The 64021-nt window shown below is 44.0% G+C and overlaps 4 protein-coding genes across 5 annotated transcripts; 1 reads left to right on the top strand and 3 right to left on the bottom strand.

Moving 5' to 3' along the window:
• Window positions 1–3416: 3416 nt before the first annotated feature.
• Window positions 3417–6176, bottom strand: LOC111080163 (protein odd-skipped). The gene is made up of 2 exons (XM_022375627.2): window positions 5712–6176; window positions 3417–5552 (listed from the first exon to the last, which is right to left on the bottom strand). The coding sequence occupies exons 1-2, from the start codon at window positions 5782–5784 to the stop codon at window positions 4345–4347; spliced, it is 1281 nt and encodes a 426-aa protein (XP_022231319.2). The 5' UTR covers window positions 5785–6176; the 3' UTR covers window positions 3417–4344.
• A 15919-nt stretch (window positions 6177–22095) lies between these two features.
• On the top strand, window positions 22096–24088 carry LOC111080819 (UDP-glucosyltransferase 2). Its single transcript, XM_022376653.2, has 3 exons — window positions 22096–23406; window positions 23470–23686; window positions 23745–24088. The coding sequence occupies exons 1-3, from the start codon at window positions 22290–22292 to the stop codon at window positions 24034–24036; spliced, it is 1626 nt and encodes a 541-aa protein (XP_022232345.2). The 5' UTR covers window positions 22096–22289; the 3' UTR covers window positions 24037–24088.
• Window positions 24051–24721, bottom strand: LOC111080828 (kunitz-type serine protease inhibitor). Its single transcript, XM_022376675.2, has 2 exons — window positions 24346–24721; window positions 24051–24293 (listed from the first exon to the last, which is right to left on the bottom strand). The coding sequence occupies exons 1-2, from the start codon at window positions 24461–24463 to the stop codon at window positions 24118–24120; spliced, it is 294 nt and encodes a 97-aa protein (XP_022232367.1). The 5' UTR covers window positions 24464–24721; the 3' UTR covers window positions 24051–24117.
• A 340-nt stretch (window positions 24722–25061) lies between these two features.
• Window positions 25062–56003, bottom strand: LOC111080800 (cGMP-dependent protein kinase, isozyme 2 forms cD4/T1/T3A/T3B). 2 transcript variants are annotated; one of them, XM_022376630.2, is made up of 9 exons: window positions 55631–56003; window positions 43277–44984; window positions 37567–37733; window positions 28522–28741; window positions 27304–27540; window positions 27090–27239; window positions 26405–27024; window positions 26151–26340; window positions 25062–26040 (listed from the first exon to the last, which is right to left on the bottom strand). In XM_022376630.2, the coding sequence occupies exons 2-9, from the start codon at window positions 44917–44919 to the stop codon at window positions 25875–25877; spliced, it is 3393 nt and encodes a 1130-aa protein (XP_022232322.2). In that variant the 5' UTR covers window positions 44920–44984; window positions 55631–56003; the 3' UTR covers window positions 25062–25874. The 2 variants fall into 2 exon arrangements, with proteins under 2 accessions (XP_022232322.2, XP_022232329.2); XM_022376637.2 differs by lacking the exon at window positions 55631–56003 and adding an exon at window positions 50854–51101.
• Window positions 56004–64021: the final 8018 nt, after the last annotated feature.

The raw sequence follows: 64021 nt of genomic DNA on the forward strand, positions 1-64021 counted from the left end.
CCGAAAAGGGGTGGCATGACTCACCAGAACATAAGTAGAACATTCTTACTCTGTGATGAGTTGTGACTTGCTCGAGAGTTTTTTTGTTTGAAGTAGACTAAAACTTAAGCCTATTCATTTAGACTCCATAAAAAGCTAAGCAAGTGAGATTGTGGATTAAAAAATGCTAAACTAAAGATTAACTGGGTATAGTATTTCATTTGCATATACAAATGTACCTGTACTTATATCATCTAAACATCATTCAGGTAAAAAATTTAGGAATTAATTTCTGCATGAAACTTCCCCAAATATTCCCATTCTCTATGCTTTCCTCATCAAATATCCAACCCTTTCCCACTCGTAATTCGAATATCATTTCACTTGTGATCAAATCACAGTATTCGAATCGTAATGAAAGCAGTGAAGTGGCACGCACCGCTGTAGTGCTAGGGCTGTGGGGCAAAAGGCGTAGCGTCGTCGTCGTCGTCGGCATATCAAACCACCTTCAAAAGCTGACAATCTAGACAATGTACAATTACGAGAGACAAGTTTTGTATCTGTGTTTTTGGGCTTGGCTCACTTGACAACCTGGAAATGGCATACAGAGAGACAGCGAGACAGCGAGACAGACACACAGAGTTATGTAGTTATGTGTAGGGTAATGCTGTCATCATCACCATCATCATCAGCGGCTATGAGGGGTTCTGTCAACGGCCATTTAAAGAGTGTCCTCGTTCCGCTGGGCACTCATATTCGAACTGCCTCTCCAGATATCCCCTCCCCGATAGATCCATTCAATGGTGACGCTGACTCCCTGCCAAAGCCATTCAATGGCGAAAAATCGATTGGCAACGTTTTAATTGCGGAGCAAACGAGGCAACTTCTTCGCTGACATCTACTGGGTGGTCGCCAAGGCCACAAGTGCAGTGCGAACGTGCCCCGAACAGAACAAGAGGTATGTCCTGCTGTCGAGAGATCCTGCAGCTCATTAAAATTGCATGCTCGGTAGGCAGCCAGCAGCCATCAGCCGTCAGCCACCAAGGGTGCCAAGGAGGAAGGGCCAAGACCAAGAGCCAAGTGAGCCCAGAGAGCCAAGGGGTGCTTCTGTGGCAGTAAATGGCTCACTTTTGGCAGACGTCGTACTGCAGCACGTCCTGCCACTACAATTTACAACTACAATCCAGAGGATAGGAGCACATACATAGACGTACATGGATCCGAAAGTGGCAAGAGTACGGGGCTAGGGCTAGGGCTAGGGCCACCCTAGTTGCGGAACCGATCCTTTTAATTGTGGCCTAAAAAAGGCACAAACTGACAGCGATAGGGCAGGGGCAGACAAAAGGGACAAAACCCCATACGGACACATCAATCTGGCCAGCTACTCGCAGGATAACAGTCCCTGCCCCTGCCCCCGCCCCTGCCTGTGCCGCATCCCGCTCTGGCGCACAGCAATCTCAGTCTTCGGGCTTCGATGTCCCGCTGCTACTTTCACAAAATATTTTGGTTGTACGCAGTGCGGATTCGTGCAATTATGTCCTGTTCTGTGGACAGTGTGTGTCGAATGCCAGGACATGACCCAGGCCCAGGCCAAGGCCTGCTGGTGCTCTGCGACTGGGGACTTCCTGCAGCGAAGTGTTGCAAAACACGAGATGGGATGGGATGGCTAGGACAAGTCCAACGGTTGACCAAGATAAGACCCATAGCCACGGTCTGGATCTTGCTGCGATTTTGGCCAACCCACACTGGCCAAATGCAGCGCGTAGCCGCAGGATATCTTGAGACATTGAAATGTCTCCGGGGCGTTGCAGGAGGGCGCGTCCAGGATACTTGTCAAGCCATCGATCCACACAACACAACACACAACACACCACACAACGCACACAACACACACCTGAGGAGGGTTGACTTCAATGTAGACATCAATTGGCGAATACGTTTACATTTTGGATGCCAATGGCAATGCCAATGGCAATGGAAATCGCAAACAATGCGAAACGGAATCAATTGTACATGGCCATAATGCCCGGCCAAATGCCGGAGTATGTCATCAAAGTGTAATGGAAATTGAGCAGCAAATGAGGCAGCTGTTGGTGCACGAACCAGCACGCAGATCAGATCCTTAGTACTTGGCATGCGGGCACAGACAGTCAGACAGTCAGACAGCCAGACAGAAATGACCTCAGGCCTCAATTAAAGACAATCTTATGCTTGATTTGGGACAAAGATCACAATCGAAATATTGACAGTTCCTGGTAAGGAGCGTGCTAAAAGAAATGGAGTTTCGAAACGGAATAGAATGAGCTGGAGACCTCAGAGCATTGCAATTGTTTTCCCCAGTTTGAGCTGCCATTTGGCACGTTCTCCTCACTTTGGGCCAATTTCAATGGAACCCACAATGAAAACTAAACCAAAACCTAAACACTGAAGCTGAAACAAATGCCATAAATATTTGGACCACACCTCAAAAATATAACAAAAGCAAAACCACAGCAAAAGCAAACCCGAAATCAAATCCGAATTCGTTTCGATTCGATTTCATAAATTAAGTTTTGCGACAGTTTTAGCATTGATTGTGTTGCTCCCCTTTTATAAGGCGAAACTTCTGCTTACTTAATCGGAATCTTCAAAATTAATAGAGCTGCTTAAAATATGCGAATGTGAATCGAAACTGAGTTGTGCCAATGGTTAATAAATTTTGACAGCTGCTGTTTGATGTTCCTCCCAAGATGGTCATCCGAATTGAATTAAATGAGTTATCGTCGCAGCATGGGAGCACGGTGTGGGAGTGAAACCAAAGGGAAATGGCAGATGATAGAGATACAGATAATATATGTACATAATGCGGATGCGGATACTGAAAACAGACCAGAATCGGTTTGGGAATGCAATGCGAAAGATGCAGATCAAGCTGAAACTTGTCTTAAGAATACATTTGGTGTAATATTAAATTTTTTAAATGTTTTTATATAAACAAAAATCGATTTTCAAAGTTTATTTGGATAAAGGAAAATTTAACATAATGATATTGATTTGAGTATTAAGATACACTCAGATAGAAAGTATAATTACCATATAATGAATATTAGCTGCTTAAAATATGCGAAATGGCGCTAGAACTATATAAACTATTTTCTGTAACCAAAAAATTTCTAATATAGTTTTCACAAGAACAACTAGAGATTTTATTTAGAGGTCATTCAATTCGCAAGAACAGAAAAAAGAACATTCAGGTTTTGTCGTTTAGCAACCTTTCTTAAATCAATTCCATGATATAAAAATTCTTCTGCCAAATAATAAACCTTTTCAAAGAACCCTGTTGATTAACTTATCTATCAAATTTCATTGCGATTTGCCGAGACTTAGGTTTGGGGTAACTAAATCCCAGAAATTCCCACCGATAAAGAAAAAACGTTCTAAATTTCAGTTGAAATTATTTTCCATACATATGTATATATTTCTTGTGATAGCTTCATATCATTTTGGGCGCATGCAATGGTAAATATTTGATACATGCGAACATACATAATATATATACAGGCTATAGGCGACAATGAGATCGTTGTATCTTTGTGTTAAGTCACGTTTGATAGGGGGGGAAATTCTAAAGGTAACTCTAATGATGAATCATATATAGGGAATCATTATGAGAAATAATAATCATGGGACTTGGTTTGGTTTAACGCATTGAACAATCCACGGATTGATTTATTCAAATATGTATAATGGTAAAAGCTATTACGAAAACAGTCTTTCAATAACCAAGAACGGGTGTGAGGTTTGGTTTGTCTGGGATTGGTTTAAATGATTGATTGATTGATTGATCTATTGTAACATAACATTTGGTTTACTTAATTGGCTATAAGGTACCATATATTAACTTTAATTAAACTATAGTTACATTATTACAGGTATATAATTAAATAATAGTTTTACAGTTCGACAGCGAAGTTCGATTCAATTCGATTCGATTCGACTGTGTAATGTTTTGGAATTGTTTTGTAGGAGGCGTGTGTGTTTGCAATACTTTTCGTATCTTCTCTTTCGTATCTGTTTCTGTATCTGTATCTTTGCTTTGGCTTTGGCTAGGACAATGCCGGCATCTATATATCTATTCCATATAGAACCGATTGCACTAATTCTGACTGATAGCATCTCCACTGCTGCTGCTACTTTAACTCCTCTCACTGGGTGCGATTGCGGGGTGTGCTGGCGAGGATGTGGCGTCCCTTTGGCCAGGATTCGAGCTGGACTCTGTGCGAGGTCCGGGCCAGGCACTTCCCATGCCTGGCCGGGCCAACTCTGGATGACTCTAAACACAAACCAAGAATGGATTAACCTTCGGTTCGGTCTCCGTGCATCTCTCTATCTGCTCATGATCTCGTCGATGGTGAAGCCCAGAGTGCGCTTGGGCTTCGCCGTGGTGGCGGACGAGGCGGATGACGACGAGGACAGATCCAGGACGGGCATGTGGTGGTGCTGATTATGATGGTGATGGTGCACCAACTGTTCAGGTTGAGGCGAGCTCAATGCCTGGGTTGGTGCCCCACCGCTGGGGGATGTGGGCGAGGTGGGTGACGTGGTGGCCTCCTTGCTGCTCTGCTCGCTGTGGCTCTGCAGATGGCTCTTGAGGTTCGCCCGCTGGTTGAAGCTTCGCTGGCAGATGGGGCACTTGTGGGGGCCCTCCTCCAAGTGGGTGACCTTGTGGACGGCCAGGGTGCGAGACTGGCAGAAGCCCTTGCCGCAGTCGCTGCACTTAAAGGGCTTGTCCTTGGAGTGGATGTAGCGGTGGTCCCGCAGATGATCCTGCCGCCGGAAGGCCTTGCCGCAAATGTCGCAGGAGTACGGCCGCTCGTCCGTGTGGGTGCGCTCGTGGATGAGCAGGTTGTAGGATTTGGTGAACTGCCGGTTGCAGTACTTGCAGATGAACTGCTTCTTTGGTCGGCTGCTGCCGGAGCCAGTGGCTCCGCCCGCTCCCGGGGCTCCGCTCAGCTTCATGGTGGGCAGGGCGCCGAAGTGGCGGCCAGCTGCGATGTGGAGTCCATGCAGTCCCGTGGGGTACGGCCTCACACCGTGCGGATGGTGCGGATGCTGGTGTGGATGGGCATGTGGGTGGGCATGGGCGTGGTGCGAGTGGTGGTGTGGGTGGGCATGGGCGTGGTGCGGATGGTGGTGCGCCTGGGCCTGTGCCGCCTGCTGCTGCTGTTGCTGCTGCTGGTAGAGGGCGGCGTTCCTGATCCAGTGGTTCATCAGCTGCTGGTGCACGGCCACGGGATCGGCACTGGCTGCAGCTCCGGCTGCAGCCGCCGCATAGACGGGGTAGTGGGGATGCTGTTGCTGCTGCTGCTGCTGCATCAACCAGAGGCGATGTTGCTGCTGCTGCTGCTGCTGTTGCTGCTGTTGGTACTGTGCCATGTGCCGCATATGGAGCTGTGTGGCCACCGCCTCATCGGCGCTTGTGGAGTGTCCCCTCCGCAGGGGCTCCTCTGTGGGTGTGTGCGGCGGTGTCAGCATTGGGGAGAGACTGCTCTCGCGCTCCTCTTTAATCACAATGAAATCGTCGTCGGCAAAGTCTGGAAAGTAATCGAATGAAATGCATTTCGTTAGATTTTTAGCTCCCAGATACATGTCGGGTGTCGGTTGTCGGGTGTCGGTTGTCGGGTGGGTGTTATGGTGTGGTGTGGTAAAGTAATCCGTTTTGCCGTCGCTGGTTGTTGGATGATGATAATTACCTTGTTCTCTGCTGATGTTGAGCTCGTCGTCGACGGTTATGTTGCTGATCGGCGAGGCGGATGTGGAAGACATGGTAATCCCCGTTTGTATTTGGTTTGAACTGATCTCGAAACTTCACTTGTTCTTCACTGTAGAATCAATCTACTGTTCTTTGCTTTGCTTTGCTTTGCTTTGCTTTGGTTTCTCTATTCTCTGTGTATTTTGCGTATCTTTACGTAAATGTATCTTTCACTTGTGTCTGGTATTTCAAAGCGATCTCTTGAATGCGACGTGCCCTGGACAACGTCTCGGAATAAACTGAATTTCGATGCGGACGCCGCTCTCCGACTCAAACTGGTGTGAATCGCACGAGTGCTATCTCTTTCTATGGCTGCTTATCGCTCCCGTTCCCTCCTACTCGCTCTCGCTCGCTCTCTTTCACTCTCCCTCTCTCGTTCGCTCTGCGTTTGTGTGTGTGTGTGTGCGCGTGTTGAGTGACTTCTGCTGCTGTTGGTGCCTGCCACTGCTGCTGCTGCTGATGCCTGCTGCTGCCTGCTGCTGCTTGCTGCTGCTGTGAATGTATTTGTATCTGAGAGTAGCGCTCGTTAATAACTGAATGCAACTGGGAACTCGTCGACCCGTTTTGAAGGCTCCGCGCGAGCAGTGGAATGGAATGGAGTGGAGTGGTGTGGAGTGGAGAGAGGAGCGAATGCTGAACCATCTGGGGTTGAATTTATTTGGAAATGGTAGATACGTCCACGCCTACCCTGCTGCCCAGTCGAGCTCTGGGATTGGCTGGCTGCCGTTCGCTGCTGTATCTGTATCTTTTGTGCTTTTGTTGTTGCTATTGTAACTGCGCGTGCACGTACCCAGTGCCGGGCCAGGCCGGGCCGGGCCCCGACTCCGACTCTGACTCTCGTGACTCTTGCTCTGGGACGACTCTGGGTATCCGTCTGCGTCTCTGTGGCAGTAAACAAGCGGAAACTGTTGGCCTGACGGTCGGACGCCCGTTGTTGCTGCTGCTGCTGCTGCCGCTGCTGCTGTTGCTGCCTCCGTTGCTGCTGCTGCTGCTTCTGCTGGACTGGTGGCAGGCGGCAGGCAGCAGGCGGCAGGCAGCCATTGCTGCCCGCATCCTTATCCCAATAGCAAACCCAAACCCAAGCCAATCCCACCCAGGCGCATGTGCCAGCCAGCCAGCCAGCCGCAGCTGCATCCCCGCCAGGGAGCCCGTCCTCATCCTCGTGCCCATCCTCGAATCCTCATTCCCCCCGTCTGTTTTCAACCTTTTTAATGTCGTGCTGGCACCTCGCCCCAGGATATTGTAATCTATTGTCCCTGTACTCTGTGCTCTGCACTGTTTTTCCGTGTGATTCGTTTTCACTTAAATTTTAATTTGCAATACAAATCACTTTTTTTTAACGTTTACACTTTAAGCCGGAATTCAATTAGTGGCATCAAAGAGATTCGCATTTGGGCCAAAATAATGAGCGGATTGATGAGTACTTCCCATTCTCGTTTCCCCCACAAATTGAATATGGAAACACATTCGAATGGGCAAAGGACTAAACGGATTTTCCAGAGCATATTCTGGCAAACAATTTGCAGTTTGATGGCAATTTTGCCATGGAGGTTTTCCCATCAAATGTAACTCCCCATTTGGGTGAACTTTCACCATTTCCAACTGAAATGTATCTGAGGTATTGCCAATTGCCTTTAATGAGTTCCGCATTCGAAATGCTTCATGCTACTCCATGGTCAGATGTAACCCCAAGTGTGTCTCCAAATGGGCTGTAATTGATTTGAGCGACAAGCAGGTGCAATTTATGGATACTTTTTCTACCTCAGCACAGTGAAAGGTGAACCTTTTAAGGCTACTTAAACGAATACGGATAAAAAATAACTTTGCAAGGGACTGAGCTACAGACAACGATAATAGTTCAACGAAGAATTCATATTTTATTATATTATAATTATATTATAATATCTGAAATACTATTCCTCAATGAGTCTCTCAATAAATCTCATAATAAAGAGTCTCGTTCTTAGCACAATCTATGCACAAATCTTGAAAGCCAAGTGGCGATCATCCATCCAATTGAATCCCATTCCCATTATGGATATGGATTTCCCACACATTAAAAAATATTTCAAAATTTCCATACCAAAAAGAAAACTATGGATATTCTTATCCCATTATCCCCTGCTTCCGAATTCCCATACCCTACTGAAGACTCCCTCGACTTTGACTTGTCGACTTGTCTTTCCCACACAGCGTTTCCGTAATGGATCTCCGGCTAAGCCATGAACCAAGCAAAACACGAAACATTTCCCATTGATTGGTTTTACCCACTTAAGCACAGACTGTCCCCGCAGGACTGGGATCAGGATCAGGACTAAGCCCATTGCGACACACTCCGTCACAGACTGCGGACTCTGGACTTTGGCTGGCTCGGGGATTGACTTTTCTTAGTCGCGTGATCCTCTGGACGAAAGCCAATTAAACAATATTTGGACAACAGGCTCAATAAACTTTCCCATCATCAAACAGGGCTGAATCAATAGCCGCAGGATGCGGATGCGGCTCTCCTAGAGCGAAGGATTTCCCCATTTTCAGATTTCTCTATCCATCGTCATATGTACTGCGAGTATGTGCCATGGGATGTGCATATGTACATACATATGTATGTATATGTGTGCCGTCGGATTCGTGGGCAGCTTTAGCGTCGTTTGGCAATTGTCGCCGCTGTTGACACGGGGCAAACAGTCGGCGAACTTTTCCATTTCAAAGTGACGGACGGCACGGACTGCACGGACGGTGGACGGTGACTCCTCCTCTGTGACTCTTCCACCGGTTCTCTGGCTCTGCGACTCTTTGCGCTTGGAGTCGCGCGCAGTAATTAACATCATGTCATAAGTGTACAAAGGCAAATAAATAAATAGATAGATAAACACACAAACAGAGTGGCACCGGAGACACATGAAAGACCCAGACCGAATATTTCCCAGCGTACATTCCCATATGATATATGGCGTGGCACTGACTTCCTGCCATTGCCATTGCTATTGCCATTGCTATTACAATTGCTGTTTGTTGTTATCAACACATGGCCGAAAAAGGATTAGGATACAGCTAACACACATGTTCCAGTATTTGCATATACATAGCAAGGAGAATCAGAACCAGAACCTGAACCTCAGGCCTCAAATTCATCATCATTTGTATTTCCATCACGGAAACGGAAACAATCTAGAGAGAGAGAGAGTGAGAGAGAGCCTCAAAGATCATAAAAAAAGATGGGAAGGCGAAGGCCAAGGACCTGCACTAATAAAGAAGTCATTGGCTCGGCCATAAAGCCATAAAAAAATATAAAACTGGCCCTCTGCTCGACATTAGTAGCCTGCCATTGTATCTCGACCTTATCCTCAGCCCTCGTCCTCTGCGAAAATTGGAGGAAAAAAATGTAGAGCGTAAAAAATATAACAACGAGAGCAAAAAATCACAAAATCATCATAAAACTGAAAATGACAACTTACTTATCATAAAAACTGGCAAAACACTTCGCAGAAGATGCCACAAAAAGACAGACCCTCGCGGGTCTCCATGGCTCTCTGACTTTCTGGACTCTGACCCGGTTTTTAGCAATATTTTGTGCATTTTTTTTTGTTTGTTTTTTTTCCTGTATTTTTTCGTTAGGGCCATCCATGCATATTTTATGATATTTTTTCATGTTTCCACGAAAAAAATTAGATTTTTTAGGCCAAAAATGTCGCTGCATTGTTAGCGTCAGTGTCAGTCGCTCTGTTGCAGTCACAGCCTATGGGCAATAATTGTAAAAAGACTTTTTAGTGGCCATATGCCGGGGTTTCGATTTTCGCTTTTTTTTTCCACTAAAAATATATTTTTTGTGAGTCAAGGCAACAAATTGGAAAAACTAAGAAAATGCTGATACTTTTGGTGACCTTCCTGGCTTAGAATACAATTTGTTTCTTCTGAATTGGACATCTTTAAGCTACTGGGATCTTTAATTGCTCTTCCAGGGAAACATTACCAAAGGCCAAAACTACTTTCAGTTTCAACTTAGCATTAAATATAAGTTAATTGCATTTCCTCTGAATAAAAATCAGAAAAATAGAAGAACAAAATATCCGAGGTAACTCCCCTAAAATCTATGAATTAGCCTTGAACATATTTAACATCTTTCTATGAATCAAACTTCCTTGAGCTACTGACATCATTGTTGCTCTTCCAAGAAACAACTAGCCATAGCAAAAATCAATGCTATCGCTAGCAGACATTTTTTATTTCCCTGCCATAATGGATTTCCTATAGCTGGGATGGGGTAAAGTTAAGAATCCATCATAATTTTCTCATACATCAAGTCGAAAAGATAGACAGAGAGAGACAGAGAGAGAGCGATAGCGAAATATATTGTACGAAGGCAAAAACTTGGTTCAAGGCTTAGCCTCGAAAGCAATTTGCAATTCCACGGCAAAAACAGAAAGACAGAAGAAAGCCTGGGAGGGAGAAGGAAGGCTAAAGGCAGAAGGCAGAAGGCAGTTAGTCAGTCCAGTCCAATGAGGTAGACGAAAAAACAATTTGAGTTATTGAAAATGCTTCCAATGAACTGCAATGAACAACACCAATTTCCCGGCAACGCCAAAAAGTTCCACGCAAAAATTGTTCCACGGCAGTCCTTGAGATTCGCATTATAATTAGGTAAATATGGGCATTATACGATCAGAAGTCAAGGCCTGGGTGCAGTACGGGTGCATGCTGCATTGTTGCGATTTGAATTGCTTGCGAAAAGTATCTAAACACACCATAAACGCGTCACGCCCGCGACTCCGTTCGGCTGGCGAGGCGATGGCAGGCCAGGCCAGGCCAGGCCAATGCGAAAGTATCGCGGATGGGCCATAAACGAGCGAATCTGCCCAAGGACGAGTCAACCATAAGTTGCCACGACCAAAACCAAAACATTCGGTCCTCTACCCGCTCCGACTGCGACCCCTTCGAAAAAGGGGTGTAATCTTTACCAGCGTAATTAAAGGGGTGTTGATGCCCAACCCAGGTAGCCCTGGCCAGCCCTTCTCCTGCAATCCTGTCCCTCTACCAGTCCCAGTCCCAGTCCCATTCCTGGGTTATGGTTATGGCCAAATCCTGGAACTAACCCTAAATGTTCTGCTTAGGGTTCGCTCCTTTTGGCTTCGCTTCATTGTCTTTCACCTTGCGGTGGGCGCGACGCACTTTTACTCCTTCCTCGGCTTCTACTTCTACTCCGCTATGGCCATTCCTTCTGCTCACGCACGACAATAGTACGGGGAAAACGGAGAAACTCTCGCGCGAACAAAAGGAGTAGCCCAAGGATTAGTGAAGTTCGCAAAAGGCACTGGCACTGGCACTGCTCTTCAGGTCTCTCTGTGTGTGTGGCCTTGCCAAAAAGAGTCAAAAGGAGTCTTATATATTCTCAAGGTGTGCACATGTACATGTATCTTCGATGTTTTGAGTGTAGCGAATCCAGGGAAGGGTTACGGTCTTAGTCCAGGGAAGGGTTGTACTTTATTTGCTAAAATAATTAGATTAATCCTTTGAGAGCTGACTTCTCTGGTCATATTAGTGCTGCGAGAGGCTACTCCCCCATACACACGATTTCCTGTAGCGAATCAAAAGGGTTTTGTCGTTTTTCGTTTTCGTTTTGGTTTGGTTTGAGTTTCGTTACTCCCCGAAAGGATTGCAGTTTATTTGCTAAAATAATTAGATTAATCCTTTGACATGGAGGAAAACACTTTAATCCCACAATGAGGCTTCTTCAATGGGATCGCATACGAAGTGTTTCCATTGGGATGGATGGTTCTACTGCAAGATGGGAGGGAAACTCTGTTGGAAACATTCTTTGTATTGAATCAATTAAAAATTGTATTTGATTTTAATCCACTCGAGAAACCCTTTGATAGCATAACATAACATTTTGAACATGATTTGTTAAAGATAAGTAGCTAAAAACTGAAGATTCCTTTTGAAATACCTTTAAGGAATTTGCTTAGTAAATATTCATCAATTAATTGTCTGTCTATGATGTTCTATTCTGTTGTTTTGTATCTAGGTTTGTGGATACTTTCCAATGGGTTCTATAGGGTTCTTCAATGGATCAACTTTTTATCTCAGATCTTTGCAATTATGTGGAATCAGTGTTTGATTTTCTTTGGTAAGTTACACATGTTTAACCATCGTGATTCGAACACACACAAAACGATATTTAGATCTCAACCAAGACCCGACCCTACTGGAGGCTCCTCCCCCTTTGATATCTCCTTTGAGTGGACTGTTGGCTACCTTATGTGTGTGGTGTGTACACCCCACACATCTGAGGGGAGGCGGTCGCTTGGGAGCTTATCGTCAGTCAGAAAGCGTCAGTCACCGCACATCACCAGTGGAGCAGTGGAGTAGTCAAGCAGTCGAGTTCTGTTTGCTGTCAGATCGTAAACGGAACCAACCCCGTATTTTGATAAGGGCCACGAAAATGTCGCAAAAACAGAATGAGTTGGTAGAAAACACTAATGATAAAAAAAACGGCACACTGGGCCCCAGGTCAAGAGAGGAGGAGGAGGATTGCTTGGGGGGAAGGGTGGACAGGCGATGACAACTGGTCGACAACACCTTTACGACGCCGGAGACGGAGACGTAGCCGGAGACCGAGCCACAGGGCGAGCGGGTGGCTTTGATTTTAGCCGCCGCGCTTGTCATAAACATCGTCCGAGAGGGCCGCCGACCGCCGACTTTCATATTTTGCCGTCTGTTTCTTTTTTTTTTTCCATTTATTTATTCCTTTTATGCTTTATTTGCGTTTGTGATTTAGCAATATGGCGGATGGGAAGGCTGTGTGGCAGTTGGCAGTGCATGTGTGTATAGAGCCATCTATATGGCCAACTATATGGTGGTTGGGTCGGAGGAATGGCGGTTGGGTCTCTGTCGGCAGCCCCCAAAGTAAACCAGCGGCCACCAATCAAAATGCGTGGCCAGCCTTAACCCATTGATGATAGATTCGATTGAAATAACAAATAAAAGTGGTCTCTGAATGGTCTATTTATTGTATTGAAATACTCACATGTAATTGGGTGCAAAGCAAATGTTTTCTTATATTTCGAAATGATAAAAGTCTGTGAAGAAAACATCTGCTTTGGCCAAAGACTCTACACAATTCCAAGATGCTGCATGAGGAATAAAAGCCCATTAAATTTTCGTTGGACGCTTCATGAGCGCTACGGGCGGGGCGGGGCTAGTTCTTCAATTCTCTTTTAGGCTCTACTACTACTCTGCTACTGGCTTCGTCAATGCTAAAGTCTTTGTCGCGGCACAGTGGGGACTCCGCCGAAAAGGGGTTGCACAGCACAAAAAATTGTATGAGCGCTTTGGATAAAATGAGTATACGCATGCAATAGAGAATTATGCAAAGCTTTCGAAAATTTAATTTAGAAGTTAATTTTATTTTAGGAGAATATTGTATCAGTGTGAACAAATTTATTAAACTCTTGTTCGGTTATTAAAATTAGCCAGCTGGAATAGGCAAAGGCCCCACTGTGCGCAAGGCATGCAGATGCATGCGCAGGCGAAAGCCGTTGGGCAGCGGGTTCGCTGTGAGAAAGGAGGCAAAGCCGAAGAGAGAACTGAAACCACGCGCGCTCCCTCTGTCTATGGGTCGTAGCGATAAGCCCCGCGCCAAAGAAACCTGTTTTTTTGGGCGCTCAGGCAGCATCTTGTCATTGCATACGCTTTGCTAATATGATTCACTAGGTTTTTGGTTTGGCGCATAGATGTAAAAGGTTTTGCTGCACCTTAAAATAACTTATAGTATAGAAATCTATTCTTCATTGATTTTTGAGAAGAGACTGAATTGAACTTACACACATACATATGTACATTTATTTATTTATAGAATATTTGTGTCTGTTTTATATAAAGACCAAGTGAAAACACTAGCCAGAAAGCTAGAAACTCTCATAAAAACCTTCTAGCCAACCAAAAACAAAATGGCCCAGCCCACCAGCAGTACAATTGAAACGGTTTGCTTTCGAAACGATGCTTTGATTAATTAATAATGGAATTGTTGTGGATCAGTCAGTGCCTTGGGGGGGTGACTGGACAGAGCAGAGGTGTAGGGCTAATTGAAATGGCATGAATGGACACACAGTTCGGGTCGTAGGTATTTTTCAATTAGCCCAAAACACCTGGGGAGAGTGTTCACGCTTGTGCCCTGCCCCACGTCTCATTAAGGCAGTAAATTAATGAAAGGAATGATCGCTCTCTGTGTGGATACCGCGCAGTGGCCACCCATTGATCGATAACTAGATAACTATCCATATCGCTGGACTAGAAGGGCTACATATACACGCAGATACCACTGCGTAATCCAAGACAAGTGTGTAATTAATAATGCTCCATGAGCAGTGCCCTCTGCGAGCACCCATTCCAACCGATCACTTTTCGATGATTTCCAGTGAAGAGATCTTGTAAAGTATTCAAATTACGGGGCGACGAAAAGTGTGAAAATGCGTTTTGAACGACACGACACGTCGCACCCATAACATTCTGTGATTTATGATGCCAAAACATGTGCGACCCACAAAAAACAACGCACCGAGATCGAAGATCAGAGGCAGGGCAGTGAGGGCAGAGAGGATCAGGATCAGCTGGCAGCTCCACTAGGATCCGATGCGATCCTTGTACATCCCTCAGCGCCACTTTCGGGGAGTGTCAAGTGTTTGTTGCTCCGATTACATGCAATGTTGGTTATCCCAATTCGGTTATTAGGGCAGTGTTTACAGTGCGGCGCTATCCATAAATTATTGGAGGCACAAGACCCAACTACAGCAGAACCCAAGAAGAGAAAGCACTTCTCGAGTTCGATTTTTGGTGTGGTGGGGGTGGGGAGTAATCCGAGATGGAATCCTTGGTCGATAACAATTTCTGAAAAACTCTGCCATTCGCCATTGAGTTTGTTTATATTTTCCCTGAGACTAATTGTCGACATCAGCCGCATATTCTGTGCGTACGAGTACGAGTAGGAGTAGCATCCCCATCTGGTGCTGGTGCTGGTGCACGCACAGACATTGAGGAGGCACAGAGGCAGCAAGTGCTTCCAGCTACGAGTATTTTGCTGGGAAATCACTTGGAAATTGATTGGTTAACGCCGCTTTCGAACCAGATCTCAGATCAGAGATCTGAGAGAGTGGAAAACTCTGTCCAGTTGCAGTTACAGCTGCAGATTTGTGTGTGTGGTCTGAAATATCGGTTCCACTTGCATCTCAAGTGCTAAATGTGGAGTGTAGGAGACTTTTGCAGTTCCATTTTTTTTTTATGACTACTTACGGCTAATGCGCATTTCGGGGAAATGTTGCAAGCAAGCAATACGGTAGTAAATGGTTGCACCACTCAAGTGGCTGGCTGCCCCGTCGAGTACTACCGAAACTCTTATCATCCACAGATCCACACATCCACAGATTGTTTGGCTTCGTTGTGACAGCACAGTGAAGCAGTGAGCCGTGTTATGGTTATGTGTGGTTGTTACAAAACAAAACCTAAAGCGGAAAGTTTCAGATATCTGAGAGCATGTCCACGGCAACCATTTCGTCATAAAAATCAAGCAAGGAAGAAGCATATCTCTCAAGTGATAAGGATACAAAATTTGAAAGCAAACCAGACACGAATCATCCCAAAATGTGTCTTAGAAGAGGCTCATTCCAAAACAAATCCATAAGGCATCCACATACGAAAGCACCTCATGGAATAAGCCAAAACTTAGCTTTATTTTTATCTATTTTTATCTATCTATTCTCTAAAGGATTTCAAAATATGTCTCTCCAATTTCCAGGCAAACAATCCTTCCCAAATAGTTTCAGTTACATCTAAATAATGCACTAAGTCACCTTCATCTCGGTCTCCACTCCTTTCCTTTGGTATCTTAATATCACTCTGTTGAATCTCCTTTGCTAATCACTCAATTTCGAACTTCGTTTCACGGTTAACCCCAGATTGGCCGCTCCGTCACCTTGGGCCACACACACAGAACGAGAACAAGAACCAGAACGAGAACCAAAATTAGAGCCAGACCCAAAACCGAGACACCTACCAGGCTGCTCCCCGAGTAGGAATCTTCCCTGTGTACATCCTGCTGCTAAATAGATACAAATAATTATCTGTTTGGCAAATAGTCGTGCTCGTACTCGATTCGGGGACAACTTCATCGATATATCCGGTGTGTGTGGTGTCCCTGTGTCTTTCCTCCATCCAAATGTAATTGCAATTATCCATCCACAGCCTTGAGACGCTGCTGCTGCTGCTGCTGCTGCTGATGCTGCTGCTGGGACGCAGAGGGGGCGCGAGGTTAGCCCAAGTTTGGGTTTGGGTTTGGGACTTGATGGACTAGGCCAAACGAGCATATCGAATCTCTGGAATCCCGCTCTGTGCTGAAGTGGAATCCCGCTCAGCGCTCTGAACTAATGTTGTGATTAGCATCTGCGTTGACAAACACAGTGAGCGGTCCCAAGGCGAAATATTCCGCTGTAGAAGATTGCTCGCTCTTCCTTTTGGCATTGCCTTGGACTCGAGCCTCGTCCCCACCCAAGATGAATAATTATGGGCGATCTTTATGCTTGCACCGGCTCCTCGCTGGGACCGTTAATGCCCCGGCCCAGTACCAATCCCAATACCCATTCCCGTTCCTGGGCGAGAGTTCTTGGCCAGATCGTTCCCTGGCAGTGGGTTACCTGCGGCGTTTTGGCATTCCGAAAATTCCTGCTTCAACTTGGGCCTCGGCTTCGGCTTCGGCTTTGCCTTTGCCTTCAATTGATGCGCTCAGTGAGTCGTCGCATTGTTAGACAAAACGAATTCACGCGTATTCCGCCGAAACTCGCTAATGGTCACAGCGAGTCGTCCACAGCGGCATGTCACGGCACGGCACGGCACGGAACGGCAACGATCCACGGATATGATATGAGAGATCTCGGAGTGGTTCCGAGCCTGCAGATCTGCAGATCTGCGTGTGTTTTGCCTTCACCTTGGCCCTCCGCCTGTGTTATTAATGATGGAAATTTGAAAATACAGAAGGTTCAATAATTGCAACATCATTGTGCGCGATGAGCGATGCTGAGGACGAGTCGCAGTTCTCCGATTTCTCAACCTTCGCTGCCCCTCGGACACATAGTGGGAGTGAGAGGGAGAGATATATAGTGACTTTGTCTCAACAACAAAGCTGTTAACAAATTGCCGCTTATACTCCGGACTCTCTCTCTCTCTCCTGCATGCTTGGCTTCTTCAAGCCATTTCGCCACACTTCCCGTACTAATACACGCGCGTCCCTGAGACCATGTTCCATGTCCATGTCCATGTCCATGTCCTGAAAGATGGTTTTATTGCCACATTTATGAGCTTCAGTACCTACTAGCCCAGCCCCTTCGAAGCAGATCCGATCGGCAGCACTGCGTTTATATTGCAGCAATTTCGTATCAATTGAATATTTTCCACGAATGCACAAAGGCCATAAAGCGCGTCGCGTGGAGTGCAACTAGAAGTGGGAGTACGAGTAGATATATGTATGTATGTATGTAGGAGCAAGAAGTATATTCAAAACATGGGCGAGGAAGGACACATGCCTCTTCTGTTTTCTGTCTTCTGTTTATGCCAATTTTTATATGCTTTCATTGCCCGCCCGCTTCACCTTCACTTTGCATGGGCCCATTGCCATTCCCATTTCCATTGCCATTCCCGTTCCCGTTTTATTGGCCTCGTCCGGCGTCTTTTTGTCATCGTAATTCACGTGTAAAACATGCCCGTTCCGTCCGTCCCCGCTCTTCCGCTGCCTCAATCCTCAAACCCATTTTTGGCCCAAAAGAAGAGGATTGCGCGTGCGCGCCTCTCCATTTGTTTGCATTGAGCGCGCGCCTCGCACGCCCCGAGCCCCGACCCAGCCCGATCCGGCCCGGCTCCGAGCTGACAAATCAAGTAATGAACAAACAAAAATGCAGCAAGAGAAAGGAGACGGCGAAGGAGGCCCAATGTCGATTCCCTTGAATTTTCGGCGCACGAATCAAGTTCTTTTAACACTTGCCAAAGTGGCAAGTGCATATGGCTGCAGCAGTGGATGTGCTGGTACTACACCAACTAGTGGCAGTGGCCTTGCCCAAAAAGGCCAAGATGTGAATTAGGAATGGAATGCCACTGGCACTGGCCATATACATATGGCCGATGTAAGGTGCAAAATATATTATAGTATAATTTGAAATTAAAGAATAACAGCTTGACTTTCATTATGGAACGCCCACAGCTACAAACATATGCCAGTTACATACATATAGTATATACAGGATAATATACGGATATATTCGGATATATATACGGATAAGGGATAAAGGATTATTAGCTTAGAAATATTATTTCATGAATAATTTCAAAGACAAAGGCCTAAAGTTCCTCTCCTGTAAATTATGAATAATTCCAGTATTGAAGTCACACTCTTCACTCCCAGTTTTAGTGGTACGAGTATTACTCATCTCTATCTAGAGCCGCACACTCGATTGATTGCCCCACAATCTGTGTGTGTCCCAGTACCTCTGACTATAGAACCCAAACGGAGAGCCCCTAAGAGGTTAGAGCTTACTAGAACCCATTGAAAAGCCACGCTATCTGCTGGAAACAGTGCAATCTCAGCCCTTCAGGGGATGGACAAGTGGCAGCTAAGCTGCCGACCGCGCATGTAATGCATGTTTGGGGCACTCTGCGAGATACTTTGAGTGGCGAAAACCATAACAAACACCTCCGATAAGCTATCGACAATTGAAAGTGGAAGCAAGTGCGGACCCAACCGTGTAACCGGGGCTTATATCATGTGCTTCCCGAGTGTGGAAGCTCTGGCAGCACTTGCAGCTCCCTGGAGTGGCGTGGGGTGGCCAAACTGCAGCTACGTGCTTGTTGGCACCCAGACCAGACCGAAATTCAAGTAGCCTGTGCAGTTCAGCCTTAATGCGCCCATTGGCACTCGACGGTGCGGACAGGCGGGACAGCACAGGAAACTGCAGCTCCAGCCTAACCACTGGCAGCACCACTGCAACTGCCGAACCAAAAGGCCAAGCGGCGGCACACTCTTGAGATTGGCTGCAGTTATCTGCCGCTGCTGCCGACAGTTTGGCAACTGGCAGCCAGCTACCCGTCATTGTCCGGCGGCACGAGCCCGTCCCGTCCCGTCCCACTGCCGGGGTGTGGGATGTAAGTGGATGTGGATGGAACCCCCTAACGACTGCAGACTTTCTGTTTGCCTTTTGTCCAGACGTTAATTGGATCACTGACTCACTGGACTCCACTCCCCAGTAGGTCCCTTGGACACAGCTGTCTGGCTGACGCCCGCTGGGCACACATGTCCTGTCCTTTGATTGCCTACTAATCCCGGCCATCGATGCTCGGGACAGGAACAGTCCTTGGTCCAGTCGAGGCGACAATCGAAGTAAACAGCCAGACAAATGAGCAAACAAATGAGCTGAGCACAGACCAGACCAGCCCAGACCAGCCCAGCCCAACGGATGTGTCCTTAAACGGACAAAATTGGATCATAACTGCGACTGCGACTGGCGTTGGCGTTGGCGAAATGCTGAAATCTGTGCAAACAGCGCATTAATTAAGTCCTGCAGCGACACCCAACATAAAAAGGATATCGCTCGAAGGATGCCCAGCAAATCGGTGGCCATTAAAGGAGAACAATGTCGGAGCGTGTGGCGTGAATTGCGTCACGGTTCTGGGGAGCCTTGAATGTCGCAAACATTTAAGGGCCAGTGACGTCAGCTGAGATAAACATTTGTGTTGGCAGTAGGGATGGGGAAGAGAGCAGAGCCACTGCAACTTGGGAACCCTTTTTCAGTGGATATTCGACTGCAATAAAAACCCAGTACCTTCTGCCATAAGTGTACAGATTCGCTGTAAAGCTTAACCTCTAGATAAAAAGAAGAACCAGAAGTTTCAGTAGAACAACGCCACCCAAACTCGTCCTTCTGCTGGAAAGAAATGCGCAGAACTTGTAGAGTCGCTCGCAAAAGTACTCTGTGAAATCTGAAATGAAACCCTATAAACTTAAACTCTAGATAAACCTAATGTAGAAAATACAGAACCAGAAGTGCCAAGGCGTATGGGACTGGGACTGCGAATGGGACTGGGAATGGGAGTGCCAACCGAAGCCATTCCCATGTGTATTTGACCCCTGATATTGCCCAGATAGAGATAGAGAGAGAGAGAAAGAGATCCTAAAACCGAAAACCTATTCCCAGTCGAAACGATTGTGGAAACTCTTTGGCTGCTCGCAATACTCGCAATGATAGTAATCAGCAATCAGAGTTTATAATGGGGGCGTCAAGTCGCTGCTGGATCCCCAACATCCAATACACAGAGGGGCCTGCACGCACAGCCGGCGAAATATGTATAATGATTCCCATGGGCACCTACTTATCGCCCGAATGTTCGTTTTTAATTGCTCTGTTTGCTTCGAATACTCGTACTACACACATTTCGCTCGGGCTGCAGCTCCTCCGTAGCTCTTGTTGAATTTTATACACAGTTTTTTTTTATCGAGCGAAGACACTTACCGAGAAAACACTTAACGCTAACTGGCTGTTATCGTATGGGAGAGGGGAGAGAGCGCTAAGTGTGCTAAGAGCCAATCGGCATCAACATTGGGGGCCTGGGAAGTGGGTCGATAGAACGAACGCCCACACACCCACTCCCCACACCCCACACTCACTCCCACACCCACACCCACTGCCATGTTCCATATCCAAGCCTAACGAGCCATGCCATCCATGCCATGCCATCCATCCATCCAGAGACTCCAATCGAGTTGCTTCAGGCCTCTGCTCTGCTCTGCTCTGTTCCCAAAAAACCCTCAATTCCTCTCTTCGGGGGCGGGGCAGCCACTTCAAATTACAGCCACTAATCTTTGCGGGCATGTCAGCCGGACCCGTACTCGTACTCGCACCCGTACCCGTACACGGACACAGACACGGACACGGTCCAAAAACACACACAGCAACCAGCAACCGCAGCTCAAAGTGCAAAGTGCACTTGACAGACAGCCCCAGCTGCGGCAGCTGCATCTCTTTGCATCTCCGCATCTCAGTAGATGTCTGACGCATTTTGACTGCATTTCGAATGCCAATTACATTTATTATCGGTTCACATCGCTTGCGGTTCAATTAACGCTTACTACTGTCCATTATCGCTGGGTTGAGTGCTTCGAGGGTCTGTTTCCTCAATTGGCATCGCAATTCAATTGTCCAGGCGAATATCTTGAGGCTTTTCATAATCGAACGTTAGAGACATTTGACTCAAGTTAACACTTGCATTGATTTCATAATGTGTGAAGTTTACATATATACATATGAATGTATGTCTGTGTGTGTGTGTATTTTGGGCGAGTTAAAGGTTACAATTGTATATTTGTGGGATTTGTGCTCATACGTTATAGAGTTTAATTGATTCGCATTCATATTGCTTCATATTGAGAATTCCTTGTTCACACATTTGACCTCGAGCTGAGAATGAGAACAGCCGCCCATAATGAGCAGGCTCAAGAGATCGCAGCATCAGCCGGTACAAAATGCAAGCGGTTCAGCTTCAATTTTACAATTTTCCGCGTCCACATACTCGCTGCAGAACCGTCTAGTTGTGTCGGCTCAATTTACAATTCCATTCTACAATTAGTTGCCTTAAAGTGCCTAAATGCTGGTGGCTGGTTCTAGGAGTTTTTTTTAATATCTATAATTTTTTAAAATATTTTTCCTTTCACTTGCTCTAATTTGAAGTCTTTTAATTCTCGGCCAAATTAATTTGACAAATTCAACAATTCCACACTTGTTAAATCCCTTGGGCCAAAAGCAAATTCAAAATCAAATCTCAACGGTTTAAGTGGCGCCGCCTACACTACTAAAATCGACGGAGTGGCAACGCCAGAATTTCTACATTTAATATGTATATTACTACCTATTTTCTACATGGCTTATACATCAACACCGCGTGTTCTGTGTAGAATGCATGTAAAACTGCCACAGCCACCAATGCATTTTATCGCTCTCAATTCGTGGAGAGTTTGCAAAATTTGCTCTCAATTCGTAGGAGAGTTTTAAAATTTGCTCTCTTTTCAGTGGAGAAGAGAGTGTTTTTGTGGAGACTTTCCCCTCATTTTCGTGGTGTGGCAGCATGTTGCTGAAATTTTTCCCATACAAAATCAAATGTATCTTACGGGAACGCGTATGGAATAAAGATTCATTGTTGCGTCATTATCTATTATCTTTTATCTAAACAATCCAATGAAAAATAGTTCTGAAAACTAGCCAATCCTGAACAAAATTGATGTATCTATCGGATAAAATTATTTGTTTACGGCTGAGAGGGCCAACTATCTAGTAATATCAAACTGAATATCAAAACCTCTAACACACAACAAACGCTTGATAAACAAAAACGATTCGTATCAATCCGAGGAGCGCTCTAATCAAACCTACTCGTATATGTAAAATGTGTAGTTAGATAATCACGATGAATACAGTCGATCGAGAACAAAGCAACGATGACAATGTGGTGGTGGCGCATAAGCAGAAGCGTTTTAATTACGTTGTGGTTGACCCTCTTTGCGGGAACCGCTCCAGCAGCGCTGGGGGGAAACGTGTTGGCTGTGTACCCGCACTTTGGTTTCAGCCACTTTAAGGTGGTTATGCCGATGCTCACTGAACTGGCGAGGCGTGGCCATCAACTCACTGTTATCTCGTACGTGAAGCATCCCCAGGCATCGGAGTGGGCCAACTACGAGCAGCTGTTGATCTCCCAGCCCGAGGAGGATCAGTCGAGCACCACCATCAACGTGGTGTCATTGTCGAAACAAACACCCTCGCGATCATTGGTAACTCTTTTCGGAGAATACTTTGACCTACATTCGGAGGGCCAGAAGACCTGTGAGCGCCTCTACGCCAGCGGCCATGTGGAGACGGTCTTCAAGCGCCACCAGACGAAGCCCTACGATCTGCTGCTCACGGAGTACTTTAATTCCGATTGCCAGCTGGCCCTGGCGAAGCTCATGAATCTGCCAATCATTGGCTTGAGCACGTGTGCGCTGATGCCGTACTACTACGATCGCATCGATCTGCCGGACACGCCCTCGTTCATCCAGTCGGAGTTTGTGGGCTTTGCCGGTGCCCTCACCTGGGACGAGCGTCTGGTGAACTTCATCCAAGCGAAGGTGCTGAAGCTCCTCTACAGATATCACTCGAATCGGGCGGACAACGCCCTAGTCAGGAAGCATCTTGGCATCGATGTGGATGTGGATGAAGTGGCGCGCACTCAGACCGCGTTTATTTTTGGCAACCAGCACTACTCCCTGATGGGCAGTCGTCCGCAGTCCCTTCAATTCGTGGAGGTGGGCGGTGTACATCTTACCAGCCAAGCGGAGCAGGAGCTGCCCCCAGACATTGCTCAGTTCGTCGATCAGTCAGAGGTCCCCATAATCTTCTTCAGTTGGGGCTCCATGGTGCGCATCTCCAGCATCGATGTGGATAAACTTGCGGCCATTGTGGAGGTCCTGGAGCGGCAGCCCTTGCGTGTGATCTGGAAATGGGAGACGGATGAAAAACCCCAGTTGGACTCCACCAAATTCCTGTTTGTGAAGTGGGCGCCACAGCTGGCACTACTTTGTGAGTGACAAAGATTGAAACCCTCTGGAATGCATAACTTATTGAATTTCTCTTCTCTCTCAGGCCACCCCAAAGTGGAACTATTCTGGGCTCATGGCGGTCTTCTGGGGACTACGGAATCGGTACATTGCGGAAAGCCCATGCTGGTAACACCCATCTATGGCGATCAGTTCCTGAATGCCTTTTCCGTGCAGAATCGCGGAATGGGATTGAAATTGGACTATCAAGACATTAGTGTGGAGAGCTTAGCTCAAGCACTCGACAAACTGAGTAACAAGAAGTAATCATTGACGATATTTTGGTATATAGCCCGCCTAACATTATTCTCTCTCTTGTAGCTATGCCACACGATCCATTGGCATTTCCAAGATCTTCAATCAGCGGAAAAACAGTCCCCTGGATACAGCCGTCTGGTGTGTGGAGCATGTTATCCAGCATGGTTTGCTGGCTGCAGAACTGCTCCAGTCCCCAGGCATAGAACTCAAATGGTTCATTTACCACTCGCTGGATAGTGTATGCCTGATCCTCGTGGCGCTGATGGCCCTGGCCTACAGTCTGCACCACTTTTCTGGTGGTAGGCCATCAACGTCTTTCAATAGCAATCGACGCAGGAAGTCGAAGCGATCTTAAAGCAAACCATGACATTCGTTATAGCAATAAATATATAATTAAACAGAAACGTGCAAGGGTAAATCCTAGTCAATTCGGGCTTCAGTAGCGCAAGCGTTGCATGCAGTCCCTGCGACACTCTTCGAAGGTAAGGAAATTATTCTCCGTGGAGGCACAGCCCGTGTAGTAGAAGCTCTCACAGTTGCCCGTATCCTTGTTGTAGGCATAGCGCAGCTGACGTCCACGACACAGACCCGGAGCCTTGGGCTGCCGGCAAGCTAAGGGACAGCAATCATTAGCTTGAGATTTGCAGGGGTTTCATTTACTCACCAATCAGCTGTTGAACCTCTGCATGACTTTTATTATCCAAACTGGGAAGACAGTGCGTTAGACATATGCCCAACGCCAGCAGCAGCCAAAATAGTCTCCACTTAGGAATTGGCAGCATTATTCTTAATTCATTTAATAATAAATCTATAACTTTTCCGTTTGGGTGCTCCGTTCTGATCCGTTCGAGCGTCTGGCGTAGAATGTTCCCATATTAACTGTCATGCACTTTGACAGATTTTTCCCAGCTTTCTCTGTGGGCAATTCTCGGGGTTTTGTTTTGCTTGGCACGTAGCCGTGTGTTGCTTTTTGCCCAAATTCGCTTCCATTTTCATTTTTTCTTCGTCTTTTTGCATATTTTCTTACACTCGAGTGAAAACGTGAGCTTGGGGGTCTGGGGGGCTCACTTGAAAAGCAGGAAGTACCTTGGTTGAGGTCGAACTTTGAGTGAATATTTCTTATGAAATATTCTTTAGATATTGCTACATACATAGTATAGATATCTATGAACACGCTTTTCCATTTACTATAATTACTCAGTTTTATATTGCACCATCAAGTGACCAAAGCGACAACAAGACGAAGCTGTTATGCGTGGAAACGCAGCAGCCCGATGGGCGTTGCTGCATGATGCGTTTTGTTTCCATTTAAGAAGTAAACTTAACTAAAAGAGCTTAACCTATAACTTAAAAGTAGTATAACATATTAAACCATCTTTATTTATTTCCAAACAAAATTATTTGTCGCATCAATTTGTTTATTCAATTTCTAACTGATTTACTTATAAAAGACAATTTAAAAGGCATTATTATTCGTACAAATAACAGAAATGATTGCTAGAACTAAATGAAAGATAGAAGAAATATTACGTGGAGAAAATTAACAAATATTATGATGGGTGGGTGTGGGGGGTAGAGACATGAAAGTAGAAAGTGGTTCTTGGTCATATGTTGCATTAAAATATACTCTTAAAGACTATAAGGCAACCCGATTTGTATGTGTTTTTGTGTGTTTGTGATACATTAACAATGAATAATAATAATAATATGTCGTTATGTTAATAATATATACTTGTAGATATACAGATAGAAAAAAGAATTTATACAATGACAGAGCAGAGCTCCCCACCTACTTACAATTTACATCGATTCCAAAAACGAAAACTAGACACATTTCTCTCATTATCATTACATATTAATAGTTATAAACTCGTTAATAAATTCTTTCTGTTGCACATCATAAGGATACATACATACATACTCGTATATGCTAAGACGATGAGCCGATGTGTGTTTGTGTTTGTGTGTGTGTTTTGTGCGACTGCTACTCTTGGGGACTGCTGTGGGTGGCAGCTTTTGGGATTCAAGCTGCTGACTGTTGGCTTTGGCGTACATATGGCGCACTTAAGATCAATTCCTCTGTATTCTCCTACTCCTCATATTCCTGTTTGTTCTCCTTTTTATTTAATTATGATTGTAGCAGACGCTTAGAGAGAGAGCATCGTCTAGGAGACACGAGACCCATTCCAAAATCTAGAAATCCTTATCCCATCCACTGACATCATCTGCGGGCGGACCCTCTGGATCGGGTGGATAGTCATCAAAGTTAGTAGTGTCCACCACACTCTTGACTGCGGGCATGATTGGTGGTTCCAGTGTGCAATTTTGAAGGCCCCACCAGTAGAAGCCATCGAACCATCTACAAGAATAAACAGAACCTTAGCAAGGGAGTGGAAAATGTAAGTAAGAGAAAGTCCTATTTGATTGGGGCTCAAATGGAACTCTCTTTTTAATCTGGAAAACTCGTACTTGTGCTTCTGTATCTCGCTAATGCCGCCACGCTGATAGCCCAAACGTTCGGCTGGATTATCACGGCAGAGCTTCTTGATGAGGTTGCTGGCATTTCGTGTGATATTTCTGGGGAATTCGATGGCATCGATGCCCTTAAGTATGATGTTGTAGGTGCGCATGGGATCGGAGCCCGTAAACGGAGGGGTGCCTAAAACGAAGAAGGAAACAACATTAGTGAGTAATTCTTCACGAGAGATCTCTGCGCCACTCACCCGTCAATAGCTCAAACATTAGAACACCCAACGACCAGTAGTCCGCACTTATGTCATGGCCACGATTCAGTATCACCTCTGGGGCCACATATTCTGGAGTTCCACAGAATGTCCAGGTCTTGCGGCCCGTCTGCAGCTTCTTGGCAAAACCAAAGTCCACCAGCTTCACATAGCCGCGATCATTTAGCAGCAGATTCTCCGGCTTTAGGTCCCTGTATATAATATTGCGCGAGTGCAGATAGTCGAAGGCCTCCACCACGCAGGCGGTATAGAAGCGCGTGGTGCTGTCATCAAAGTTGCCCTTATCGCGCAGTATGGTCCAGAGCTCTCCTCCGAGACAGCTCTCCATCAGCATGTAGAGATACTTCTTGTCCTTGAAGGTCTTGAAGAGCTTCACAATAAACTGGCAATTGGCCTCGCCCATGATCTCCTTCTCGGACATGATGTGCTGCTGCTGGCGTGTCTCCACAATCTGTGATTTCTTCATCTGTTTGAGGGCAAACGAACGAGAGGCATCGCTGTTGGTCTGCACGAGTTCCACGCGTCCAAACCCACCCACTCCTAGGGTGGCAATCACACGCAAGTCTGTGAGATTTATGTCACGGAATTCCTCATTGATTCTGGAAGGGCACAAGCAATTACTTAAGGGTTCTCTACGAGGAGTCTCGCCCTCTTTCTCTCTTACTTGATGCGTTCCATGGCTCCTTCATCGTCGTAGCGATGCTTGATTTCATCCAAATTGGAGATCAACTGATTGAAGGTCTCGCGATCAATCACCAGACAACTAACGCCCTCGGGCGAATCACATATAATGTTGGCTGTGCGTAGATCATCGCTATAACGAAAAGATTTATTCATTATTTTGGATTCAAGGATTCCAAATTCTGTGGTTTACTCACCCCTGAAGCGCCTTTTCGCCAAAGAAGTCGCCCTTGCCCAACATTCGTATGAATTTCTCCTCCTGCGTGTCCTGTTGCTTGATCGTCACTTGCACTTTGCCCTTGGAGATGATGAAGAAGGTGTCGCCACGTGCCCCCTGGCGCACAATATAGTCGCCACGCTGATAGTGCGTCTCCTCCAGGACATCGGAGATTTTGATGAGCGTATCATCCGCTAGATCTTTGAAAATTGGAACACTGTAAAGAGATGCAAAATGTTTGGATTAACTTCGGTAGCAGATAACGAAACGAAAAGTGTTGCAATCCAACGAAAGTCGAGGATCTGAGATATTTTCAATAAATAAAGTGGTATGTTCCCAAGTGCGCAGGGTGGAGAAAGTAGCTGCAATTAGTGCTCAAGTCTCGATATGAGATTTTCCAAGGAATGTCTTAGATCTCCTCTGGCGCTAGCATTTACAAATGTACGAGTACGATGTATCTGTATCTGTATCTTTTGCATCGCAAATGCATCCCCCCAATTGCACTTTCATTTTCATTTGGAAGCTAATGCGGTTTTTGTTTTTTCCGCCATTTCATGCTCTCGAAACGAGTGCATGGCGAACCTCAATTATGGTTTTACGGGCACCCAACGGCGGGGTATGCCACCAATTAATTCATTGGTCACTTTAAAGATCTACGCGATCTACGGGACTTGGACTTGGACTTGCATCTGGGACTTGCATCTGGAACTGAAGGCCAAAAACTGGTTGGAATCGCCACAATTTGAAGCTCCATTTCGAAAAAAAAAAAAAAGAAAAAAACAAATTTCTATGCGTTCGTTGGCCGCAGCCGCACGTCATATGCGACGCCCATGACCATGACGATGACGAGACGAGACGATGTGGAGATGCCTGTCGATGATGGCTCTGTCTGGAGAAAGTTACTCTTTGCTGTACAACAAAATAAAAGCAAAAATGAAGAAATCCTTAAGCTGCAGCGATGCTGATGTTGATGTGCCCCATAATGGGGCAAACACGAAGTGCTGTGTGCATTTGCGGAATTGATATAATTAAGTGCAAAATGTACATTAATTAAGGCCAAAAAATGCCAACAAAAAACCAGTCGAAACTCATTAAAAATGCACATGAAAATTTTCCATTTTCCACTTTTGAGGAAATGTATAATGCAAAATATCTCCTCTAAATATGTATGTATGTATGTGGAAAAGGGTATTTTTACCTTCTGAGGAAATCCGTGTATTCCGCCTGACGTATGAGACCCGTGCGCATCATGATGGTCTGGAAGCACTGCCGCTCAATGGCCCACAGATTGCATTCGCTGATGGCCGTAATCGTGGCAGTTCTCTGGCAATTATAGAGAATCGCCAGCTCCCCAAGGACCTTGGCTCCAGAGAGGGTCGAGAGGTATTTGCCCTCGCGTGAGACCTCCACGCGTCCATCTGGAAAGGGCAATAAAAAGGGAAATTAATATTAATTAGTAGAATTAAATACAATTATATATCCCATCGTCAAGATTAATAGACCCCCAATACATCCGTGCAATAATCCCTTCAGACTCCCAAAATTATCTTCTGCTTAGAATTGTCCCACTGTAACCCTTACCGGTCGCTGGTTCATCTTCTTGTCCCGTACTCGACTGCTCCTTGAGATTCCCCGTGCGACGACGACGCGCATATGTGTGAACGGGAACGATAAGACGAGGTCGGGGTATGCAGAAGCTCTCCCCATTGAGATCCTTGGAGCTGCCGTTGCTGCTGGCAGTGGGTGAGATTTGTCGCGGCTCCGCCACCCTTGGACGAGTCTGTTCCTCCTGGAGCTGCATTCCTTGAAGCGCTTGCTCCAGGCTGTGCCTCCGCACTGCCGATTGATCTGTGGATCGAGCTGCCGCTCGGCAGAAGGAGGTGGAGTGATGGGGCATGCGAATGGTGGCATAGCGCTGGACACTAGTCTGTGATCTGCTCAGGGGTTTGGCGACACGCTGGGGCACTGCTAGCTGCTCCTTGAAGGTACGTTGTGCTGGGAATGGCTGCTCCCTGAAGGTACGTTTTGCCGGCAACGGCTGCTCCTTCGGGGCGCGTATGGGCGGCTCTGGTGGCGGCTCTCTGGGAGGCTGCATCAGCCGCGGCGCCGGCTGCATTCCTCTCTGTGGCTGCTGGCATACCACTACCTGCTCAGCAGGATCCTTTAGATCCTCAGCGGCAGAGGAGAACGTAGAGTACGCGGAGGAACTACTGTGGCTGGCTGTGGCTGCACCTTTGGGCTGCTTTCGTGGGGATCTCATCGTAGCGTAGCTCGGAGGCATGGCCATGGTTTGGGATCTGCGCAGCGAGGGAGGTTTCACTGACAACTGCTGCCGTGGGCGTGGCACTCGCGGCCGTTCTGTGGGATCGAGGACATAATGATTGACAGCAGGTTCTTCCACGTGTTCCGGGATCTTCTTTTTGGAATTGGAATCCTCCTCCTTCTGAGGCTGCTCCCCCTCCTCCTCTTGATCCTCTGTCACCCAATTGTTCTCCACGTGTTGCTGCTGGTGATGCTGCAGCGCCGATGGTCGATAGCCGTTCAGCTCCTTGATGCTCACAATCCTTCGCCTGTCCTTTGACTGCTGCTCCAACTTCCTGATGTTCTCCAGCGTCATTTGGTATTTGCTCAACGCTGAGATGCCATCCAAGAGAAAGCTGCTCCCCGCGCTGCTGCCCTGGCGGCTGAGGGTCGTCGTCGTTGTGCCGCCTGCGGGATGATGTGGAGCCGCTGCCTGCAACCAATTTGCTTCATAGATTGCCCCCATGGCACTGCTGCCCTCCAGCGAGAGGCTGGCATCTACCGCTTTTCCCGGATAATGTTTGATTTTCATTACGAAACGCTCTGCGGCTTCCCAACAAAACAAAAAGATTTCACTGTCCAGCGATGATGACGAAGTCGATGTTGACGACGACGTTGATGGACGTGCCTTGTGTTTTTTTTTTTCTGTTTCTGTCTTTAATTTAGTTTATGTTTTGGGGCGTGTATTTGTATCTTTTGCATAACCCACAGCACAAGACACAATCGAAAAGATATTTCGCGCATGGAATATTTGACGAGTCAGGCGATGGATCGGCGACGCCTCCAGAGGCCTAAAGGGGGCACAGGGGACAGACACACCACTAATTGTATTTGCTTTTCTTTTATTTTTATTGCTAAATAGTTTATTTATTTGTTATTGCTTTTGTTGCTATTTTTGTTGTTGCTTTTTTTGTTGTATGTTGTAAAACTTTCCATGTTTGTTTTTTTTTTCTTTATGTTGGAGTTGCCTCACGTTTTTTTGCGGATTGATTTGGTTTTATGGCCAAAAACCAAGTTCGAGATTTGCTAACGCATATGTACAATACATGACCATCGCTCAAAGACAGGTACTACTTTATATAGCTCTCTCTGGGCCGGACACCTGCTGTACCCCAATAGAGAGAGAGAGAGAGAGTCTACAACTAAATTGGGATGGAAATATGTCTCCAACTAAAGGAAAAATGCCAGCCACAAGGGAGCTGTCCGCTAATAAATATTTTCCATCAAATCAACACTCTGAAAATTAAAGGAAAACTGGTGCTGGAATAGCTTTCTAGAGCGGAAATTCCATATATCAAATGAGTTGCAAACCTCAGACTGAATTTAGTCTATGAAATCCATTCGATTGCCTTAACAAAGCTGTCTTTTCCACCCATATAGTGCCCACTGTACTCGCAAAAAAACCCACTCTCTTGACCGGTTTTCCAATAGGATTTCCCGTCGATCAAAGTGGAGCCACATGGCCGCCGCGCAGCCACAAAGAAATAATAGCAATTATCAAGTGCAAATTAATTTTCGGTCAATTTGAATCAGCGTGTGAATGAGTGAATCGTGCAAAAGTATTCACCAATGATTTTTCTGCGAGCGCGAATGCATTCAATGCTTAATCATCGACAAATTAGCCAATGAATGAATGAAAGTGCGCGAATGAGTGCGCAGAGAGGAGAGGAAGTGACAAAATAAACATTGAACAAACAAAAAGTGACGTAGTCTGGCGACCTACAGACGAATGCGAATGCGAATACAAATATTCGTATCCACTGGGCCTGGAAAGTGGAGCACCATTCGAAATTGAAAGGGAATTACATGGTACAATCGGGAGATTGCTTAAACGATCGCTGATAAATGGACGTTTTGTACGCTAATTGATGGGAAAAACAGACGTAAATGATCTTGAAATTTAAGTGGGTTGAATATGAACACAATTGTGAGTCATTCATGAGTGCAGCAGGAGGAGGGTGTGTTTTCGATGCGGATAGTCTGTCAAATATTGCAGCCCCTCTCCAATTAGAGAGAGTGAAATCTTTCTATTACAATTAGCCCAAAATAACTCCCAAATACTTTGTCAAAGTATCATTCAAGTAAAGATACTATCCCCCATCTACTGCCCAAAAAATCAAACCAATTTCAACGTTTAATTGTTATGTTTTGACAAGAACAACACCAAAGAAGAACCGACAAGAAACGCAAACACTGAAGTACACAACACCGAACACACAAACAACGATTCACCTTGACTCTGGAGCCACAACATTTGTGAACCATTATTATGATCAATCAGAGAGCAAACAAAAGGCCGCGCACACACACCACACGGCGATGATCATGTCATGGCAGAGGTGTTCTCTCGGGAACGCACGCAAATATTAGACATTTATTTGCCTAATGTGTTCCTAGCTGTGACATCAGAGACACTCATAAACTATAGATAGATAGGGAGCAACGGGAGAAACCAGAGAACCGAAGGAAAGTCTTATCAAACGCGTGCTTTGGCTTTCAAGATAAGAGATATATGAATAAGAGATATTATGGTATATGGCCACGAGTAGGAGGCAGCCAAACAAACAATTTCCGTAATTTGGAGAAAACTTTCAAATCGATGGAATGTTTGCGAGACCAGGTGGCAGGCAGGCAGGCAGCTATTTTCTCCCCAAAAATATCCTCAAGTGCAAAGTTCACAGAGTTCACTGGCATTTTCGAATGCGGAAGTGCCGTCATGCAACAACAGCTACAGTGGAAACTGCAGACAGACGAGACGAGCCGGAGGGTTTTGCAACACCACGCACACAGCCTCTGGTCGGTTGGTGGGCTCTGTCTGTGGCTACGGCAACAATTCGCGTACAAATGAATAATGAATGTTGCTTGAGTGTTGGCATTGAAGGTCAGCCAGTCGCCGGAGTCGCCAGAGTCGCGGATTCGCTGATTTGAATACAATCGTTGGAATCGTTGGTTTGGAAACAAGAATTTGCTCGAGCAACAGACACAGCCACGTCTTTAACATTTGGCTATAAATAGAGTTAACGGTGCTCCTTCCGACATCGGGCCACAGTCTCAGTCTCAGTCGCAATCCCAATCCCAGAGCAGGGCTCGGCTCGGCTCTCATTGGTATTTCAATTAAAGCCAGAGAGTTAGTCACACACTTGTGGCTTGTGGGCCAAGGGCACGGCAGACAGCAGCAGACGAGATTCCGTTCGAGTTTTGGTTTCAGTTTTTCTTTAGCATGGAATGGAAGCTTGTAATTATACGATCTACATGAAATTAAAGTTTCTGCTTCGCCCTTTTTGACATCCATTTTGAGGCCAACAAAGCAAAACACACACCACACAAAACATTCCATTGGCTTAGTCACATTTCAACCTCATATTTCGACACACGAAATTTTAGCTTGTAAATTATAATATATACAATATTTGAAGCTTCACCGCTCGCTCAGCTCCATCGCTAATGCAAATCATGGCTTATAAAGAAAGTTATCAAAATGCAGAGAGCCCCCGCGCGCATTGGGGGTGAGTTAGCCAAATATTTATGGTTTTTTTTTTGTATTGGGCAGATCTTTTGTGACGATCTTTAGATTGTAGTCAAACAAGATGGAAGCGAAAAGAGAATCAGAATTTGAATAAACTTTGCATAGATCGATTTCGCAATCAGATCTCCGAATGATGCTCTTTGTTCATTTTTATTTCTAATTAAATTTCAGCAATAAAGCTGCTGTCAAACCTGGAGCTGGGTTGACGTACCCAGAATCTATAAAGAGAATATAATAGAACAAGATCACTGATCTGGAAGTCGGGGAAAGATCACTGATCTTTAAGTAGCATTTTGTGCTGATAAGCTGGGAAATACCCCAGGGCTCTTGTAAAATGCCATTATTAAAAATATTTCCCCCATTATTAGCTACCGTATACCCATTGGGGTTCTTCCAATTAGTAATTACTTTTGGTAATATGATCATTTTGTTCAATTTCGATCAAGCCTGCAGTCAAGATTTCCTAATGATCTGCCTCTACCTGCCTCGAGCGATCATAATTTTCCACTTTTCCATCTATTACTCAATCCAGTCACCGAAGCGGAGCAAAGCAGCGTTTTGCATGTCAGTAGTAGAGACCTCTTTCAAGCTTAATGCTAAAAACTTGTCCGACAGCAGCTGACACTGGCTCTGGCTTTGCCTCTTGGCCTTTTGCGAGATACTTAAAAGTGAGAGTGCCCCCGGCACCCCAGCAGACCGGTCTAGTTCCTCTACTAACTATCTAGATTCAGAAACAAATGAGCTGTGCTTCGGGAATTGGTGACCCACAAACAGAATACCGAAGAAGAAGTCAAATGGGGGGCACACCACAAGGTGGATAGGTAGGTGGTGGCGCTTGATTCCAGCGTAACATTAGCACAGATCTTTCCACCTCTTCCCCACTCTCTCTCTCTCTCTCTCCTCTCCATCGCTATCATTTCTTTGTCATCTTTGTCTCTTGGCTTTTGGCTTCTGACTTTGTTTCTGTCTGATGATGATGATGGGGGCATAAAGATCGTCTCGGCTCGGTCTCGGATTTCACACGATTTCTAATTTAATGTTTTTTTTTTAATTTTTGATACCAATTCCAAGAGTCATTCCGCCATCGCATTTCATTTGAAATTCTTTTCCGCATTTCAATTAAATTTCTCCCTATCTCTCTCTGTCTTCTATGAACATTATCCGAGGCTCAAATCTCCACATAATTTTCCACATTCTTGCACGATCTTCCAGAAGAGTATTACATTTTGGGGGTTTGTTTGTCATGGTGTCGGCTGTCGGCTGTCGGTGTGCGACATTTGGCATTCGGTTTTGGCCAAAAACCTTTATAATTTTCTGTATTTCTACACAATTTTTTGAGATTTTTTTTTCTGTTCAGACCAATGACCGACAAAAATACACAAATCAACGGAGCGGGGCAACAACAACAGCAACAATAAAAATCAACTACAGCCAACAGTAAGACAAAAACAACAACAATGAAAAACCACAAACCGGAATTCTTCAAGTGATCTTTTCGGTTTCGGTTTGGTTTGTTGTTGATCAATCGAGCAAAATCCCCCAAGATTTCCACTGTTTCTCCGAGTGTCAATTCTCTACTGTGCCTCTGTTTCTGTTTCTGTTTCTGTCTCTGTCTTGGTCTGATCACCACGCCCACGGGGGCGTCAGACACCAGAAGCTGCAGCCGGACTGAACTAAACGTTTAGTCAATTCGATTTCTTAATGCACTCCGCGTCGTACGAATGTTAACAATTCACTTTCACTTTTAATTTGTGCTGTTTTTTCACCGTCTCTTTCTTTTCAGACTTTATTTTCCGTTCGCTTTGGTCGAGAATTTCTTGGGAAATCTTGGGAGGAACCTGAATCTCGGCTGCGGTCGGTCTGTCTCTCGGATTCCTCCACCCGGGTTCACACATGGAATGGAGATTATTGTTTATTTCAGAAATGTTTATGTAATTGTTGGAAATAGCCCAAAAGCATCTCGAGAATTACTATGCCTATGCCGCACTCGGCATTCGCTTATAATTATGTGTATTATTATGTCTTTTACTTTGCTTTAAGGCTCGCTCTCCCTGTCGCACTCTTGTGGATTATTGTTGTTGTAATACTCAACGCGCGACGAAGCGTGTATGCAAAAAAATGTAGCTGCCGAACGGAGCACGAAACACGAACACGAAGTACAGAAATGCAATTGCAGCCGAGCGCGCATGCGCTCTCACGTTGTTTTCGCTTATGCTGCCCCGAACGAATGACGCACTCCTCCGCAGTGTTGTGATTCCAACTGTTAAAAGAGAGAGAGCTCCAACAGCAACAGATGGGGATAGAGTAAAAAGAGATAACACAGCAGCCCCAATAGAAGCTCACAGCTGGCGCCAAGATATATTTAATGAAAGGTCGGGCAATGAGAGATAGACAAACCAAAAATGCCATGAATCTGATCGAGAGAGTAAGAGATCGGCCCGCTGCCCTACCTTTTATTTAATATTGCCTGGGGCCGCACTGCTCTGTTTTGTTTGTGGGTGAGATAGAGAGAGAGAGAGCGCCGATCAAAAGAGAGCGCATAAAAACGTGTACACACACATGCACAGGTACAACGCTGAGCAAAAGCAAGTGTGGAATGGAATCGAAGGTGTAGGGTACAGGCCGAACTGGTTGGCTATGATCGACACACATGTACGCTGCTGCACCATGCTCTATCTTCCGTCAAACGTAACACATTTTTAAATAAAAATGCTGAAAAATCACGTATGTATTTACGGACACACACACTCCAGTCCAGTGACCTTTTAGTTATAGATTAGCGCAACCGTCGTTTGTATGGGGAGGTTGTCTAACCACCGACCAGCACGCCCCTCCATTGAAATTGTTTTGTTTGCTAATCAGCATTTAGTTTAAATATAAATCAGAAATCAAAACATCATGGCCGAGTATAGACTTCTGTTTGGACTATTTTAATCAGACAGACTTTCAGCGTTCCAACGTTATCTCCTACTTAGGCGTTCCATTTCCTGCTGCAGGGCATCTGTACAGTCCACAAGGCCGATGCTTGCGAATCTTTTCCCATCTGCTGCTGCTGGCTGATGTTTGTGATATTTCTTTTCGGTCATGTGTAATGAGATCGACACTCTCCATAGCTGTGTCACTCTCTATAGCCTATGTCTCCTTTCCTCTCATATGATATGACTAGACAGATGCCGTGACATCTGTTCCCCCGAATATCCCACATCGAGTAGCGGGTTACAGGCTGTGTGTGTGTGTGCCCCAGCCGGCATCCAAGTGCGGACATCAGTGCTCAGGTTAAGGAAGCGCAAAATCTCTGAAGATTGTTGCATGATATTGAGGAAGCATCATCTTCCTCTTCTGCATCTGCAACTCCATCTTCATTTTTGCAAGATGGAACGCCAGTGCACATGATTTTTCTGTACATTACAATTATTTGTGCATAATTTCGTGTACACACCATACCGCCCCCTGGCTGTTGCAATTAAAATGCAAATGTTAGTACCGTACTTAAATTAAGTCTTCAACTAAATTAACACGAAATGTACACATAAATCTAGAAAACCCCAATGGAGGCCGCCCCCCCATAACCAAAGCTAAGCCAAAGACCCAGTCCAAATGCCTCTTGACGTGCAAATATTTAAAACAACAATTAGCTACGACTCCGGTGTTGTTGGAGTTGTTGGAGTCGTAGACACAAGAGAGCACACCCAGAAATACTCGTGAAGAGACACAGAAACGTGCAAAAAAAACAACAACAAAAACTATTAAACTAGAAAAAGGAAAAAAAAATGAAAGGAAAGGCATCGTAAGGCATTGTTCAAGAGTCACAGACTGACATTTTGCTGAACTTCTCTCCACTTGCGGCGTGGGTGTGTGGGTGTGCCACAGCCCCAAACCAGAATTGGGCCTGGGCACACGTGTGTAGAGGAGCTGAGCTGCTGACTGCTTATCTGCCACAACGAGTTGCAAGATCTTGGTTGAGTATGCAAAAGCGGAATGTAAGAATTGATGTTGAATAAATTCTATCCAAAATATCAAAAAGGAATTTGTATGGCTCGTCTGAACTAATTCTCTGAATTTAGAACAAAATTTCGTATTATTTCTGTAGCTTATATTTACAAGGGCTCAATAATATTTACATGTGTACAAATAGTACACATACTACTACTACTGGAAATGTAAAAAAAAAGGGACAAAATACAGAGATATAGAAAGAGAGAGAATGCAATTGCAGCTGCAGTAACAGAATATCATTGCCTGCTTTTGGGGCTCACGTCATATGTCATGTAATATTACACACTGCATACTTTTTAGCGTCACAGTAATACACACCCATGTAGAATGCATGTAGATAACAATGTATAGTTTCCACACGTCAAAATAAAACCTCTTTCTTTTGCCATTATTTCCCAGTTTCCCAGTTAGTTTACTCACCTTCCATAACATACACAATGCTGCCGACATCTCCCTCCTTGATGATCAGATTCTTGGCTGGATACTTAACGGGATACATGCAGTCGACAATTTCACGTATCTGCGACAGATCCAGATTTTTCATGAAATCATTATCCAAAATGGCAGACTTGATGAGATCACGGGAGCTGCAATCAAAAGCGATAGATATAAATTCAATTAGTTATGATTATTAAAAATGGCACAAAACTGTCAATGAAATGAGCTGCACGAGCAAAAGTCCAATTAATTTTCAGGCCGACACATATAAATCGTTTTATCTGCCAGTTTGTGCCAGCAGTTTGCCAGCTTACAAGCCATGCAACAAGTTGCCGCCGTTGTACCACCAAAAATTGCGCCGATGCGATGGAAATTGGCATGCGCGCAATCGACCGATATGAAATTAATACAAATTTGAAAATTGTATACTTCGGTTAGAGTCCAGAGAGTCAGGAGAGTGGGAGGAGTGGGGGATATGATGAGGGAGTGGGGGGGTAGGCATCGCACAGATTCATGGACTCATGGGTCCATGCCATGCCATGCCATGTTGCCAATGCCTGTAAATGTCAAATGACTTTATCTGTCAGCGCACTTGACAACTTGCGGCCCCGGCCAGACCACAGAAAAGAGTAATACGTACACTGAAAACGGAGGCATATCCAGGGCTAGGACCGACCAGTGATCTCAGCTGGGTGAGCAATTAAGGCCAAGACCATAGAAAACAATGCAAGAGAAAAATACTACCTACGTATCTATTAAATTGAATGCAGAACATTTGTAGAAACTTTTTACATAAAAATGTTTCTCTATTATGTATCTACATATAAGAGAAATTTCATAAAAATACCAAACGAAATAGAATTAACACCAATATAGCTGGACTGATGGATCTAACCACCAAAAGTTCACTGCACAAAACACCATGTTGCCACACGTTGCAATCGGCTGCTCAGTGCCGCCAGAGAGTTAATGATGAAGGCGTTGCACAGCCTGTCGTCGATGTGGGGTTGGGGCCAATTTGTAAGCTTCGTTTTTGGCAACGACTCGAATTGGGGAGTTCCATAGCGACAGTTTTGGGGCAGGAGAAAACCGCTGCAGCAGAACCAGCTACCCGCTTGCCCCAAAATCTGATGATGAGTTCGCCATTCGAAAAGGTAGTGGGGAGTGGGGAGTGGGGCGGGACACTCCATGCTGCACAGCAAAGCGACACCTGTGGCGCCTGTTTGGCGGGTATTCAAGCGCTGTATCGTTTTTTTTTTTTGGGTACTCCGCATAAGACTTACAATTAAAATATAATAAAATATCATAAAATATATAAAAAATATCGTGGACCGTGTCTAATCGATACGCAAGTCACGAGCGGCGGTGCAGTGCGGCGGCGTCTAGGAAGCGACAACAAGCAACATTTCTTGTTGCAATATAGAGAAAAATCCATGGAAAAGGTATTAGATTTCCACGCACTAGAAAAAGCCACAGAAACGGGTTTCGTCCTCCAAAAACAGAAGAAGGAAAAGAGGTAGAGGGTCGTGCTGCTGCTGCTGCTGCTGCTGCTGCTGTGCTGCAGTGGTGTGCACCCATGGGGCATTTTATATGCGTAAATTATCATTGGCTTTCCTTGTGCACCACCACGCGGCACCACAATTACCAACAGCTTCGTGTGGTGCGTGGTGGTGCCACAGAGGAGTACGAGTACGAGCCTAAACAATTAATAGCTTCAATTAGACCTACGAGCCGGATCGGCGTTCCAGTTCCACTACCAGTGGCGGCTGCTGCGCTCCATTGTCGGAAGCTATAACCATTTATATATGGCTATATTTGTGCGTAAATTTGATCTGTGAAATGTGTGCCAAGGCACGCACCCTCTCGCCCAGAGGCTGCACCTTAGAAAAGAAACAACAGAATGGAGCTAAAGTCCCAAGAGATCTTTTTGTAGGTCTGTTGCGGGTGCGTTCAATTCAATTTAGCGACAACCAAATTAAAGCTGCAAATACTTGACGGCTAAAAGCAGTTGACAATAAAATGAAGTGGCGTCTCGCTATGGGAATTGAGTAAATGGAAATTCAGACACCGCACTGTATGTATTATCCAACCAGAGATCTGGCTGTGGCTGCGGCTGTGTCTATGACTGGTTCTGGGTGGGGCCACCTATTCGTATAATCTGTGCAATGTGTGAGGTGTTTGCGGGTCCAAGATTGCTGGCAATCAAGGCTTGTAAGCCATGTCTCTGGGAGGAGACTACGACTGAGAGACTTATAGACAGACGACAACTTGGCAGCAATCAAAAGCCAAAATGGTTGACAAATTGACTGAAGAAATAAGGTGATAAGTAAATTGATAGCTGAAAGTGATCCATTTTTAGAGTGTTTATTGGGGAGGATTAATTAATTAGGATCACTTTAGATTCTCCCCTATAGAGTGGTATTTATGGTAATCAGTCTATTTATTTATTTATTTATCCATCTACCGTCAATACATCCATCTCAATCGCAATGTATGTAATGCATTGCCCTCCCCTTTAACACCCCCCTTCTGATATATTCTCATATAGCTCACACAAAATCAATATTTTTTTCTGCTATTCCCAGAATGGACTTATATAGAGATACAGAGCTGGATAGAGATACTAATCGGGGAGTGTTGTGTGTTAAATGGGTCCATTAGAGTCTATCTGTGTGAACTAATAAGGTACTAATTTGATGACAAATTTGTATGGGAAATAAAAATCACACCTTTCGTTGGCAGAAGAAGAAATTTGTAGACATTATGAAACTGTTTTATTTGCCATGTTTTCTAGTCATTAAAAATCTCAGTTTAATCTACAAATTTCTATCTTTCCGTCAACTCCTAGACCCAATTTTATGACTCTACAAACTCCGATGTTTGGCCATCTTTCATCTTGAAATTTGTGACTTTATTGCTATATGTATATTGGGGGCATGTAGCAAGTTCTCAGTCGACCCCCCGCCACTTGTGACTCTACGCGCGACTCCAACTCCAATTCAAATGCAATTTTCATGCAATTTTGTGGCATTATTTATTAGATGGCCCCGTTGAAAGCGACACACACATACTGTGCCACAGAAATGCAAAGTCTCAGGCCTGCGGCGCTTGTGATTTATGCCACGCAAGTGTCAAAAAATGTCCTGTTGCATGCGTCGCGCCGCCATCGGCATAGATTTTGGTCAGAGATAGAGTGGCCACACCACACCACACCACTCCCCCACCTATGCAAACCATGGAACACATGCCACCATTCCACCATTCCGGGGGAGACAAACTTTGAATTGCAATTTCATGGATTCGCGGGTCGATTTTTTGTGTGATTGTGTCAACAGTTTTGGCCATAAAAATGGCCGATTTGAACAAATTTGCGGCATTACTTAGAGTCAGATCTGCAGGGGGATTATAGCAGAGAGAGGAGCGAGCAATTGGGAAGCAATTTTCTAACACTGCGATCCCCAAGAGGAATAAATATTTACGTTGTTTTTTATGTTTTGGCAAGAAAAAAACAAATAGAGGAAATCTCTTACGAGAGGGAGAATGAAATCTGGCCAAGAGCAACGACTTCCAGGCAGAACAAACGGGAGAATGCGAGACCTGAGGACAGACACTGGCCAAAATGTGTGAAAAAGCTGCAGAGTCGACAGCCCACGCATTTTCACAGATTTAATTTTATATATCGGCTAATTTTTCCATTTCTTGGTATATTTCGAGCAGCATCAGACTGCAGGCAGCAGATTTGGAACAAATATCATGCATGAAAAAAGTGTCTTAAAAAAAAATATTCCACCAAGAGATATCCGAATAAGAAGCGCAAAACTGTGCGCATATTCAGACTACAAAATACCCTTTAATTCAGATGCTCCCACAGATATGATAAAGCAACTTATCGTAGTAAAAAAGGAACATTATGGGATCCCAAATTGAATTAAATTTTTTAAAAACTATTCGGAAAGTAACATTTCTCATGATAGAGTTATAACTTAAGTAATAATTCACTGGACTCTCTCGCAAAGTGCCGTATACGACTCCATTTCCACTTATTGTTGCCAAGAACCAATTTGTCATACATAAAGTCTCACGTACATGGCTTTATCTATATAATACAAAGATTTATGGCCCAAAAAAAACCTTTTTTCTGCCTGTTTTTATACACAAATACTCGTTCAACATACCCCTGAACCACTGCAAATACAAAGGGTACACAAAACGATGAACATGACGCAATGTAGCCTGTGATTTGGTTGCCAACTGGCATCGTCTCTCTATGGACCCACAATTCATTTACATCCACATACATATATCCACAGTATTCATAAAGAATATATCATGAATATTCGTGAATATATACGACATATACTGTATTGCTTGTGGGTTAAGACGATGGCGCAAGATGACACTGGCCAAGGCCACAGCCATAGGCACAGCGATCTTTGGGATTGGGGAAATCTGTGGGGAAATCTTTGTGAACTTGCGAATGTTGCCCACGACTGTCAGCAAAACTCAATTTTAATAAACGCATTTTGTGGCACAGGCGGCAGGCGACAAGCGACAGGCGACAGGGCGCTGCTCCCAATATTTGATTAAGATCATCGCCATGATGACGCCCCTCGACCATGGCGATCATTATCGTATCGCCACATCCGTATATACATATTTCTATAAATATATATACTACTTTATAAATACTATAAATAATGTAGGGCTATGGCTAATCTATGTGGCGAGCGATTAGAGGTTCAACTGATTTCAGAGCTTCAAAGCGAATGAATAACAAGTGAATCAGAAGGAGAAATATGTACAGTAGAAAAGTATTCAAAATTCAAATGGCAAAAGAGTCAAATGGAAAACATATTTGGCAATTAATATTACTAAATTCTAAAGGAAGATATAGCGGACAATTAGGGGACGAATCTACGTAAATTTGTATCCAAATATATTTTAAAGCAAGCATAGTACAAAATATACTGAATATTGAACAATAAATCTCATTGGAATCTTCGGAATTGATGGATTGCAACACTAAAAATATATTTGTCATTGATTTGAACATGTTACAGAAAATAATATTGATCGAAAACTAATCAAAAATGATCAAAACGTTGTGCATTCCATACGCAATCAATCTAGGAAAATCAAACACAATCAATTTGTAGCATTAGTGTGTGAATATCAATGGAATTGTATTAAATTATCCATTGAAACAGAATTAACAACACTTTTTTCTTCACTTTATTCTCTCTAATTTATTGGATCTAATGAATACTTTATTTAAATGCGAATTAAGTCCCTCATGAACACTGCTGTATGAAAGTAAAACATATTGAAAGTGATTTAGTTCTACCTTTGGGCATTTTGTTTAATCGATTTATTTGATTTATTCGATTCCAAAGATCCATTTCAATAAGGAATGATGCAATTTAATGCATGATTTCGTTTTAAAAATTTTTACAATGAAGAGCTTTAATCTCTTGGGAGAAGATTACAGAAAAAGAGCAGTGAACTCTCATTTTTTTTTTCATCAGAATACTGACCATCCATGGTCTATATTAAAATGCATTTAATACACTTAATCAATTTAAAACCTTGGCCCAAAGGCCCAAAGAGGGAGGTGGTGGGTATGTCCAATGGGTGGAATTAATTACCTAATTACTGGAAAGTACTGAAAATTCCCTCCCGGAATCTCACTTACCGCTCATTTTTGTCGTATTTGCGAAATGTGACATGCTCCAGCAGCACTGAAGATTCACTCTGTGGCTCTGCGGATATGCCTTGGGCACGCTGTCGCTGGAAGGTCTGTCCAGATTTGCGGGTGGCACCTGTGGCCGTGCTGGGGCCACTGCCACCGCCCGAGGATCCGCCCGCGCCGGCGGCACTGCTGCGACTGAAGGGGAAGACGCTCTGGAATTTATCCAGATGGGATTTGAGTTCCGCTATTTCGTTGTCCTTGAACTGGAGAGCACGCTGCATTTCCTGGATCTTGAGATCCTTGGCCTGGATGATCTGTATGAAGCGCTCCTCCTGTGGCGTGGCAGCCACATAAGCGGCCGTGTTGCTCATCATCAGCGTCGGCTCGCCCATGCCCACCGGCGAGGGTGTGGCCGAGCCGGGACTGGGGGCGCCACAGCCTCCGGATATCCGCAGTCCCTGCATCTGTTGTTGCACCTGCGCCAAGGCCAGCGATGAGGGATGAGGCAGTGGCAGCGGCAGCGGCAGTGGCTGTGTGGGCGAGTTGCAGGCGGCAAAGTTGGCGGCTCCGGGTATGGCCACCGGTTGACTCGTTCCCGGATTCCCACTCGGACTCGGCTGGTGGTAGAGCACGGGACTGCCCGTGTTCGCGTAGAGTCCCTGCGTTTGGGCCTGGAGCTGTTGCAACTGCTGGTAGCGCTGCTGCAGCTGCAGCTCCTGTTGATGCAACAGACTCCTGGGATCCGTGTGCAGCTGCTGTGCCCCCGATGGCGGTGTGCCGTAGATCAGCGTGTGGGTGAGGACATCGGAGTGCGGCGGTGGGGCTTGTATCAGCCGTAGACCCGATGCCGTCTGCTCGAGACCCAAAAGTCCAAGGTTATTACCAGCGGAGGGCAATGTCACGATGCCGCCGCCGCCGCCCAGCAGATTATTATTATTATTGTTATTGTTGCTTGTCGCGCCGTAAGTGTTGCTGTTCGCGTTATTGGCCGCGTTCTGGACGATGCTCACCAGACCCAAGTCGGTTTGGAACTGATAGTTGGCGTTCGGCTCCTGCTGCATGCTGGCTGCTTTACGGATCTTCGGATCGTCGACGGAATCGGAATCTGGTGATAGTATCTTCGGGTTCGAGTGGTGCTTCGGTTTCCTACGATCTTCGGCACTGCTATGACGGCGATAGCGACGCTGCTCTTGTTGCTGTTGCTGCTGTAGATGTGCCTGTATTTCTGAGTGTAGCTGTTGTATCTGCAGCTCTGTCTGCTGTATCTCTGTCTGTATGGTAGGTGTCTGGGATTGCATGCCAGATTGTGGGGTCTCCTTTTGGGTATTTCCTTCCTCCTCTTTTTGTGGCGCTCCGATGTCCGGTGGCTTATCCCTGTAGTCCCTATGGATTATCGCTGGCTTCAATTTCTGATATTCCGCATAGAATAGATCTCCTCCGCCACCAATGGGCTGTGGTAGCTGTTTCTGGGGTGGTGCTGCTGCTGCTGCATCTGTGGTGCTGTGTGGGCTATGGCTATGGCTCTCGGCGGTGCTGTTGCTGGTGCACTGTGGTTCATTTGTGCTGGGGCTGCTGCTTTGGCTGCGATTGTTATTTGTGGCTGGCCGCTTGGTTGCGAAGCACAGCCTATCAAAGCAGAAACGCATCCTCCAGGCGGCCTGCAGACACAACAGCCGCCACGGAAATGATGCTCAATGTAGCAAATGAAGCCCTGAAATCAGAAGAGAATATTTACACAATTAGTTGAACATAATTTTAAAAGAGAGATTAAATTAAGTAACAATCAATAGAATACGATTAAGTTGAATCCTACTAAAGCACAATCGGTTATTAAATCTAATCTACAGTTAATCTTTTTAATCCATAACTAGTCTTTAATCTAAACCGGCTAAACTGATTGAGCAATGAAAATCGGAATGCTTTGATTGAATGAAAAAAATACCCAACAGGGGTAAGAAATTCTCAATAAGCGACCCACATTGTCATTTCTTCAGCTTGAATTTCCCATAGAATTCCCATATCAGACACACATTTGCTTATCATTTCTGTTGGCTATACAACCTCTACATTAATTTTTTTGGGGGGGTGGGGGTGAGCGACACGCCCTTAGTCCATGGAGATAACACTTGCCAATCGTATTTTGTATCTTCAAGTAAGTTTCGCTGCAGAGAAATAATTCCAAAATATCAAATAGATAAAGTGGCATAACGCTTTTAGTTTGTTTGCCTGTGCTTTTGTTTCCAGACACGTTTCAAGACAGACAATAATTCAAATGGAATGGCCAAGTATAGTATCCAAAAATAAACCCGTCTAAAATATAAACATGGTCTGGGGTACATTGTAAACAGAAACTACTTATAGTAGAAGGAAAACAAAAAGCCCCTATAAACAAGTGTGGCAGGTTTTGGGAAAGAACAAGCGCATAGAATAATAAGCGAAAACATTAATGAGTGGGCGGATCATGAGTGGATGGCATCCAAAGAGTGATAGCATGTGGAAGATTGAAGATTAGTCTTCAAAATTCAAGTTCAATTTCGAAGGTGAAGATCATTCTGGGGAGTGCCCGAAGCACGAATGAAAAGGAAAACGACTGTTGAGGAAGATCAGTTTGAAAGCAAAGATGCTTGGAAGATCTCAAGGAAGCATCGGCTATGCGATCACATAGTGGAAAGGTACAGTTAAAGTCCCCCAATTAAGTAGCAACCCAATAGTTAACCCAATTTGTTCAGTTCGCCATTGGATTTAAATTTATTGTTATCCCATCTCAAAATTGAACAAAATGCTTTATGAATTACGTTAAAATGCTATAAAAAAACCACTAAATAAAGATCACCTTCCAGACATAAAAAAACAGAACAGTTTAAGCATAAAGATCCGTTTAGAAACCTGTCCAACATCATATTCGTTCAGCATTCACCTTGTGGGCTAGGGCTCATCGATGCGTGTCAGTGGAGTGGAGAACCCCCGCAAATTATCTTCAAACGATCGTTTTAGACGCACATTAGCATTGTTAATGATTGCACAGGGGATTAATGTTAATGTACGATTCGTATGCGCCCGGGCACTCCATAAACAATGGCGGGACAATCGACATTGAGTGCTAAAAAACGGTGGAACGGATACGGCTATGGGATACAAGATAAGAGATACGATGGATACCACCCCACAAAATGCGGGCAATTATCGATGGGTAATTACCCGCAAAATTCTATAAATGCAATTCTCGCGATCCGCACACCAATCCAAAATGACAGTGACAGTTATTCCTTCGGAGAACAGAAAGAAAACAAAAAACAAATTGAAACAATTGATGGAAGATTCCGAAACCACGAACAGAGAGACGCTTCGGTTTTATTTATAGACACAATTGACGGGTACCCCCGTTTAAATGTATCTGTATCTTTGTATCTGTCTGTCAATGAATTTGCTGGCAGCCGCTCTCGTGATCGGGGGGCTGCCACTTAAGCGCAATTACGATTGCAATTTGTTTCCATCTCGTGGCCATAAATAAAAAAGGAAACCAAACGAAAGACAGTCAGTCGACTTTCGTAATATTTTAAATGATTTTATATTTTTATTATCATTTAAATGATTCTGATGGCAACTCTGCTGTCAAACAGGTTACTTCGTTCGCTCTCTCTCGCTCTTTCTCTCTCCTTTTTCTTTTTTTTAATTAGTATTATGAAAACATTTATAAACGACTGCATTTTGTTGAATGTCAACTCGGTTTTTGGCCGCTGGGGAGTGAGGGTATTAACATCGAACATCGATCGTGAGTTCATTCATGCCGCCACTGATAACACCCCACCCCACAGAAAACCAAATCAAACTCATGCCAGAGAATCATCGTATATATACATATATACATATGCATTATGTATCTGAAGCTTTGCCCATTTAGGGAAATTCTCTGTGCATCGGCGTGACTTCTAGTAGAAATCCCTGACAGCAGCAGCTCACGAAGGCGTTTAAGATTGAAAGATACACGCAATTAGTGTGTCATTATGATCACTGATAGCATTCGAATAGATGTAACAGGTTGTAGATACTCCCTGTAGATACAGTCTCAAGGCAGTTTTGCAACAAGTTTAGAGTAGAATTCGTATTCCCTGGTACGCCTGGTATGTTTCTGTTCGGATTACTCATCAGACATTGCTCCCAATAAAATGATATCCCTTTTATAGTCATAATTTAAGCCATAGCTAAATAAGTTTATCTCCATTAAATCCTATCGGAAATTAATTTCCAATTCACTTAAATCTCAAAAAGGCATTGGAAGCCATTGATCGCTGATCATCTTTGACATCCATCCGTCCATCCATCCATCAACATCAATTCCCAAAAGCAAATATTAAAATCTGTGCGGCAAAATTTCTTTCGCTTTTCAGCAAATTGCAATCATCATCATCATTCCATTCCCATCGTCATTTGGCTAATCAAAACTGACATTCACGATCATTTCGGAGGAGCCAAAGCCCACATGGCAAGTGTCCCAGCTGTCAATCTGAGCGTCCCAGAGGAGGAGCAGCTCTGAGGCGGAGACAGCGCCCCGACAACATCATGTTAAACAAACAACATAATGGGGCAGTGGCAGGCATGGGGCATGGGGGCATGCCAGAAATGCCGTACGCATTCGAATCATTTAAAACATAATTAAGCGTTTAGTCAGCGTCTGAATATCTTTTCCGCTCCACACACAGAGGAGAATTGAGACATCAATTTGAGGGGAGAGAGTTATGTCAGCCATATTGGGGCACACAGATACAGATACCTAATTGTTGCTTCCTCATGCTCGAAACTGAAACAAGAATTGTCCGGATTTAATTCAGAGCGCCTACACTTCACTACAAAACATATTCCACACAAATTGATTGTCTTTGGGGGAATTTAATTCCATTTCTCGTTCGATTCCGTGCAATTATTCGAGTTATTTTTTTCCATTATTTCTGTGTGTGTCTGTGTGTTTTTCAACATTTCAGTGTTGTGTGTTTTGTAATCAATAAAATTGTAATAAAAATTCAACATTGCATCTCGATTCTTGCGTCGTAAATTCTTATGAAATTTCAAGCGTTGACAACGCCGCGACGAAACCCCGTCGTGACCCGTGCAACACAAAATGGTGACCCCCGCACGCAAATTAGCGAATGCTTTACGCAAAATCTACTTCAAGTCGAGGCCTAAGATCATCGCTCATTAGTATTTTGTTACTGTGTAACGACACGATACCCTGTAGTGTAGGGAGTGCAAGGGTAGATGGGTTTTTAAACAGTCTCTCAATGTATTCATCTGGATTGGACTATTACAGACAGAGCAGAATAAGCAAGCAACCGGGACCCTATTCCCGTATTTTATTTCCTATGAACCGAAACAATTGCGGAGAGTGCCGAGTGGAGCGAGAGTGAAGCCCTTTACTGCAATGGAATTGCTCTCGCAGCAACAACAATAAGAATAAAGGGAAGAGCAGATAGAGGGAGAGCAAAAAATTGGCGAGATTTGCTGAGTGCGTGCAAGGAGCAAAGCTGTCACCAACCAGAGGGTTTGGGAGAGAGAGATAGAGAGAGAGAAAACAATAAATTGCGACTCACAAATTATTATCGCTTCTCGCCATCGCATCTCATCGCAATGCAGTTCTTATCGCACTCTAGGCGAAAATGTGTCCAACCAAAAGGTGCAAGAAAAGAAGCAGAAAGTACACGAATATGAAATGAAAGGAAGAGCTGCTCACTTTTGCTGACATATACACAAAAGTAGTGGGTAAGCTATGGATCGAACATCAAGGAAATATAAAAGCTATTCCTTACTTGTTATCTTTTTTATATCTGTGTAATTTGTTGATTTAGTTTTTTGCTTTGGTTTAGTTTTACTTTTTTTGGTTGGTAGTTTTATTTATCGCTTATTTTTTGGGTTTTACAAATGTTCATTAGTCCCAGCGACACGTCCGTTGATCGATCGATCGCTATGCTATGCCTGCGACTACCTCGTCCCCTGGCCCCTGGTCCCTGGTTCCGCCGAAGGCAATTGATCGCCCGATAACACGAAAAAGACATTCAGATACGCGACAGAAAACAGTCATTCGATCGTTTCGTTGGTTCATTTAGTTGGTCTTTTAGTTGGTTTAGTTTCGGGCATTAAGTGTGCTCATTCTGCTCGTATTCGTACTTTCACGAGTATCTCTATCTATGGGATACCCATGGAGACATTCGATACCCGACTCTGACGCCAGTTTCTATGGCGAAAATTGGCGAATGCACAAAGCAATTTGGTATGAAACGCACGTTCGATCAATTAAAACCTTTGCACAGCGGGAACCAAACGAAACGGGAATGGCTTTTGGTGTTTTTTTTTTTTTTTTTTGGAGACAGTCTCGAAATTAACTTGAATTTAAAGCGATTTCTCAAAGGTTGTGGAAGGGTTAAGACAGCAGGTGAATGGGGATGCCTTGAATGCATTAGGAGCAGTCTTTAAGGGGCATATAGAAGTTTATTCCATTGAAAATAGAAGGAAATATTTGTCATGCATTGCATACAATAATCGTGGAAAAATGCAAGCCCTAACTAATTATGCCCCAACATTCCTATACAAAAATAGCAGAAAACTAAATGTTTACTTCATAATATCTATAAAATATTCGTGGAACGAATCGCGCAGCAGTGCCTGTCGACTGGTTCTGCGATCCTTACAACAGTCCAACTTTTTTCTAGATATCCATCAAACGGCTGACATTTCGGGTTGCTTTCAACAAGACAATTATTAAGCCATAAACACTCTTAACCAAGAAACCCTCTGAGCAAGCCGCTTATGACCCAAAACATGTTCTAATCGTATAATATGTTTTTGACTGCCTTTTGGCAGTCATGAAAAGTCATGAAAAAGTTTTCTGATGAAAAATGTTTAAATAATGAGTGAAAATGTGAGAGAAGACAAGAATAAGAAGAATAATAACTATATTTTATCTCGACATCTGCATACTGATATAGAGATGTAAAAGGCATTCCTTAATCATTCAGTTTCCCTCGAATTTCTACGTTTCAATGCTATCCTCAAAGATCATTCATGTGCTCAGACTTTATAAAGTTGTTAATGCATTCCTTAATGATCCTCCCAGCTACGATCATCCATCTAATGAAATGTCTCTGGTCTCGGTCTGCCACATTTGTAACTCTTTAAAGGAAACCCACTCGCACAACCATTCTTGGGGGCACCAATTGGAGCAATGGCTGATGGACCCCACAGAAGATGCCTCCATCCTCCTGCCAACCCCTCATCATCCGTTATGACAGTTGTCGGCTACTGGGTATCCGTGAAGTATTTTGCAGATACATTCGAATGCCTGGTGGCCTGTCACATGACTGTCATCTGCAGGAGTCGTCACTCTTCGCTTCTCTTTGGGTTTTTCTTCACTTCTTTCTTCGCTTCTTTCAGGCATTAATTAAAACGTTACACACACACACCACACACACACCACACACACACCACACACACACCACATACACACAACACACACACACACGCACACACTCGATTAAGGAAAATTGCACGCCTGGGACGGGACGCTGATGGGAAACGTAAAAGGAAATTACCTTTCGAGAGGCAGCAAAATTCTCGTAAACAATTTGCACTTTTAATGAACACCACAAAACGGGGTAGAAAAAAAGCACCAGAGGATTGCACACACACACACACAGACACACACGCGCGCGATACGCGATTCTGTGGATACGAAACGATCTGTTGGATACGGATACGGAGTATCTTTAATTAATTGGTGAGACAGTCGAGTCGAGGCGTCGCTTGGGGGAAACTCTCCGATCAGTTCGATCCGATCAGTTGTATACCGTTTGAGCGTCGCTCGAGAAATGAATCGAGGAATTGGCGTGTGTTCCGGCGACGATCGTAAGAGGCGGCTATCGATAGTAGTTTGTGGCAGAGCAGAGCGAACGTTCACTGTGGCAGAGAGAGAGACAGCGTTGACAGCGACTGCTCCAAACGTTGTTTGTTATCGAAGTGAACCCCAGAAGCGTTTTCGCCTGACGTTTCGGTTTCGTTCGTTTGTGTGGTTGTCGTTTAAATTAAAACTCGCAATTTGGCTTAGAAAAAAACCAGTTGAAATACACACAAACGATACTCAGACGATACACACAGCTACAGATACTCTCATGTACACACACATACACAGATACACGCACTCTCCAACACTTGTTTGATCATTGGAAGTTTACGCCTTGTGGCTGGTGGTCTCTGATTCGTGCGTTTGCTGCTGCCAAGAGATCGTTTAAATCCAAATAATAATAGTAGCCACACAGCACACAGTGTTGGCTAAAAGTACATGCACACATACGCCACATACACAGTGATGTCAAAAGTGCATTTCCATTGACAATCTAATTGCTCGACAGCATGCAAAGGAGTATGGAGTACCGAAGTAGAATGAAAAGTGTTTCGGGGCAGCAGCAGCAACAGCGTTAGGAGAACCTCCATGCAACCAGTGGCACACACGCATTGTTGAACGTGGATCGGCATGGGGTATCCCATGGATACCCTACTTGCATATTTATGAGATCGCAGATGGCTGCTTGGGGGCCACCATTTAACTTCGTTGGTGATTTAAAGGATATGCCAGTTGACATCTTAATTGTTGCAACGATTTACAGGGTTTTTAATTTAAAACCAAAAGAAAAAGTAATAAAAACTAAAATTTAATATTATATCACTCCATCTACCCATAAGCCTGTTAATTCCAATTATTTTTCTTGTTTTTATCGCACCATTATTTACCCTATTTGAATTTTATATCTCTATTTAAGACCCATGGCCTTTATTCTCATATTTCATTGAATTTGGCTTTCAAGCAAAATATCACGCATACGCAGTGTTGATAGCCTGCGGAAAATTGACACCAATTTTCACAAGAAAAATCGTAGGACCAACAGCGACATTCATTCTTTATGGTGAACGCACACAATGGATTATTTATTGAGGGTATGAAACTCTATAAATTACATGATCTTACCCCCGATTTCGCTACAGCCATAGCTTCATTCTCCCGCTCTCTTTATTCTCTTTTTATACTCCCTATTCTCTATTTCCTTATTTGTTATAATCATAAAAGCCTGTTCCATGCAATCGATTGCTGCTGCTTCATGGCGCTGCAGTCATGCGAAAAGCAGCGTTTAGGGGCAACTGATTTATTTATAATAAACAATGTTACGACTGCAACTGGAAATATTATCAACTAAAGAGGTGGACAAAGAGGGGGAGAGCTCTACAGAGAGGAAGAAAAATAGAGACAGAGACAGGTAAGGGGAACGAGAGAGAGAGAGACAGACATGCAAATAGTAATTTCACGTGGGACGTGATTTCATGTAAATATCAAAATATTATTCAATTATTTCGCATGCAAATCGTAGTGGAAAATCCAATGGAAACTCTCGGAAAAGATACAGATACATTTAAGTCTCTATCTTAATGGCTCGTTGCGTGCATTGATCGGAGCCCCAGACAGAGGCTTCACTGTAGGGGGTGACTCACAGATTCCCCTCATATTTTCCAGATCCCTACGCCCCTGGGGATCCATCGATAGCAGGTTGTTTTCTCTCTGTTGTATTTTTGTTTGCATTCGGCTACGGCGACATTGGGCGACATTTGATAAGGCGTCGTGTCTCGATGTGCGAGTGGAGTGGAGCGTACCCCGTATGGGCAATAATTATACAATATATTTAATATTTAATTGGGGCAATCGAAAGGTTATTTGGGCGGCAACAGAGCCGCAGCCACAGAATGGAGTGACAGAAAACACATACACACGCCCCACTATGAGTGGTTCATTGAACATTCATTCGTGGGTGTGGGCCAGTGGAAAATCTAGAAATGCGGAAAAGATAACAGCTGAAAGTAAAACTCCAGAGAAACAACACATTTTTCTGTTATTTTGCTCACTGTTTGTACGAAGAAATTTGATGAAAAAACAAATACACAATCTTTATATCCCCATTAATTATATTTCCCATTTTTCATTAAATAATATTAATATGTCATTAATAAGGTCTGCCAATGCTGCACAGAATCACCCCAATGATGATGACATTCAGTAACATTAATAAAAAATTTAAATAAATAAATTCAAATTATCCGCCAAAATATCAGCTGAGCACTCTTAAACAATCTGGCAGCACTTTTCTCGAAGGAGCTTTCAGAAAGGGAAAAAGCTCTCTCTCACTCTCTGCATAAAATTAACAGCTGTTGTGCAAAGATCTAAAAGAGCGGAGAGACTGTGAGAGAGATTTGAGAAGAGAGCCGAAAGGAGAGAGAGAAAATATGTCATGCAACGTAAGCAAACGTAAGAAAATTCTCTTAAGTTTTAAGCTCTTTTGAAACTCATTTAAAATATTAAACTTTTATCAATGAAAAAACCCGATCTAAGGCGTTTTATTTTTCAAAATGTATTGCCTTTTTATGTTGCTTGGTTTTCCTTTTGTTAATATTGTATATTGGACATAAAATTAATATGCGGCTTAAGCATTTTTTTCTCGAAACGAAACTCGACCTGAAAAAGGGGCACGTCTTGGGGGCTGCAATGAAAAACAGACGAAAAAAGAAACGAAAGAAGAAATTCCAAAACAAACTGCTTAGCGGTAAAAAGAGTCTTCTTTCGAGAGGGGGGAATCAGTGAGAAAAAGATCTGCGAGAATTTAAGATCTGACACTCTGTTTATTTATTATTCGGAATGGTAATGCCAGGGAAATGCCAGTGCCAAATGATATGACGGATAAACAAAAACGAATTCGAATCCAAAACGTTGTTTACTACAAAAATAAAATAAATAAAAATAACATGGAAGTCATGAAATGAAGAATGGATCAAATGTTCGGCTAGAGTAAACTTCATGCACAGAAAGAGATTTTAAGAGTTTTTTAAGATCAAAACTCTCTAAAACTAGAACTATGGTCTGTCCCAGATACCTTTGATTTCCTTGTTTTGTCACACAAAGAACTTTATTCATTGTAAAACACTTCCTTGTATCCCATTTTCCCCATTGCAAATTGCACCATCTACAGATAACATGGAATTCAGAACCCTGGTAACGAATTTTCCAATTGCGACTTAGCTTGGAAAATATACGAGTACGATTGTAACATTGAGAACATTCAGAATTTCAAAGGCAAAAAGCAATTTATTTACTCAAATAAAGTCTGTAATTTCTTTCCATTTCGGTGACAGCTGTTGTGCAAATCCCAGCATTTCCTTAGATAAGGGTTTTTTCGCTTGCAAATAGTACGAATAGAAGCCCCATAAATAATTTTACACTTGAAATCTGCGCAGTTGTAAGGCACACAGACAACCCACACCACACCCCAACACCACTCCGTAAATTCAACGAAAACAAATTGAAATAGTCAGCGATTTTTCACTGGTTGGTTTGTTCATTTGTTTGCTAAACTTTATGACAAAAATTCTATAAATAAAATTGAAGCAAACAAAGCGAAAAACAAATCAACAACGTGCTTTGTTCGTTCTGGGGGATCAACTATGGATCGCTTCGAATATGCCATGTAATGAAAGAGCTATAAAACCGCAAGGCATTACGTGGCTAGAGAGGTCGAATCACGTGGAGATTTCCGTAGATATCCTTGCGGTGAATATATATTTTCTGGACATGCTCGATCATTTTAATTTGTTAAAAAAGTATCTGCTCTGCAAACATCTTGAAATAACCACCAATAATTAGGCTCCAAAAAAATAAGGATGGACATATACAATGCCCTACTATGACTCAACCCAATACTCCCACCCGCGAAAATACTCAAGGGGTATGATATTCATACGACAACAAAAACAAGGGCTTTGGGCCCTGAGCCGCGACTCCTCTACTCCATTGATTATTCAATGCACTCACAAGGGCAAGCAGTGAATGAGTAAGCGGGACAACGACTTAAGGGCGCTCGAATAAGTCGGGGCGACTTATTATACATACATATGTCGTTCATATGCAAAGGCCGGCCCGATCTGTTGTCGATTGTGCAATCGGAAATTTGTAGGCGGCATAAATCCATAAATAAATAATGCCGCCGTTGAGCAAATACCAGGCAACGGACAATAATTGCATATTAAAGCGAGTATTAAGGAAAATATTGCGTGGTAGCAACTAAGGGATACCCAGTACTACATACGGCTACTGCTGAACACAATAATATTTGGAAGTTGTGATATTTTTGATATTTTTCTCACCATGAACTTTGTCCGCGATGTAGTTACAGTTACAGTTACCACATAATATTCTCCTTACCCCGCCCTCACACTCTTCGAGTACCGTTCGTAGATATACCTTAAAAATACAGGGTATATGGATAGGAAGCTTACATGTTGAAGAAATTCCAGAGCCAAAACAAGAAGAGCGCGCAATATGATTCCTCTTACACTTCTTTTTCCCGGTCGCTCCTGATCGGGTTCCTCTTTGCACGTTTTTTCTGCTTCTACGCCTGCTTTTGATGGATGATTGGGGCGGCGGTTGGCTCCCTCCCGCTCAGCCGGCTTTTGCCAGAAGAAAGTTGCGTCTGTCTGGTCTGCCTCCACTTGTTGCTCACGCTCTCATTTCTGTTTTACGCTTTGCGTTTGCTCTCCGTTAATTCCACAGGAAGCACAAAATTAAGGCGAGTGCAGGCCAGAGAGCGTCATCAATTGCTGCACTTTTGTTTTCTTGTTTCACTTTTCTCGTGTCTTTTCCACTTGATTTCTATGAAATTAGGCATTAAAATGTAAATGTTATTAGACAGAGAGCGCGAATGACAGATGACAGAGAGAGAGGGAGAGAAAGACAAGACATTGAGAGAGCGCGATCAAACAAGTGTATTAGTGGATTCTCTCGCTCGCACTGGTGTGTTATTGTTATCACCTGAGTCAAAGGTACAGTGGAGACACCTATATTGGAACTCTTTACGACACCAACTACTGTAAGATTTAATTTATTCTTGGAATATGGTTTTGGATATTTCGCACTACACATTTCACTTTACAGCAAACTCCCCTAAAATATATTCCACGTCAAATTCTTCAACCGAGGTCCAACTGTGTGACCCACTCGCGCGCTCTTTTCACGTTCGCACTCTCTCTCTTTGCCTGTTTTTGTTATCGTTCGAGTCAAAAGTACAGTGGAGATTCGTTTTATACACATTTACTGTTGGTATTTATTGCTCTCTTGATGACTCTCTGGTTCTTACAGTGAAAAATCCTCAAAGGCACAAACTGTTTAATTATTACAATTTTATTTTGCACCATTTTCTCGTTATATTTAACAACACATTTCGGTTATTTCTTCTTTCCACTCTCAACTTTACGCTTTATTCTTTCAAGGGTTTGTTTTCTTCATTCGAGGCCCAACTGTACTATTCACTCTTGTGCTCTTTTACTCGATTGTTTTCTCTCTCGCTCTGCATAGTTTGCTGCTGCCAGCGTAGCGTAGTTAACCAACAACAACAATACTACAGCAACAACAATACTGTTGCTAAAAATAGATCCGCGGCGGCGAGACAGAAACAGAAACAGCAGCGAGGCGCACAAATTGGAAAAAAATTGTGTGCCAAACAACAGCAACAAAAGCGAGCAGAAGGCGAAGAGGAGACGAGGAAGAATGCCAGGCAGCAGGAGAAACAACAGCAAAAGAAGGAAATGCGACGCAAAAATGCAGTTGTTCCGAAGGGCGACAGAACTAAGAGTGTGAAAGAGATCGCACAAGTTGGGGCTAAAAGCCACGGCCAAGAAGAGGATCTCTGGAGTTTTCCATTGTCAAGTGGAAAATCTCCTACAAAATGCGTCACGCTGCATCGGCTGCAGAGAGGGGGAACGAATTTTTAATTCAATGCAAGCCAAAGCTCTAGCTTATTAATTTTCCACTAAAATGTGGACTAAAATGTCAAACGGATGAGAGCGTGTGCTGCGCGCTCTCTCTTGCCCTCTCTGATGCTCTCCCATTTACTGCCTGTCTAACTATAAAACTGCATTCACATGATTTTCCTGTATTTTTCTATGAACTTTGTTCCGTCATTAAGGTTTTTGCATTTGTTAAAATTAACATTTTTATACTTCTTTCGTTCGAGACTTTACATTTTACTGTAAATAGTTGCACATATGGAATAGCAATAAGAATTGAGCACACATGCTCTCGCTCACTCTGCGAGAGTTGGAGCCTAGATAGATCGTACGACTAGCTAGCGCGTAAAACAAAAACAAAACGCAGAAACTATAAGAGAGCACAGACACGCACACTCACGCGCGCACACCGTTTTTAGCGGGACAGAAGCGAACGAGCCGAAAGAAAAAAACACAATGAGAACGCGGCGCAGTGAACAGAGCTCCAACGACGTTGGAGCCTCACAACAACAGAAAAACAGAGAGTGGAGCAGATAGAGTGAGAGCGGGAGAGAGAAAAAACAGCAGGTAGAAAAGGTTCATTTAGATGGGGTGTCGATATTACACAAAATACTCGTTTGATATGTAGATTCAGAACGCCGAACATGAGAAATGAGAGCATTTCTTGGCATGCCTCACCTTTTACTAGATTTCATTCTTGCAAATCAGGTGGAACAAATCGATTCTATCAATCATGGTGGGGTTTTGGGATGCTCGTTTACTGCTCGCAGCTACTGTATACTGTATCTCCCCGGCTTACCTTGAAAGTCGGTCAAGACCAGGCCGCGATCGGTTCTACTTTGTAATTCCCCAATCAATATTAATCCTAACACTACGAAAATCCCCTATTAATGGATTTAATTTCTACTTTTATGAAGGATTTAGTTTAAGTGGAAAACTTATTTGAAATCGTGATTAAACGCTGTATCTGAAACTTTTCCATAAATGAGTATTGTTTTTACTGAATTTTATTGTTTTTGAAATCGTGATTAAACACAGTAATTCATACTTTTCCCTAAATGAATATTACTAAATATTATTGTTTTTAGCAAAATTGTTCGTTAATTCAAATTCGATAACTTTGCTGATCGCCCTGAAAAGAGCTGTGCCGTAGTCGATTGCTGAAATACTGCCCTGAAAACAGCGTTGCAGTTTGCTGGCGCCATCTTTTGTGAATAAAAATGTATTCTGTCATGTAGTGGCGGCAAACAAAATGCAGCAATCAGTTCCCTGGCAGCAAGCTTTTGTCAGATGTTATGTGGCACCATCTGCAGGCGTATTTGGCGATTAACAGCCATTTTACCGACGGAAATGGGGGCGGAGTTAGAGAAAAAGTACCAAAACAGGGAAATCTTAGCACCGATATTTCAGCATATATTTTTACTTAAATAATACAAAAGTTGTATTACAAATTAATATAATTTTTTTAAATAATTCTGATCAAGTAACTGGGATAATTTTCTATATTTTTCCTGAACAATTTTCCATAAGAAAAGACCAAAAACCCGTCCTTCATCACCATTTCCCTTAAGAAGGCGTTCCAAGAAATAGGCTCCCAAAACCCCACCCACTCTAACCACCCAACCTCTGCTGCTGCGTCGCTGCTCTGCTGCAGTCGACGTCCTCTGCGAGAGAGCATGGCGAAAGAGGTGGAGTGACAGAAGTGTGAGACGAGGCGGCAGGAAAAGTTGATTAGATGGATTTCGTTTGGTTTTTGTGTTTTTAATCACACACCAATTTCATTTATTAAATCTTCGCATCAGCATTTCATTTTTCGTATTTTCTCCGGCTCTTTTTCCATCTCCCTCGCCCAATCTCTCTCTCTCTATGCTTTCCTCCTGCCATTCGTTTGTGTGTTACAGTTCTTGTTGGTGTTCTCGCTCTCCCTCTACTGTTTGTGGCTTTTGCTCTTCCGACGGCATATTTGACTTATCTTTGTTGTTGTTGCATGTGCTTAATATACCTCTTGGGAGAGGGTAATGCTATTTTTATCAGATGTTGCCAATGTAGAACACCACAAGCAAACACATTTCTCATTTCTTGCTTAATAAATTTAGTTTTCTATATATTATAATATGATAAATCTGTGTAAAACTATACATACCTTTATGTAAGAGATTCTTGTTTATATGTGAAGATAATTTGGTAAATTGTTAGAAATTCGTGTTAATTTTAAAGATATTTTCATAGTGCTATTGTAATATTTTTTCATAATCGCAATACTATATCATACAGCTCCCATGGCAGCTCCTATAGCTAGATCTGCAAGGGTATCAAAAGCTTCGGCCTCTCACTTTGTTGCTGCTTGTTGGTTTTGGCTTTCTCTTTCTCTTTTTCTCACACGCTTTTGTTTATTGTTTCTCTGTTTGTCTACCATGTGTGTGTGTGTGTGCGTATTGTCACGAGCAATTTGAGCTGCCTCCCTCTTTCTGACTCTCTCTATCATCCTGCCATTCATCTCACTGCTCCCCGTCTGCCAGCACCGACTGCGCAAAAACTTTTTACAAAATGAAATTGTTTTCGTATTAACAATTTCATTAAAATTAAATTACTTTTATTATTCCGACAGAATCATGCAAACAACAACAGAGAAAGAGATGAAGAGAGCTTTGCCTGGTACGGTGCTCTCTTCCACATCACCCACTCCTCGCCCGCCCACTGTTGTTGCCATCTCCTTCCACCTCCCTCTCCCTTTATCTAGCCAAAAAGCTTGGCGTCTCTTTTCTCCAGCTGTCAAACAAATTAATTGCGCTTTTAATTGATTTTGTTGGTTTTTCGGTGAGAGCGAAAGAGCAAGAAAATAGCAGCAATGTGTGTGAGAGGAGGGAGGGAAGGAGCGAGAGAGAAACCAAGTAATTTAACGGAATTATGGCTAGTAAATGATGTCTGCTGGAAGATGGCGATCAAAAGATCTTTCGTGGAAATTTGTACTATTAAAGAGGTAGATAAGAATCGAAGGGAATACATATGTATATCAAATTGGAATATTATAAGTCGAGTCCAATGATACGCAGAAATTTAGCTATGGTCAACAAATATTCTGCAGTCGTCTATCCATCTGGCGATTTGAAAACCTCGAATCTAAGATCCAGGAAAAATTAAAAAAAAGAGCAAAAGAAAATAAATTCTCTTGTCGATACTTTTCATTCAATAAAAACGAAATGCAAATAATACCCACCACAAATCATATATTTACTAGTTATGGCTCAACGTACTTAAGTAAAAGCCAGCGTATCATAAATAAAAAATTCCCGCTGAATTTTCTGCCCAACATACATATAAATAACTTTCAATGCGCTCCATTCTCATTTTCCTGCACCTCGTACATCCATTGGTCCTTTGGCTCCTTTCACTCTAATTCTGTTTAGCCATTTATTTTATTTGGGCATTTCATAGAGCGATTACCATTTATCCCCACGCCCATTACCCCTCGGTTACGGCCAATTGCAAAGGCGGCCGAAATGGAGTCCGTCCTCGAGCTTTCAGCCAAATGATGCGTAGGCCATAAAAACGAAAACGCAAAACGCGTCTTGGCCCTGTTTAGCCATTTGGTTAGCCAGTGCCACAGCCAGTGGGCGTGGCACCTGCTTCTACACTGAGACAATCTGATGATCAGCAGCAAAAATCTTGAAAACTCAGACAATCAGACCAGATCAATACATTTGTTGAACATTTTTTGAGGGAAGTTGGATTCAATGAATCAATTTCTTTCAGTGTATATAAAACAATTTTTGATGGCGCCAATAAATTCTGGGTCCTCTTTTCATGCCTACGAATTTCAGCTGAAATGTCGCATCATAAATAAAAGGGAATCGTTCAATGGCTAACGAGGCGGCAGCGAAGTGATGAAGTGGGGTAGGCAAATGGTGTGGGGGACGTGAAGTGGGGTGGATTTATTGGTTGGGGGACCGGGGCTGGCCTTCAAATAAACCGCAATGCAATTTGGCCTAAAAGAAGTTAATAAAATTTCACTTTTGGTGGGGCACAAAGTGGGTATTGAATGGACTTTTGGGTGGTTCCCAAAATGGGTAGAGTGCCATCTCCCTCTCTCTTTATCGCTCTCTCGCGATCTCTTTCTCTTCCTGTCTCTGCCAGGCTATTCATTTTCGGAGGCTGCGCCATTTTTGGGGGCCTGGAAAATTTATAAACGTAATTGAGAAGCCTTCGCCGCAGCACATAACTGCCACAGCACAGCACACCACACCATTCCACTCCTTGCCCTCCCCTTTCTGATGTGGACTGTGGCCGCACGTAAAATGCATTAACTGCTTCTTCTTCTGGCTCTTCGTCCAGGTCCCGGATCCAGTTACAGGCTGCTCTCCAGCCTGGTACTGGTACTTGTCCTGGTCCTCTTCCTGGTTTCTGGTCCAAGTCCAAGGCACTCGCAATTTGGTTTTCGAAAAATAAGCAATTTGTAAATTGAAAATGGTCGTTCCAGGGCCAGGAACGAGGAGTGGGAGGAGGCTGGTGCTGGCGATGGGGGGAGGCGTTGCAGTTGGCCATTTACTACGTGGGCGGAGAGGGGTGATGATGCGGCTTGGGGGTTTGGCTTTTCGCGTAGAACAAGTCTAGAGCCAGCGGCAAAAGCGGAAGCTGGAAATTAATTATTTGCCATTAAGGCTAAGTAGATGATATAAAAAGTGGCAGCAAAGCGTGCTCCACGATAGTGGAAGGGGGAACTGTGCCGAGAGGGGTAAGATGAGGGCTGTTTGCGGCGGTGAGGGATAGGAGGTAGCTAGAGTGGGTGGAGCTCTGACTTCTGCAGGCAATTTAGACGTCAAGTGCCCATATAAATTACATAAATTTCACCCAGCACCCTGCAACAGTCCACAAGAAGAAAATGGAGAGGGAAATGAAGGAAGAGGAATAAAAGTAGAGGAAAATGTGTAACAAAAGGAAGAGAGAGAACTATAGAAAGAAATGAAGGAGAAAGGGAGAAGTTCGGCCAAGAAGAAACCGAAGAAAAGGTTTATTATAAGACACCAGTAGCAATGTTTTCTGTCAACATCAAGATACGCAAAGCACCTGAGATAGGGATACAAAGAAAACATAACACAAATATTGATCTGCATCTTCTGCAACCTTTCATACTTTACAATAAATAAATAAATAAATAAATATATATGTAAGTAATAATGCCAAAAGGAAAGTCCATAAAATGCACAAGAATACTAGGGATCTTAGGGACATATAATATAGTACATATAGCAGGTTGATATAGATCAACAGCGACTTGCCATTGTCGGACATTTCCATTAGCTGGACCTACCTCATTTGCTTTCCATATTCTGGCATCGTTTGAAAAGTAGCAGCAATCTATTTAGTATCAATTAGGATATGCCAAGGAAATTTTATTAAATATGCTATTCCTCAATTTGATAATTGAACTTATCCCTTAGAATCTTGATACTTTTCCGTTTAAAAATGGAAGTCTGCTTGATGGCTTATCGGCCACTTATTGGCCACTCAGTAGCACCCGAAAAACATTCACCAATAAGAAATCCGGATCACTCCATTCCCTCTCCAAAATTGCATCAGGAGAAAAATCTGTACACCGAACTACTCCACTCACCTGCCAGTCTGCCTGCCTGCCTGCCTGCTGCTGTTGCTGCAGAATGAGGCAACGTGCCACGCCTTCCATGCGATGCTGCCCGCTGGCGTCGCAAACGAATCCCAGACTCATCTATTATGGACCAAGTAATTCCACTAAAACGAACCGAAGCGGCAAAAAACCCCAAAAGAGAAGAAAAGAAAAGAAAAGCGAGGAGAAATGTCCAAACACAATCAAAGCGGACAAAACAGAATTTAAGCGTAAAATGAAATGAAATTCGAATTGGAAATGAAACTAAAACACAAACTAATGATGGGGCATGTTAGTGGAGCAGTTTGGGGAGCTCCACAATAGACAAAGTCATAAATCAGGGCGCCAATTTGCGGGCCTGACAGGCAACCCCCCAAGGATAGGGGGGCGGGAGGGAGGGAGGATGTCTGAGTGAGTGCTGGAAGAAGAATAGTTTTGGCCAAAACGCCCAAAAAGACGCAGAGTAGGGACTGTGTGTGGCAGGCAACAAATTCATTTCGTAATTGTGGCCAACGACCCAAGAGGTGCCCCCAACGGAGGAGGCGCAGGGTGAGGGTTTTGCGAAGGGAAACCATTCAGGCAAACAATAATAGATGGGTTCCAAGATGGCGGATCTCTGGGATTGGGAATTGCGGGATTATATAGGGATTTGGTCTGGGGCAGAAATAATACAGGGGGGGAGTACGGGAATGCCCGATAATAAATTAAATGAAATTCACTTAGAATTTGCTCGGCTTTTTGTTCGGGAAATTAATAAAAATAAATTGAGTTGTCAAAAGAGCGAGAGACAAAGACAGAGAACGAGAGAGAACAGAAGAAAGAAAGTGAGTGGGAGGCATGGCATGAGAATGATATGGCCAAAATAAATTCCAACGGTGAGTAATCGTTTTTACTGCTCCGTTGTTCCTTCCGTTCCTTCATCGCACCCAAAGCCCCAAAAGCTTCCAGCTCCCCCACTCTGTCTTGGCCTCTCCCTCTGGCACCACCCACCACCCACCTATCGCTCTCTCCCTCTCCCTTTCACTCACTCTAACCCCTGCCATTCACCACACTTAACGATGAAAATCCAATTTAAGGCCTGCCTCAGTTGTTTGCGCTCTCTTTCGCTCACTCCTTTGGGGTTAGTTCTCTCCTCTCCCTCCCCCTCACCCACCCTGCGCTGTGTACCTAAATAAAGTGTAATAAAATAAAGTACCTACACGGGTCGGTGGGGGGGATGTTAGGGGGTAAAGCTTCCAAAGCTTTGCCTTCATTTCTCCTTTTGG

The sequence above is a fragment of the Drosophila obscura genome, unplaced genomic scaffold, assembly GCF_018151105.1.
Source record: "Drosophila obscura isolate BZ-5 IFL unplaced genomic scaffold, ASM1815110v1 contig_36, whole genome shotgun sequence".
NCBI lineage: Eukaryota > Metazoa > Arthropoda > Insecta > Diptera > Drosophilidae > Drosophila > Drosophila obscura.

Coding starts and splice junctions, on each gene's coding strand:
- LOC111080163 (XM_022375627.2), bottom strand. CDS start 5,784: ATGTCTTCCACATCCGCCTCGCCGATCAGCAACATAACCGTCGACGAC. Junction 5,553..5,711: donor CAACATCAGCAGAGAACAAG/GTAATTATCATC, acceptor ATTACTTTCCAG/ACTTTGCCGACGACGATTTC.
- LOC111080819 (XM_022376653.2), top strand. CDS start 22,290: ATGACAATGTGGTGGTGGCGCATAAGCAGAAGCGTTTTAATTACGTTG. Junction 23,407..23,469: donor GCCACAGCTGGCACTACTTT/GTGAGTGACAAA, acceptor CTTCTCTCTCAG/GCCACCCCAAAGTGGAACTA. Junction 23,687..23,744: donor GACAAACTGAGTAACAAGAA/GTAATCATTGAC, acceptor TCTCTCTTGTAG/CTATGCCACACGATCCATTG.
- LOC111080828 (XM_022376675.2), bottom strand. CDS start 24,463: ATGCTGCCAATTCCTAAGTGGAGACTATTTTGGCTGCTGCTGGCGTTG. Junction 24,294..24,345: donor AGAGGTTCAACAGCTGATTG/GTGAGTAAATGA, acceptor GCTGTCCCTTAG/CTTGCCGGCAGCCCAAGGCT.
- LOC111080800 (XM_022376630.2), bottom strand. CDS start 44,919: ATGCGTTTCTGCTTTGATAGGCTGTGCTTCGCAACCAAGCGGCCAGCC. Junction 37,734..43,276: donor AAATACGACAAAAATGAGCG/GTAAGTGAGATT, acceptor TTTTGATTGCAG/CTCCCGTGATCTCATCAAGT. Junction 26,041..26,150: donor AGCGAGATACAGAAGCACAA/GTACGAGTTTTC, acceptor TTATTCTTGTAG/ATGGTTCGATGGCTTCTACT.